General features: G+C 38.5%; 1 long non-coding RNA gene and 1 pseudogene across 1 annotated transcript; one reads left to right on the top strand and one right to left on the bottom strand.

Moving 5' to 3' along the window:
* The first annotated feature begins 33,609 nt into the window (after nt 1–33,609).
* On the top strand, nt 33,610–34,386 carry LOC114505523 (annotated as a pseudogene).
* A 15,657-nt stretch (nt 34,387–50,043) lies between these two features.
* On the bottom strand, nt 50,044–59,329 carry LOC118498475. The gene is made up of 3 exons (XR_004900961.1): nt 59,316–59,329; nt 52,215–52,218; nt 50,044–50,284 (listed from the first exon to the last, which is right to left on the bottom strand). It is a non-coding gene; the product is annotated as an uncharacterized LOC118498475 (long non-coding RNA).
* Nucleotides 59,330–64,161: the final 4,832 nt, after the last annotated feature.

The raw sequence follows: 64,161 nt of genomic DNA, 5'->3' as shown, positions 1-64,161 counted from the left end.
ATTGCTGTATTGTATTGTAATTCTAATTTTAATTTTTTTTGAGGAACTGCCGTCTTGTTTTCCCCAGTGGCTATACCATTTTACATTCCTACCACCAATGCATAAGTGCTTCAGCTTCTCCATTTCATTGCCAACCCTGTCATTTTATGTTTTTTTCTTTTTATAATTGCCATCCTAATTGGTATGAGGTGGTTTTGATTTGCATATCACTAATGATTAGTGATGTTGAACATCTTTTCATGTGCACACTGGCCATTTGTATATCTTCTTTTGGGGGAAAGTCTTTTCAAGTCCTCTGCTCATTTTAAAAATCAGGTTGTTTGGGTTTTCATTGTTGAGTTTTAAGAGCTCTCTATATATGCTGGATATTAATATCTTGTTAGATATGTGATTTGCAAATGTTTTTTTTTCCATTCTGTGAAGTGACTGTTCACTCTATTAATGGTGCCCTTACCTGAAGACTTTGGAAGAACTGAGAGATGATTAAAATCAAGGTTTGCATCTTTTTAAAAACAATTATTTATCTATCTATTTATTTTTTATTTCTACAGAGAGAGGGGAAAGGAGGCAGAAAGAGAGGTAGAGAAACATTGATGTGACAGAGAAACATTGACTGGCTGCCTCTCGGTTCCGCCCCTGACCAAAGACTGAACCTGCAACCTAGGCATATGCCCTGAGGTGACCTTTTGATTTGCAGGACAATGCCCAACCAACTGAGCCACACCAGCCAAGGCAAGGTTTCGATCTTAAATTCAAAGTATTTGGTTTCACAATCTGGCTATTTGATGTTGGACAAACAACTTAATCTCTTTGAAATTGCCTTAGATTTTTTCATCTGAAAAATGGGGATGATGCTTATAATAGGACCTAGCTCATAAGATTGTCATGATGGTGAGTAAATAAGATCAAGCAACCTAAAACCTTACCACAGAACCTAGCTCAGTTCAAATGCTCAGTAAGTGGTAGTCTTCATTAGCATTTGGCTTAAGAAAAATGCAGAATGATGTCATTGAAATGTGATGCTAGTTGTCAAATGGGTGAGTAGACCAACAATATTTAACAAGCAACTGGAACACAGTAATATTACACAATACTTAACACTTGTGTAGCAAGTTGCAGTTTACAAAGTATTTAAGCATTCATCATTCACTCAACATGAGTAAGACACAGTCCTGTAAAACTGAGTGGGAGAAACCAACAAAGCATAAGGCAGTTTCAATCAGAGTAATGAGTGCTAAGAAGAAAGAAGCATAGGGTGCTGGAGGGGGCTGGACACAGAGGAGCAGTTCAAATTGGGAGAGAGTCTCCCAGGTGGGTAATATAGACAGAATTCTGCAGGATTACAAGGTTAAAGGGAGGGGAGGGGGTGTTGGAAGGGGCTGAGTGTTTTAGGTAGAGGAACAAGCTACTGCAATGGCTAGAGGAGAGACAAGGTGGCTCACTGGGAAATGGCTACTAGTTTATTACATCTGGAGCCTGGAATTTTAGAGGAGCAGTGTGAGATGAGCCTAGAGAGGCAGACACGTGCCTGACCATGAAGGGCCTTGTAGACTAAGGTAAGGACTTGAGATTTTATCCTGAGTATAATAAGAAGCTATTGAAGGGTTGTAAACAGATTTGTGGCATGACTGGGTTTACTTTTTAGAAAAATCTCTTTGGCTACAATGTAGAGAGTGGAATGAAAGGAATGCAGCCTTGGGGAGACCAGAAGGAAAGATGAACTACAGAAAGAAGAGTGAGGATAGAGAAAAGTGTAGAGTTCAAAAGATATTTAGGATAAAACAGAGCAGATATGGGGATTGATTGGATGATCTCTGTGGACTCTTTGGGAATAATTCAGGTATTGGCATCATTCTATCATCTGTGATGAGTGATAGAGACTGAAGAAAGTTACTATATTTTGCCGCATATAATGTGCATTCGCAGTTTTGGCTCAAATTTGCAGGAAAAAACTTTTGTTTTATGGTATATAGATACAGAATTAGTACTACCTATGTATAATGCACATCCTTATTTTTCCCTCAAAAATTTGGGACAAAACTGTGCATTGCACATGGCAAAATACGGTAAATAATTTGCAAGTGATCCCAGAGCCAGAAAGAATTAAATCAAGGGTCTGGTTTTTCCTCTCTGACAGCTCCTGTTCACTCCTCCAGAACATGCTGTTAGATGTTTCTAGACCTTTTATGCATAAATCTTCTTTAAGGAATTGAGGTCCTGTTTCCCCTTTGACTGCTTTGCAGCATATAATCATTTCAGAGGTACTTTATCTGGAGTTTAGTTGGTTGTTAATATACTGTGGCTTTGCACCCTTGATCTTCAAGACATTCTTTTCCTTCCATTCTACTTAGTGTTTAATGAGTAGCCTGGATGCAAACCCTTCCATCTCAGGGAGGCTCACATAATGAGTTTGAGGCTCAGAAAGAGTGGCCCCAAGTCCTAGGCTTGGCCACTAATTAGCTATGGGACAGAATGAGTCTGTTTTTTCTATACACTCCTATTTGAAAACCCAGCCCTGGCTGGCGTAGCTGAATGGATTGAGCGCGGGCTGCGAACCAAAGTGTCGCAGGTTCGATTCCCAGTCAGGGTATATACCTGGGTTGCAGGCCATGACCCCCAGCAACCACACATTAATGTTTCTCTCTCTCTCTCTATCTCCCTCCCTTCTCTAAAAATAAATAAATAAAATCTAAAAAAAAAGAAAACCCAGAGAAACTGAACAAATCCATACTTAGATTCAGTGACTTTATGAAGGTCTTTTAAAGTAAGTTTACCTTCATGATCTGTTTGGTAAATTGGGTTTCTGACTCCATAATACACTCAGAGATGTTAAGGATTTTCCCTGAAACTCTACTGTTGGCTCACTAGGGAGTATGTTCCTGCTCTGTAACTGTTAACCAAGATGCATGACTATGTTTCTTTTTTTTTTCTCAGACACATGTACTGCTAAGACTTTTTTTTTTCAGAGCAATTCCAATTCAGTGAGTGATAAAACCAGCAGGACAGGAAAAATGAAGGAGGAAGAAGATGAATTTACAGTTTATGAAAAACCCACCTGATATGGCTATCCTGAAACATCAATGAGATGCTGAAGGAGAAGTGTCTATGTGAATGGCAAGGTCCTGCACGACAGAGGGTGATACAGCAATATTTTTCTTGTTTCAAACCCCAGAAGTTGGGCAAGCCTTTAAGTGCAAAGAGGCCCTTGTTGGTGTCAACTCACCCAGGACCAGGGCCCGGCAGGGCTGCAGTCCCTGCTCAATAGGAAGGATGGAGCCCTGACATTGCACCCCATTTCCAGGGGCTAAGCTCCTGGGCACAGGCCCTGTGCAGTGACTCCTTGAGACATAGGAGGCAAGGTCAAGTTCTGAGAGATGGTCCCCTGTTCCTCCTGTGGCTTCCACAAACTGCAGGAGGCGCTCAACTTGAGGAGCCTGTGCTCTTGACTCCAGGGTCTTGGCTCCTGTAGGGAGATGGCACTGCTGTGTGAGTGCTTCTCTTCGGGGAGCGCCCACAGCCCAGCCAACAACAAGCCTAGGTACTCCCAGTGGTGTGGGGGGACAGGCGACAGTTTCATTCATGGAACGAGGGGCAGTTCAGAGCAGTGCAATCCTTCATCATCCCAGCACAACAAGCATCACAACAGGCCACAGGAGCAGAAACCTCACTGGAGGCCGGCCATGCAGAGGATCCAAGGAGGGAAGGAAAGAGGCTATGCAAAGCCCTTTTAGACAGTCTTCCCTAATCAGGCAGGAGAGAAACACCAGGTCTGGAAGTTCTGTCTCAGAGGCCTGTGCTTTCTTAGGTAAGCTAAACAATGTCCACATATATTACTGTAATTCAGGAGGGCCAGTCGGTGTGGAGAGTACAGATACAAAAAGAAGCCTTCCCAGAGACACTGAGTTGGATGCCTGACTATAAGGAAAGTTGTGGATTGGTCTTCAGGGAGTGTCGCTTGCCATGCTGACAGTAAATAAAAACCTTCTTCAAGTTGTTGTGACCTTGCATCCTTTCCCCTAGCCCACACTGACCCTGATGACAGGTGTACAAAAGGAAAGGACTTGGCCCCTTCTGTTGACAGACAGAAGGAGTGGAGTGGGCACCTTTCCCTAAGGAAATCTCTCATCATGGATAGTTTAAGGTTGAGGGACCATAAAGGAGGGATGGTGATTGGAAAGTGGGAGCAGTGCCTGGAAAGGACATACTTAGGTGTGGCATTTCAACAGAGAAAGGACCTGGGCAGCCTGGAGGTAGTAGAATCATGACTGAGAATATCTGGGTTCAGGGGACCCATGGGAAAGTAAGCAGGGAGTCAAGAGTCTCACAAGGATAGGGGGTTGGGATGCCCTAAAATATGAAAGAACAACATAACTGAAATTGCCATTAAAGTTTATCTTGGATTTTTAAAAAGAAATCTTGATGTTAGAAGTGCAACACAGATTATAGTTGCTATAGTCGATGGAAATTTTAGCTTCAGAACCCTTAGGAAGTTCCAGATGAGGTTGGAAACTCTAGACATCATTATTAGTGTCCAGAAAGGATGTCAATCATACACATGTGCAGAATGCCGAGTATCCCCCCAATATTGATATAATTCATGATTGCTCTACCCATGATCCATGTAGCAGAATAAAATCCTTCCCTTTAAGACAAGCTCTTAATAGCCTTTGGGGGAAAATGAAGATGACAGCTGTGTGCTCATTCTGTAAAACTCAGAATGGTATGTTGCCCATCCCCAAAATAGTAATTACAAACTTTTAGCAGAAAATTCAGTTCAACTAAGCAAATATGGAACAAATTTCAAATATAGCATGTGGCTTTAAGTTGCCACTGCCATATTATCTCTCCCTTTCTTAAAACACACACACACACACACACACCAAAACCAGCCCTGGCTGGTGTTGCTCAGTGGATTAAGCATGGGCTGCAAACCAAAGGGTCACCAGTTCCATTTCCAGTCAGGGCACATGCCTTGGTTGCCAGCTAGGTCCCCAGTATGGGGCACATGAGAGGCAACCACACATTGGTATTTGTCTCCCTCTGTCTCCTTCTCTTCCCCTTTCTCTAAAAATGAATAAATAAAATCTTTAAAAAACCCCAAATCTGTGGTGCTATCATTGATCTCTTCTTAAAAATTCTTATGCCCAACTCACTTTCTTCTCTTGTGAAAGAGAAACCTTCCAATACATACCCTACCTGCTTGGCCCTGTTTTTGGGCCCAGAAGCACAGAACCTGCTATATTGGAAGGGTTACAGAGCCGTGCTGTTTCTCTTTGCAATTAAATTAATTCCCTAAAATCATCCCTTGACTTCTTTGACCTGAGAAAAGAAATTGAGAAGATGTAAAGAGGGTAGAAACAGATATATAACCTGTTGTCTCATACTCTCCTTATCATTTCAAGCCCATATTCCTCACAAAGTGAAGCTTTTGCAGAATTCATAAAGGAGAGCCTTAAACAAGCTCTGAAAGGATTTAAAGATACTTACAAGTTTGACTATGTTGAATCATCCTGGAAAAGAATGACCAAGGTACCGGATGTGAAGTAAAGGGAGAGTGTGGAGACTGGGAGTCCGAGGGGTGGGATGGGTGAAAGGTCTGAGTTATAAGGTTGCACACCAGGGACTGACTGGGGACTGAGCCTCTTGAGAGTGGGGACAGCAGTGTTACCAGAAAGAGGCTGGGTCCAGAGAGGGACTGACTCGTGCTGCCTGAAGTGTGGGGATTCTTGATACAACATGAGTCCAGAAAAAAAAAAGCCAACACTTCCAGTCAAGATGGAGGCATAGGTAGACATGCTTTGCCTCCTCACACAAGCACAAGAAAGATCACAACTGACCTCAAAACAAACAAACAAAAAAAAAACCATCCAGAACTGCTAGAAAATTGAACTGTATGGAAGTCTGACAACTGAGTATTTAAAGAAGCCATATTCATCCAAATGGGTAGGAAGGGCAGAGATGGGGAGCCAGGGAAGAGAGAACATGGTGTGGCAGTGACAAAGCAGTAGTGATGAGGTGGCAGTGCTGGTGGCAGTGGCCAGTGGAACAGGCAGTCCCACAGTCACGTGTGGCAGATAAAAATTGGGAAGGATATCTGGGGAACAAGCCATCCTAGCCTCAGGCCAAAATGCACAGCCCAGTGTTTTAGCACTAGAAAAATAAAGCCTTATAACTTCTGGCTGTAAAACCAGTGGGGGTTGGAGCATGGAAGAAACTTTCAGTCTCTCAGGAGAGTCCTTTTAAAGGGCCTTCATTGTCCTAGAACATATATAAACCCACTCACTTTGGAAACCAATGCCAGGGCAACAGCTAGAAAGGTGCCAGTCACATACAAGAAGTGGGTGAAGTGACTGGAAATGGGGTGAGTACCAGGCAAGCCTCCAGAAGCCAGGCAGCATTACTGTGCCCTTTCTGACCCCTCCTTCCTCACACACAGAGCCACAAAGCAGTGAAGTGGGTTGCTGTGCCCTGGCGAATACCAAAGGCTCTGCCCCATACAACTTAACAGGTGCACTAAGAGGCGGAGTCAAAGCACCTAATACCCAGAAATAAACACAGGGAGGCTGCCAAATTGAGGAGACAAAGAAATATGGCCTAAATAAAAGAACATAACAAAACCCCAGAAAAAGAACTAAATGAAATGGAGATAGCCAACCTATCAGATGCAGAAAACACTGGTGGTAAGGATATTCAGAGAACTAATTGAGTACAGCAAAAGCATAAGGGAAGAAATGAAGGCTACATTAAGTGAAATAAAGAAAAATCCACAGGGAAGCAACAGTGAAGAGAAGGAAGCCAGGGCTCAAATCAATGATTTGGATCATAAGGAAGACAAACATTCAATCAAAACAGAATGAAGACACAATAATTAAAAAAAAATGAGGACCATATAAGAAGACTCTGAGACATTTCCGAAAGTGCCAACATCCAAATCATAGGGATGCCAGAAGGAGAAGAGGAACAGCAAGAAATTGAAAACTTATTTGAAAAAATAATGAAAGACAGATTCCCTAATTTGGTGAAGGAAATCGACATGCAAGTCCAGGAAGCACAGAGAATCCCAAACAAGTAGGACTCAAAGAGGACCACACAAAGACACATCATAATTGAAATGCCAAAGGTTAAAAATAAACAGAGAATCTTAAAAGCATCAAGAGAAAAGCAGAGAGTTACCTACAATAGAGTTCCCACAATCAGCTGATTTCTCAAAATCAGCTTTGCAGGCAAGAAGGGACTAGCAAGAAGTATTCAAAGTGATGAAAAACAAGGACCTACAACCTAGATTATCTAGCAAAGCTATAATTTAAAACAGAAGGACATAAAAAGTGCTTCCCAGACAAGGTAAAGCTAAAGGAGTTCATCATCACAGAGCCATTATTACAAGAAATGTTAAAGGGACTTATTTAAGAAAAAGAAAAAGATCAAAACTATGAACATTAAAATGGCAACAAACTCAGAACTATCCACGACTGAATCTAAACAAAAAGTACAGACAAAAACAAACTAAGCCAACCACTAGAACATGAACAGAATCATAGATATGGAGATCATTTGGAGGGTTATCAGCTGGGAGGGAGAAGAGGGAGAATGGGGGAAAAGGTGCAGGGATTAAGAAACATAATTGGTAGGCACAAAATAGACAGGAGGAGGTTAAGAATAGTATAAGAAATGAGAAGCCAAAGAACTTATATGTATGATCCATGGACATGAACTAAGGTAGGGGATTGCTGGAGGGAAGGGGGCTACCAGGTAGAAATGTGCCAAGGGGGAAACACTGGGACAACTGTAATACCATAATCAATAAAATATACTTAAAAGAGTCAAAACAAAAATAAAAATAAATCTCTGATGTGTTACACTGAAATAAAATACTTAAAAGTTCACAGAAATAGGATTTACCAAATGTTCAAAAATAATTATGACTCACAATTGTGAATAAACAGTTTTCTGTTTTTATTACGTAGTTATTTTTAAGCTGTTTCTCCATGAATCATACAAAATAACTGATGCAACATAAATTGTCATCTTCATAACTATTTCTGAGAGAGGGAAACTCTACTTTTAAAAAGGCAACCAATGTTTTATTTTTTAATTATATTTTATTAATTATGCTAATGCAGTTGTCCTGATGTTTCCCCCTTTGCCCCCCTCCCCCCACCACTTCCACTCCCTCAGGCAATCCCCCCACCATTGTTCATGTCCATGGGTCATGTGTATAAGTTCTTTGTCTATTCCACTTCCTATACTGTACCTTACATCCCCAGGGCTATTCCATAACCACCTATTTGTACTTCTTAATCCCCTCACCTCTTCACCCATTCCCCTGACCCCCTCCCATCTGACAACCATCAAAATGCTCTGTGTATCCATGATTCTGTCTCTGTTCTTCTTTGCTTAGTTTGTTTTTTACATTAAATTTTTGATAGATATGTATTTATTGCCATTTTATTGTTCATAGTTTTGATCTTTTTCTTAAATAAGTCCCTTGAACATTTCATATGATAATGATTTGGTGATGATAAATTCTTATTTTTTTCTTATCTGGGAAGCTCTTTACCTGCCCTTCAACTCTAAATGATAGCTTTGCTGAATAGAGCTAGCTTGGCTGTAAGTCCCTTTTGCATGACTTTGAGTATTTCTTGCCCATCCCTTCTAGCCAAAGCTTCTTTTGAGAAATCAGCTGACGGTCTTATGGGAACTCCCCTGTAGGTAACTAACTTCTTTTTTCTTGCTGCTTTTAAGATTCTCTCTTTATCTTTAACCTTTGGCATTTTAATTATGATGTGTCTTGAGCTGGGGCTCTCTGCATCCTTCTTGTTTGGGACTTTCTGTGCTTCCTGGACTTGCATGTCTGTTTCCTCCACCAAATTAGGGAAGATTTCTCTCATTATTTTTTAAAATAGTTTTGCAATTCTTGCTCTTTCTCTTCTCCTTCTGCCACCCCTTTGTTGCAAATGATGGATCTTTTGAAGTTGTCCCAGAGGATGCTTATACTGTCTTCATTGTTTTTGGATTCTTTTTTTTCCTTGTTGTTTTGATTGGTTGTTTTTTTTTTTTTTTGCATCCTTGTGTTCTAAATCATTGATTTGATTCTCAGCTTCATCCACCCTACTGATGTTTCCCTGTAAATTGTTCTTTATTTCCATTAGTGTATCCTTCATTTCTGACTGGATATTTTTTATACTGTTGAGGTCCTCACTGATTTCCTTGAGCATTCTTACAACCAATGTTTTGAACTCTGTATCTGGCAGATTGCTTATCTCCATTTCATTTAGCTCTTTTACTGGAGCTTTGATCTGTTTTTTCATTTGGGCCATTTTTTTGTCTCCTCATTGTGGCAGACTCCCTGTGTTTGTTTCTATGTATTAGGTAGAGCTGTTTTGACTCCATGTCTTGGTAGTGTGGCCTAATGTAGTAGGTGCCCTGTAGGGTCCAGTGGTACAGTCTCCCCTATCACCCAAGCTGCGTACTTGAGGTATGCCCATCATGTGGGCTGAGTACACCCTCCTCTTATAGTTGAGTCTTGGCTGCTGTTGGCAGGTCAATGGGAGGGATTTACTTAGGCCAGTCAGCTACAAGGGTTGGCTGTGGCCACTTATCATCAACCTCCACCTGTGCAGGGGCAGGGCGGTGGTACTTTGATGTGGTCTGTAACTGGCCCCGGGGTTTCCTGAGTGGTGCAGGCCAAGGCCAGCCCCCACCTGTGTTTTGCCTGTGGCTATCCCGCCTCAGCTATAAAGCAATTTTGGAAGTCTGCTACATGTGCTGGGCTTGGAGATTCCCAGGCAAAGCAAAGCTATGAATCTGCTGCTAATGCTTAGCCTGGGGCTCACTGCACTCAGCTGTTGCTTGTTTGATAGGATTTAGGAAGTTGTAAAGCAGGAACCAAGACCAGCAGGAACCATTCATATGGAAAAGCAGCTTCTGTGGGCCCATAAGGTGGGTAGGGCTGAGTCTCTGGGGGTCTCCAAGGTGGGTCAAACAATGTTAGCCAGGTTGATGAAATCTCAGAAAAGGCACCCGTCTGCCAGATCTGGGGGTGGGCAGAATAGGGACAATGGCCTCTGCTCATACTGACACCAGCTATTTCAGTTCTCCCTGTATACCACTGGTGCCTTTCAAGCTGCTACATCAGTGCTGGAGCTCAGAGGGAGTGAGTCTGATTAGGTGAGTCTGTGTGTGGGTTCTTTAAAAGGAATTTCTTGGGGCTCCAGAACTTTTTTCCACTGACTCAATCCCTGCTAGTTTTTGCAGCCAGAAGTTGTGGGGACTTATCCTCCTGGCACTGGAACCCTGGGCTGGGAGGTCTGGTGTGGGTCTGGGACTCCTCACTGCTGAAGGAGTGGGAGTCACTGGGACTCCTCCCAAATTTTTATCCACCACACGTGAGTGAGGAACCAACCCGTTTTGCGTCTGCATTCCTCCTACCACTCTGGATGGATGAGGTTTCTTTAATTCCATAGTTGTCAGACTTCCATTCAACTCCATGTCTGACGTTTCCAAGTAATGATTATTCTATATTTTAGTTGTAATTTTGATGTCTTTGTGCAAAGAGGTGACCATGTCTGCCTACACCATCATCTTGACTGGAAGTCGGCAACCAATATTGTAATTGAAAAATCTACTTTCTGTGTAGTAAAAGAAATGATACAGTAATAAAATAATACATTCCCCAAATGTAAATTACATCATTATATAACATTATTATTCTTAAATTTTGATGAAATTTTAACCCATAGTAAAGCTCTAAATTATCTTGGTAAAATGGCAGGTCCTTCTATATTATTCCATTCATTCAGGATCGGAGCAACATTATATCTTAGTTTTTGAAATTGGAACTAAATTTTTAAAAAAGGGAGACAAATTGATGATAGAGTCTATGAATTTTCTATCCAGACTGGTTTCTATTCAAAGTGAAGTGAGGAATATTGAAAAGTTTCACAGGCATTAACACCACATACCATTCCTTTGTTGAAAAAGAAATATTTTAGTGAGAGTGTTATCTCAAGTCTCAGTTCCTTCTGTTCTCATCACTCCCATGAATATAAAGCATCTGGTTGTACTAACACTCATATTCTCAAGACACAATGTTCTGTATTCAGTGGGAGCCATTCAGCATGTATGGAACTGTAATGAGGATAGAACCTTGTTCGTTACTCAGAAGTGAAGAACCTAAAGACACAAGAGAGGTGGAAGAGAGGTGCTCTAGATACTCTCCAAATCCTTTGTTATGGAATGTTTTGTTCATCCTAGTGCACTGAGCTTGGCTTCAAGTGTAGCCTGTAGCATGTGCCTGTGCTGGGACCTCTGTGCACACTTTTGGATGATCCCCAGAAGCTCAGTGAATGAGACAAACATAGAGACTGGAACTGAAGCAAGCATCTTAGGAAAGAGTGGGGAGTACAAAATGATTCTTGTGGTTCAAAATGACTTAAAGATGGGAAAAGTGAAAGTGGCTACACATGTTCTCATGCTGCTGTTTCTGCCTATGAGCAAATACAAAGAAGAAACTCTAAATTGCTCAAACAATGGGAATCCTGTGGCCCCCAAAGTGGTGGTCAAAGCCTCCAATGAAGAAAATCTGAGTGTATTATTGAGCCATGCAAAGATGCTGAGACTGACTGTAAGTTTTATTATTTTAAAGATTTTACCTGACTGGTGTAGTTCATTGGATTGAGTGTGGGTTTGAACCAAAGGATCTCTGGTTCGATCCCCACTCAGGGCACATGAGTTGTGGGCCAGGTCCATAGTGGGGGGCATGCAAGAGGCAACCACACATTGATGTTTCTCTCCCTCTCTTTCTTCTTCCCTTCCCTGTCTCTAAACATAAATAAATAAAATGTTTTTTTAAAGGAAGATTTTATTTATTTTCAGAGAGAGGGGAAGGGAAGGAGAAAGAGAGGGAGAGAAACATCAATGTGTGAGAGAAACATTGATTGGTTGCCTCCTTCACACCCCGAACTGGGGACCTGACCTGCAAAAAAAGCATGTGTCCTGACCAGAAATCGAACTAGTGACATTTTGGTTCACAGAGTGGCACTTAATCATACCAGTCAGGGCTGACTGTAAGTTTAATCCAAGATGCTGGATGTAAAGAGATTGCACCAGGCTCTGAAACTGCTAGGTATTGGGCCAAAACCAGCAGACCTAATTGACAAAGTCACTGGTCACATAAAACTTTACTAGGTGGAATTTTGTATGACTGTCCCCCCAACAAGTGTTTTAAACTGTGAAATTCTAACAATAGGAGCTGCATTTCTTCCCCCCTAAAAAAATAACTGTACTGAAATGTTATTACTACTGCACCTCTCCCCATATCACATGTTTCTTCCACAATGACAGTTCACAATTCTCAGGGCACCCAACAGTTGTATTATAATATAAATTACATGTCTATGTTTCCAATTAGACTATAAATTTCCTAAGGATAAGAACATGCCTTTTTTACACATGTACAATAACGGGGGGTGGGGTGGAAATGGGAGGGAGGTGGGGAGGGCTGGGGTTGTGGGCTGGAATGGGAGTAAAAGGCAGAAAACTGTACTTGAACAACAATTAAAATAAAAAATTTAAAAAATGGGGAAAAAAAGAACATGCTTTTTTTTTTGTTATGTTTAGTATTATCAAACCCAGTGCCTTAAACATCGTTATGATGATAAAGGTAATCATGGTAATAAGTCTTATCGAACATGTACTATGTACTAGGCTCTATTCTCTAATCACTTTATGTGATTAATACAATTAATATTTACAGTGACCATATTTGGAAGGCACTATTTATCCCCATTTTACAAATGAGGAAACTGAGGTATCAAGAGGTTGAATAACTAGTCCAAGACTATACAGCTAAGGTAACTACTGAGCCAAGATTTGAATGCAACAATCCAGCTCCACCTTTCAACTCTAAAAAGTATGCTTTCCTCCTAGGGTATGTGTTCAATAATTTTCAAGACAAATATTTATTTGTTTGATTTTTCTCTAAACATATATTGAACCTTAAATATATAATTGAATGCAATCTTTCAAAGATATTGCCCTGAGAAGCTTCTCTTGTTCAAAACTTTTTGTAATCACTTCTTTGGAATTGTTTTCAGAGCCAGTTTATGAATCACAGAAGAAAAGTAGTCAATATACCTTAATAATAGCTTATTTTAAAATAAAGACAGAGTTGTTTGATGAATACCTTATTTGCCCAACATGTTTTTGAATACCATCTGTTCTCCAAAAAATAACATTCTCCATTAAAAGAACAATGTGTTATCTTTGAAGGTGGTCCAAAAATATGATGCAGAAATATTTTTTCAATCAACTAACAAATCACCTTACTGAGTACATGATCGGTCTCAGGGATACAAAATCACATGACATCCCTTCTTTCAGAGGGCATTTAGCTAGGTGAGGGAGACAGACAATTCAGTGTGACAAGTTCTTTGATAGATATAAGCTCAGGATGCCCAGGGATCCCAGAAGAGGAGCATCATACTCAAACTAAAACTTACTTTAGTTCTCAAAAATGAGTAATGGCCACACCAATAGAAAAAGGGCACAGACTCTCAAGGTGGCTACACTAACTGGGAAATTATGTCTTTGAATGGGTATACCCTCTGAGGTTTATTTTTAGAAGAAAATAATCATATTATTTTATGTTTATACATGTTACTCAAATTGTTTTTGTCTTTAAATGAACCTTTGAAATGTTTGCCCATAATAGTTTAAAAGTTTAATTTTAAGTATGTTTGATTCTTGTTTGCTTCTGTTAGTGAACCCTTTACAATTCTTATGTTTCCTTGAGAATTTTTGCTGATTAAATAAATGGAAAACAAATCAATATACCAAGGAGGTCAATGTTACCAGAATCTTATCATACATAGTGGGCACATGATGACTGATAAACAAAAGAAGGTGTAAATCCTCAATACTGATTCTCTGTAAGGTAAACAACAAAATGGTTTGTTCACTTCCTGTGAGCAAAGGTAGGACAGAATAACCTACACATGGAGAGAAATGGTTATTCTGACAGAGGCTTATACTTTCCTCCATTTATCAATTTATAGGACAGTGATTTTGAACCATGAGCAGTGGGCGATATAGTGATCCAAGAAATGGTTGCTGTGATTTTGTGGCTTACCTCCCCTTAAAAATCAAACAACCCTTGCATCACAGTGAACTGTCCTTTGAGAGTGAAAAAAAATGCTTGGGAAGTGGGTAAGTATTGTCCAACATGGGTGGGCTCAGTGCTAGATATAAGAAATGATGAAAAATGTTTATACCTTAGCTGTATGCCCAGGCAAGAACTTGAAGGCTCTCTTCTCTGTAACCCTCATTCCTAGGTGGCCTGACACTAACCCTGTAAAATTGTTATAGAGATTAAGAAATAGGGCATATTAGGCTTTGGAGAAATCTTCAGCATGAGATGTTATCTGGGAAGAACAAGACTTTTTAGAACTTAAGAGTAAAATGGTCTTGGAGAGCAGGAAAAACTGGGCACTTCATTGAAAGGAACACCTGGTGGGCAAAGGGCATCCAAAGACAAACAGGATCTGCTTCACAATTCTGTCTAGAGCTGGGTTTAATGAGTTTACAGAGTAAGGAGCAAGAGACAGTAGGAAGGAAAAGATACCTGCCTGCCTATTTATATTCACTCATTTAACATGTGAAGTGTTTAAAGAACTGTGCTAGAGAGCTAATGGAGCTACAGAAAGAAAGTAATATAGTTTCTGCCCTTAAGGAGATTATATTCCCAAAGGATTCTGAGGTTGTTCAAAAGTTATTTCTCACTTCGAAGAAGTGAGAATATGGAACAGTGAGAGAAATAGGAAAATGTCCTTCTACAGACCTACCACACATCTCCAGCACTACCATCTCTAAGGGCAGAAGGTGAGATTACTCTTCTCTGCAAAGTTCCATTTCAGCCTTTCAACTCTACTTCTTTTGAGAGGATGCAGAATCATTGTTTTCAAGCACTAGTCTGGGAATCCTTTCATTCTAGAGTCAGCTCCAAGGACTGGGGGACATGTGATAAACGCTTTCCCAAATCTTGATATGAATAGAACCTAAAGGCTATTAATTCCATCTACCCTTAATTATATCAGACTTATGAAAAGCTACAGGTGTGGATTTTATAAAGATGCAGGAGTATTCTTTCAAAAGATTTCCCTATGCATTTCTAGCACATAAAAATAAATTTATATTCACATATTCAATAACTTACTATGATAGTTAATTTCATGTGCTAACTTGACTGGGCCAACGGGTGCTCAGATTAAATGTTATCTGAGTATGTCTGTGAATGTTCTTCAAGATGAAATTAGCATTTGAATCAGTGGACTCAGTAAAGTATATAGCTGCCTGCCCCCAACATGAGTGGGTAGCATCCAATACATTGAATGCCTGAATAGTAGTACATAAAAGCAGGGGAAGGAGAAATTTTCCCCTTTTGCTTCCTGTCTGCCTGCTTGAGCTGGGATGTTGATCTTCCTCTGCCCTCGGACTGGAATTACACCACTGGCTCTCCTGAGTCTCTAGTTGCTAACTGCAGATCTTGGGACTTCTCAGCCTCCATCATCATGTGAGCCAATTCCTCATAATAAATCTGTCTACACACACACACACACACACACACACACAGAGAGAGATATAGATGTACATACATCTATATTTAATATATCTATATCTACATATATAGTGAAACCTTGAACTTAATTCATTCTGGAAAACTGTTTGAGAAATTATTTTTTGAAAATCGAATCTTGTTTGTTGCCCGAGAGACGTGTGACTGATTGATCATACAGGTGTCAGCATGAAAGGGCTGTGGGGTCAAGAATTATGACCTGAAGTTTTGTTAGACAACCAAGACATCTTTTGCCATGAACAGCTTGGTCAGGAACCAAATTGTGAACCAAGACATTTCAGAACTGAGGTTTGACTCTGTGTGTGTGCATGTATGTGTGTATACATATACAGGATCTAACAGAAGTAATACTTGCTTGAGTGTGTTTGGTGGGGTAATAATATGGGTGTAATAGTTTATAGTTTTAATTTGAACATTTCACCTAAAATGGCATATGATGTGTTTGAGTGTGATACTGTTATGTTACAGAATTACATGCTTATGATTTTGTAATAAAAAAGGGGCATGATTTGTGTCAGACCCTCTATATATGAGTATGCACACACACACACACACACACACATGTTTCTCTGGGGAACACTGACTAATACACTTACCTATTATATACAGTGTTATTCGAACTGTTTTTAGTAGCTGAGTTCTTTTTTTCTAACAAATTTCAGAGAATACTTACATACATTATAAAACAGAGCAACTCTGATTAAGGTAGGGTGACAACCAAAGCTTTGACTTCTCAGCTCTCTTTCATGCATTCTCTAAGGAGACCCATGAAACACCTCATTCTGCAAAACACAATTGAACAACCACCAATGTAAAATTTTTGGTATAAAATAATTGCTCTATCAGATTAGCAGAAAACAAAGTAAGAACCTAAAAACACTCTGCTTCTCTGAGTAACATTTGAGAGTATTTATGTGACATAGTCAACTTTTAATTTTCCACCCCAAAATGAAACAAAAGCACATGAAATCCAAAAATAAATAGTATTAAGTTCAGGAGAAGCACAACAGATTTACATTGATCTTTAAACTCAGATTAGGCCAGGGATTCTTAATCTCAGCACTACTGACAGTTTATGACAAATAATTCTGTTATGGGGGGTTGTCCTGTGCACTGTAGGATGTTCAGTAACATCCTTGGCCCCTACCATGAGATCCAATAGCACACTCCCCCACAATTGAGACAACCAAAAATATCTTTAAACATGACCAAATGTCCTCTGGCAGGCAAAACTCCTACTAGTTGAGAACCACTGATAAAAACTGACTAATAAAAGTTTATAGTATTATAAGTGATATAAATAATACAGGTAATATTTAAATGGTTATGAGGATAATTTATACCCAGATTACTAAAAAAGTTCACCATATTAAGTATGAGATCTGATAAGGGTTTCCTGACACCAAAAGAGTCAATTTAGACATTCTTCAACTTGGGTGCCATGTAAAGATTGCTCTGTGGGCTAAGTTGAGACAAACAGAAGTTGTCCTCCCTCAATAGTATCTCCTTTATTGACCCTACCATGGAACCTAAAGTATATCAATTACTTTTTCTTTTTGTGTTAGGGTAAGGTACCATAATTCATTAACACTGAGCTTTCATTACTTTTTAAGGTAAGAATTCCTGAAAAAGAATCCCAATAAAAAGTGCTACATCACAGTGTGGTATTGACAGAAAGACAGAGGAAAAACTACTGTGGGAGGCTATTGCTGACATAGATAGTTCTACATGCTTAGAGGATGATCATAAAGAAGAAAATAAAAGGAAATAACAGCTTTTGAACACCTAGTATGAGTCAGGTGTTCTCATATGTCCTCACATATAATTAAGGGAAGTAGGTATTACTCTCCACTTTTATCTGGTAATATTGTGGGGATTAGAGTGATTAAGTAATTTGCTTGTCAGCTAGTAAAGGACAGCAGAATCCATGTCATTAGGATTCAAGTACTATCAGCATTCTGCCTTGACAATGAAACTGTCTGAATAAATGCATCACCAGGGTCTAATCAGGAGAAAAAAAACTGTATGAGCTATTTGATCAAAGAAAACTTATATAAATACAAATACTGTATGATTCTGCCTATGTGAGGTACTAGAATAGTCCAATTTAAAGAGATAGAAATTGCCAGAGGATGGAGAGAGGAAAGGCTGGGGAGTTACTTAATAGGTATAGAGTTTCAGTTTTGCAAGGTGAAAAATGTTCTGGAGATGGAGGATAGTGATGGTTGCACAACAATGAGAATGTATTTAATACCAGTGAACTGTACATTTAACTAATTTAGAAGGCAAATTTTATGTGTATTTTATCATAATTTCTAAAAATTAAAAACAAAGATAAAAACATTTTAAACATATAAAATTTTTTAAGCTACCACCAGAAGACCTAATTATAATATATGTTGGAAGATATCCTTTCAGCACATGAAAAATAACACCAGATAGAAATATGCATCTACACAGAGTAATAAAGGATATTAAAAACAGAAACTTCATGAGTAAATATATTTTTTATTTCTTAAATTCCTGTGAAATATAATTGACTATTTAATCAAAAATAATAAAACTGTATTGTGGGCTTTGTAACTTATGATTAAGTAAAATACTTGAAAACCATAGTATAAAGACCAAGAAAGGGGAAATAGAGGTGCAGTATTATAGTTTTTGTATTATTTGTTAAGAATAGAATATCACTTAAACTGTGATAAGTTAAAGATCTATACTATAAACCCTAAAGCAACCACTAAAATAACAAAACAAAGAATTATAGTTCAAAAGGCAATAAAAGAGGTAAAGTAAAATCTAAAACATATTCATTAATCCAACAGAAGGCAGAAAAGAAAAAAGGGATGAACTACAGATGATACAGAGAGAAAACAAATTGCAAGATAAAAGATTTAAACATAATTATATCAATGATCACATTAAATATAAATGATATAAATACTTTGTATTAGTTTATTATGGCTGGTGTAACAAATTACCATCAACTTAGTGGCTTAAAAGAACACAAATTTATTTCTTTACAGTCTGTAGGTCAGAAATCTGGCATGGGTCTCTTGAGTTAAAATCAAGGTGTCAGCAGGGCTACATTCTTTCTGGAGGTTCTAGGGGGAAATCTGCTTTCTTACTTTCCCAGCTTCTATAGGATACCTGTATTCCTTAGTTCATGGCCCCTTCCTCAATATCCAAAGCATATCACTCAAACCTCTGTTCTGTCGTTACATATTCTTCTCATTTGGAACCTTGCCTTCCTATTTGTGGACTTTTGTGATTACATTGAACCTACGCTGATAATGCAGGATAATTTTTCCCATATCAAAATCTTGAATTTATTACATCTACAATGTCCCTTTTGTCATGTAAAGTAACATTTGTGTAAGTTCACAGAATTAGAATGTGGACTCTTTGGAGGTCCATTATTATCTACTATATACTTCAATTAAAAGTGAAATGTTGTCAGACTGGATTTAAAAAGCAACAAGTACATGTTGTTTACAATACAATAAACATTCTTTATATATAAATGCACAAATAAGTTAAAATTAAAGGATAGGAAAAGATATACCATGTGTAGTAGGCTGAATGGTGGCCTCAAAGATATGTCCATGTTTTAATCCCCAGAACCTGTGAGTATTATCTTATATGGCAAAAGATGTACTTAAGGATTTTGAGAGAAGGAGCATATCTAGGAGGATCCTAAATGCAATTACATGTATTCTTATAAGAGAGACACAGAGGGAGATTTGACACAGACACATAGAGAAGGCAATATGAATACAGAGTAGAAAAAGAGATACAGGCACAATCTAAAGAATGCTAACAGATACCAGAAACTTAAGAGGCAAAGAATGGAGTTTCCCTTAGAGCCTCTGGAAGAAATATGGCCCTGAGTACACTTTGATTCTGGACTTCTCACCTCCAGAACTGTAGGACAAAAAATACCTGTTGTTTTTAAGCACCAAGAACTTGGTAATCTTTTTTATGGCAGCCACAGGAAACTAATAAAGTTAGTTAACTAATGCTAACATCAGATACAGGAAAGATGAATGGCTATGTTAAAAACAGCCAAGTAGCTTTCAGAGCAAAGAATATTATCTGGGATGATAATAATAAGGGATCAAAACAAGATTAAAATAAAATTTAAAAAAGAGGATATAACAATCCTAAATATTTATGCAACTAATAATGAAGCTTCAAAATACATGAAGCAAAAAATATACTGTCATACAAAGTATGTACTCTGACATCAGTGGAAATAAATTAGGTTCTAATACCAGAAAGATATCTGGAAAAATCCCCAAATATTTGGAAACTAAATAACATGTTTATAAATAACACATGTCAAAGAAAAAAATCAAAATGGACATTGTAAAGTATTTTTAACTAAATGAAAATGAAAACAAAACATATCAAAATGTATAAGATGCCATAAAGTGATAGAAGAAAATTTATAGCATTAAATGCATATGTAAGAAAAGACAAAAACATTTCAAGTCAATGATATCAGCTTCTACCTTAAAAAAAACTAGAAAAGGTAGATTAAAATTAAACCAAAGCAAGAAGCAGAAATCAATAAAAGAGAAAACAAAATCAATAGAGAAATTCAATGATCCTAAAAGCTGGTTCTTTCAGATAATAAGCAAAGTTGATAAAACTCTGGCTATATTGATCAGAAAAAGAAAAGACAAATATGACCAATGTCAGAAATGAGACAGAAGACACTACTACAAAGCCTACAAATAATAAAAGAATAATAAGGGAATGTTATGAACAAATTTATGTCAATAAATTTGAGGACAAAGGAGATGGACTAATTGCTTCAAATACACAAAGTACTAACGCTCATTCAAAAACATATATAGCCCTAGCTGGTGCGGCTCAGTTGGTTGGGGGGTTGTCCCATAATAGAAAGTTTGTGGGTTCAATTCCTGGTCAGGGCACATGCCTAGGTTGTGGTTTTGATCTTTATTTCCCCATCACCGATACCTGGGCCAGATCCAGACATATGATCTCCGGTCTGCATGTACTGGAGGCAACCAATCAATGCTTCTCTCTCTCAAATCTATGTTTCTCTCTCTCCCTTCCTCTTTCTCTAAAAATCAATGCAAAAATGTCCTCAGGTGAGAAATAAATAATTAAATACACATATATAACATGAATAGCCCGAAACCTATTATAGAAATTGAATTTTCAGTTAGAAAGCTTCTTACAAAGTAAACTCCAGGCTCATATGTTTTCACTGGTGATGTCTACCACAATATAAGTTAGAAATAGTATCAATTTTACTCAAAGTCTTCCAGAGGACAGCATTGCCTAGATGCTGAAGCAGGGCAAATAAAACTATAGACTAGAATCTCTCATGGACACAGATATAAAAACCAAAAAAAAAAAATTTAACAGATTGAATCCAGCCAGATATAAAAGGAATTACATCATGTGTAAGTGTGGTTATGTCAGGAATGCAAAGTTGGTTTATATTTGTAAATAAATCAATATAATTCACTATATTAGCAAATAATCAAATAAAAACCATAGGATCATCTCAATATATACAGAACAGTTACTTAACAAAAATCCAACATCCATTACTGATAATAACTCTGAGCAAGGTAAGAATAGAAGGGAATTTAATCAACCTGAAAAAGAGTATCACTGAAAGACCTAAAACTAACATCATACTTAATAGTGAAGGACTAAGTGCTTTCCCTGCAAGATCAATAACAAGTTAAGGATGTCTGTTCTCATCCCTTATATTCAGCACTGTCCCAGAGGCTCTTTCCAGAGCATTTGGGGGGGGGGGAAATCAATAAAAGTACCCAAACTGTAAAGCAAGAAATACAATTTTTCTTTACTGGCAGATAACCTGTTTGTATATAAAAAATTGGTTGGACTCTAAAAAAAAGTTTCTATAACCAATATGTGAGTTTAGTAAAGTTGTAGGCTACACCATTAAGATATAGTTTTTAAAGATTTTAATTAATTATTTATTTATTTTTAGAGAGAGAGGAAAGGAGGGGGAAAGAGAGAGAGACAAACATCAATGTGTGGTTGCCTTTGTGCGCCCCCCACTGGGGACCTGACCTGCAATCCAGGCATGTGCCCTGACTGGGAATCGAACTGGCCACCCTTTGGTTTGCAGGCTTGTGCTCAATCCACTGAGCTACATCAGCCAGGGGAAATATATAATTTTTATACAATTGAAACAACTGTAATGAACAATTGAAACAATGAACAATTTGAATTTTAAAAGGACATTTGCAATAGCATTAACATATTATATAATTAGAGATAAATCAGGAAAAGATGTGTAAAATCTGTATACTAAAAACTATAAAGCATTACTAAAGAAAATCTAAATGGAGATTCATATTGTCTTTTATTCATGTGCCAGATGCTCAATATTGTTAAGATAACAATTTTGAGATAACAATTCCCAAATTGATTTATAGATTCAATATAATCTTTTCAAATCTCCAGCACAATTGAAGAAATTGACAAGCTGATTCTGAAATTTGTATGGAAATACAAATAACCTAGAATTGCCAAAGCAACTTTGAAAAAAACACATTTGGAAGGTTAACACTACCTTATCTTAAGGCAAATTATAGAGTTCCAGTATAATTAAGACAGTGTGGTATTGATATCAGATGTGTATCAATGGAACAAAATAGAGAGTTCAGAAATATAACCACACAAATATAGACAACTGATTTTTATAAGGTACAAAGACAATTCATTGAAAAACAATAACTTTTTAAATAAATGGTGCTAGAACCATTGTATATTCATCTGCAAAAAAACCCCTTGAATTCTTACCTTGCACCATACATAAAATTAACTCAAAATAGATCATGGAATTAAATATAAAAACTAAAACTGTAAAACTTCTTAAATAAAATATAAGAGAAAAATCTTCATGACCTTCAGATAGGCAATGATTTTTTAAGATATGGCACCAAAAGCATAATCCATTTAAAAAATTGATAAATTAGTCTTTGTGAAAATTAAAAATTTTGTTCTTTGAAAAACACTCTCAAGTCCTGGCTGCCATAGCTCAGTGGATTGAGCGCGGGCTGCAAACCAAAGCATCGCAGGTTCGATTCCCAGTCAGGGCTTAACCCACATGCCTGGGTTGCAGGCCACGGCCCCCAGTAACTGCACATTCATGTTTCTCTCTCTCTATCTTTCTCCCTCCCTTCCCTCTCTAAAAATAAATAAATAAAACCATAAAAAAAACTTAAAAAAAGAAAAGAAAAACACTCTTAAGACAATGAGAAGACAATTCACAGACTGGGAGAAAATATGTGTACAACACATATCTGATAAAAGACTTGTATCCAGACTATACAAAATAGTGTAAAAACTCAGTAAGAAGAAAATAAACAACCCAATCAATAGAAAATGGGCAAAATATTTGCACAGGCACTTCTTCAAAGAAAACATACAGATGGCACATAACTACATAAAAGAGGCTCAATATCACTGGTCATTAGGTAAATGCAAATTAAAACCTCAATGAAATAACACTATAGAATAATTAGGATGACAAAAATTAAAAAGAATGGCCATACCAAACATTGCTAAGGATTCCAATAAACTGGAACTTTCTTTCAGAATTGGTAGTAATGCAAATAGTACCACTTTGTAGAACAGTTTGGTAATTTTTAAAAAATTTGCCCTGACTGGTGTAGTTCAGTGGATTGGCCATCATCCTGAAAAGCAAAAGGTTTCAGGTTCAATTCCTGGTCAAGGCACATGCCTGGGTTGTGGGCCAGGTCTCCAGTTGGGTGCATGTGAGAAACAACCGACCCATGTTTCTCTTGCACGTCAATGTTTCTCTCCATCTCTTTCTCCCTCCCTTCTCCCCTCTGTAAAAATAAATAAATAAAATCTTTAAAAATAATAAAAAATAAAAATAAAAAGTTAACCATACACTTATGAAATGATTCAACCATTTGTTCCTAGATATTTCTCCAAGAGAAAGAAAGCATGTATGCACAAAAAGGCTTATACATGAATGTTCATAGAAGCTTTATTTATAGTAGCTAAAAATGGGAAATATGTTCATCAACAGGTGAATAGATAAATAATTTATTGTATATCCATACAGTGAAATACCAAGAAAAAAAAAGAGAAGAAACTATTGATATATGTAACAACATGGGTGAACTTCAAAATAATTACGCTCAGTGAAAGAAGCCAGGAAAAAAGATGTATGGTCCAATGTATGATTAAAAATATACACACTAAGCTAAAGTGACAGAAAGCAGATCAGTGATTACCTGGAGGTAGAGGGGAAGGAGGGATTACCAAGGGCACTTGATGGTTTCATTGGTGTATACATATGTCAAAATTTAAATTGCATGCTTTAAATATGTGCAGTTTATTATATGTCAGTTATACCCCAATAAAACTGTTAAAAAGAACTGACTGACTCACATAAATATACCCAACTGATTTTTGATAAAGTTGAGAGAGCAATTCAATGGAGTGTGAGAAATAGCTAGGGCTTGACAGATTCAGCCAGTAAAGACACAATGAGCCTGTTTTTGATTCAGATAGTTTACTACTCACATGGAGAGGGAAAAGAAGAGTAGCCAAAGGTACCAGCAACCTGTGCTCCTTTGTCCAGCATACTAAAAAGGATGACTCCAAAACAGAAAGTGTCTCCCATCTTATGTTCTGAGTGGATCACAAGGGGTTCTACAAAGACTCAGATAAACTATAGGTCAAGTCTTTGCCTATGTGTCTTATCACCACATTGCTGTTTATATATTTATATGTTTATATATTTATATGTTTATATGTAGAGGAACAGAGCTGTTCCTCTACATATAAAAGCCTCAGATCTTAAGACTTGAACAGGTTTCCCTGAGCAAACTTATTCTGCACATGTCCCTGTACTTCACTGCTAGAGAGAAAGCATACCCTGTGTGGCTTCAGATGGGGAAGTCCATGCCTACTTCTCTAAACTCTGCCCAATGCATACATTTCTCCTATTGCTTTCAGTCTATATCCTTCCTTTGTTGTAATAAACCTTAGCTGTGAGTAAAGCCTGCTATTGAGTCTTGTGAGTTCATCCAGTGAACCATGGAGCCTGGGTGGTCGTAAGACCACAGAAACATGGGTTGGCTTGTTTGTTTGTTTGTTTTTTTCAATAAGTGGTGCTGGGAAAATTGGATATCCATAAGCAAAAAATAATAATAAACTTAGATCTAAACCTCAGGCCTTACATAATAATGATCTTGAATTGGACCATAGATTTAAATGTAAAATTATAAAACTTTCAGAAGAAAACAGGAGAAAACATTCATGACCTAGAGTTAGGTGAAGAACTCTTAGACATGACACCAAAAGCACAATACATAAAAGAAAAAAAATCAATAAATTGAACTTCATCAAAATGAAAAACTTATGCTTTGTGAAAAACCCTGTTAAGAGGATAAAAAGACAAACCACAGACTGGGAGAATGTTTTTGCAAATTATATATATATAGCAAAGGATTTATATCCAGAGTACATAAAGAACTCCCAAAACTCAACTGTAAGAAACCAACCACCCAATTTTCCCCCAGAAATAAACCCACACCTAAATGAACAATTAGTATTTGAGAGGAGGCAAGAATAAACAATGGTGTAAAGACAGTCTATTCAATAAATGATGTTGAGCAAATTGGACAGATACATGCAAAAAAATGAAACTAGACACAATACACAAGACTAAACTCAACATGGATTAAAGACTAAAATGTAAGCCTCAAAACCATAACACTCTTGGAGGTAAACATAGGCAGTAAAAATATCTGGCATTTCTTGTAGCAATATTTCTTCTGATATACCTCCTTGCACAAGGGAAAAAAAGAAAAAAGAAACAAATGGAACCACATGAAACTAAAAAGTTTTTGCACAGCAAAGGAAACCACCAACAAAATGAAAAGACCGCCTCCTGAATGGGAGAACATATTTGCCAATGATACATCTGATAAGAGGTTAGTATCCAAACTTTATTTTAAAAACTCGTACAACTCAACACCTAAAACACAAACAATACAATTCTAAAAGTGGGCAGAGGACCTAAATAAACATCTTTCCAAAGAAGACATACAGATGGCTAATAGACATATGAAAAGATGCTCAACATCACTAATCATCAGAGAGATGAAAATTAAAACCACAATGAGATACCACTTCACACCAGTGAGAATAGACATCATTAATATATCAAGAAATAAAAAGTTTTGGTGATGATGTGGAGAAAAGAGAATCTTTGTGCAAAAAAATAAACAAAATTTAAATAGACTCATAGACACAGAGAGCAGACTGATGGTTGCCAGATAGGTGGGGGGGATGGTTGAAGAGGTGAGGGGATTGAAAAGTAGAAATTGGTAGTTACAGAATAGTCATGGGGATGTAAAGTACAGTATAGGGAATATAGTTAATAATATTGTAATAACTATGGATGGTGCCAGGTGGGTACTGGAAATATCCGGGGAACACTTTCTACAGTATATGATTGTATAACCACTATGCTGTATACCTGAATCTAATACAAAATAATATTGAATGTAAACTATAATTGAAAAAAATTACAAAAAACCCCAACCATCTAGTTTTTAAATGAGCTAAAACTTGAACAGCTATTTTACTGAAGATGATATCCAGATGGTAAATAAATACATTAAAACTTGTTCAACATCACTAACCATTAGGCAAATGCAAGTTAGAATCATAATGAGATGCTACTATATACCTATTTGAAAGGTTAAAATAAAAAACACTGGGGAAAAAAGCAACATTGATAACACCAAATGCTGATAAGGATGCCAGTAAACTAGATCTGTCATTCATTGTTGGCCAGAATGTAAAATGGTACAGCCATTCTGGAAGCCATTCTGGCAATTAAACATAGAGTTATCATAGACCCAGCAATCACACTCCTGGTGAAAAATCTGTAGTCAAGTTAATTGCGTCATGCCAATTAATGTTCTGGTTTTGACAATGCACTATAGTTATTGAAGATGTCACCAAAGGGGGAAGCTGGATGGTGGGTACGTAGAACCTCTCTGTAGCATTTTTTTGCAACTTCTGTGCATATATAATTATTTCAAAATAAAATGTTACAAATTGATATTCAATTCAAATATTGGAAAACTTTTAAGTGTTTGGAACATCTTGATAATGTAAATCCACATCTGTAGCTGTAAATTTTTAAGAAATCTAAATACAGATCAAGTATTTAGGGTGAAAAATTATCATTCAAATTGAAATATTCTGTAAGTTTGAAATATACAACTGATTTCATAGACTTCTATAAAATTATCTCATTAATAATTTTGTAGTATATTTTGAAATGAAGCAGATCAGATATATTGGGTTAAACACATATATTCTTAAAATTAATTTCATCTTTTCACTTTTTAAATGTGGTTACTTGAAAATAAAAAAATTAGTATGGTACTCACATTATGGTTCTATTGGACAGTGCTGCTCTAAGGTATCACAAAGGTAAAAACTTGGGAAAGTAGCTATCACCGCCAGGCTGGGGGGAAAAGAGAAGAGAAGATGTTGTAATCCAAAACCTGGTGGGGAGGGGCTCCACAGAGCTAAAACTCAGACTTCTGAAAAGGGGGAACTTATCAGCTAACGCTGGGATGTATGAACTTGGAGGAGGGTCCCTGTGTTGCTGGGATCCAGACTTCTGAGAAGAGGGTACAGACCATTGGTGTTGTCTCTGAGTGAAGCATGAGGAAGCTTGTTCTTCCAAGTGAGAAAAAAACTGCAAACTGGATTCAGCTAGTGCTATAGGAAGGCATTAGTGTTTCCAGTGTGAAGAAGCAAGGTTGGGGGGATACAGGAACCACAAGCATACAGGAAATCTGCAGTAAGAAAGCATGTAGGAGCAATTCTTCCTCCTCCAGCTTTGCAGTCTCCCTCTACTGCTCCCTGTTGGCAGAACCTACCATAGAGCTAATACACAAAGCAGAAAAGTGGTTTGTAGTATGTTAATGACAGCCTCACAAAGCAGAATATATAAGGGGGTGAGGGTGATAGGGTTGGAGCTGAGAATTTAATGACTAGCATAATACAACTATGACAGACACTTAGCCTCTAACCATCTATACTATCCTTTCATCATGCTAAGTTGTGGCTGAGAAGTGGCTCTGCAGACAAGAACTATCATTTCTCAGTTCCCTTTGCATGTAGGCAGAGACTTATGACAAGTTCTCACCAATGGAATGTTGGTGGCAGGGGTGTCTGTGTTATTCAGGCCAATCTAAGAAGCTCACATACCATCTCCACTTTTTCTCTTTCTCATTGGTTGGCTGGTTGTCAGCATCCAGGATGACACTGGATGCCATATGTTAAAAATGACAGAGCTAGTGTTACCTTAATGGATATATGATTCCATAGACACTATGTCCTGACCCCTAGGTGGAAGGGGGCATAATATCCATAGTTATCATAATATCTCCAAGGATACTGTTAAATCCACCATCAGGGAGCTCAGAAATGGTTATCAAAACTCTACTCCCACATATATGCCCCATTTTACATAAGGAGATATATTCTTTTTAAAAAATATATATTTTGATTGTGTTATTAGTTGTCCCATTTTTTTCTCCTCTTTATTCCCATCTACCCTGCACCCCCCTCCCACCAGCATTCCCCCTATTTAGTTCATGTCCATGGGCCATACATATAAGTTCTTTGGCTTCTCCATTTCCCATACTATTCTTAACCTTCCCCTGTCTATTTTGTACCTACAATTTATGATTCTTATTCCCTGTACTTTTTCCCCCATTCTCACCCCTTCCCCTCCCTGCTGATAACCTTCCATGTGACCATCATTTCTGTGATTCTGTTACTGTTCTAGTTGTTTGCTTAGTTGTTGTTGTTTTTTAGGTTCAGTTCTTGATAGTTGTGAGTTGGTTGTCATTTTACTCTTCATAGTTTTGATTATCTTCTTTTTCTTAGATAAGTCCCTTTAACATTTCATATAATAAGGGCTTGGTGATGATGCACTCCTTTAACTTGACCTTATCTGAGAAGCACTTTATCTGCCCTTCCATTCTAAATGAAAGCTTTGCTGGATAGAGTAATCTTGGATGGAGGTCCTTGCTTTTCATGACTTGGAATACTTCTTTCCAGCCACTTCTTGCCTGCAAGGTTTCTTTCGAGAAATCAGCTGATAGTCTTATGGGAACTCCTTTGGAGATAACTGTCTCCCTTTCTCTTGCTGCTTTTAAGATTCTCTGCTTCTCTTTAATCTTGGGTAATGTAATTATGATGTGCCTTAGTGTGTTCCTCCTTGGGTCCAACTTCTTTGGGTCTCTCTGAGCTTCCTGGACTACTGGAAGTGTATTTCCTTTGCCAGGGGAAGTTCTTATTCATTATTTTTCAAATAAGTTTTCTATTTCTTGCTTTTCCTCTTCTCCTTCTGGCACCCCTATGATGCAGATATTGGAATGTTTAAATTTGTTTCAGAGGTTCCTAAGTCTCTCCTCATTTTTTTTGAAATTTTTTTCTTCATTCTGTTCCGGTTGAATGTTTACTTCTTCCTTCTGCTCCAAATCATTGATATGAGTCCTCATTAGAAGAAATATTCTTCTTACCAGAAATATTCTTACCAGTCCCAATTAACAAGAAATATTCTTGTTAACCTTTTGAACTTATAGACTATTTAACTGAGAAAAGTGGATACTATTAAGAGTTTTGGAGAATTCATTCATTCTAAAGTGGAGAGTACCTAAGTACTCACACATAATGCTTTTCATATAATAGTGTTATAATAGCACACTATTAAAGTTATTAAGAGAATTTGTGTGATTTTATGTAAAATACACATTCACTGGGGTGGGAGGGATAAGGATGAATTGTAGTGTCTCTCTCTTCACCAGAACAAAAGTGTTTTGTTTTTTAAATGATTAATATGCCAAGTTATTAACAAGAGATCATCTTCAGACTCTGATTAAAGTCATATATTAATAAACAAATTTGAACTTCCACCAACTCCTTCATTCAGCAGAGAGGATTTTTTCTGGGTTAGGCAAAAGAACAGTTTCTTTAAAATCTTCCCTTTGTTGTAAGAGGAAGGCTATAACCTCCACAACAAAGTCGTAAGATTTATTTTAAAAATTTTTAGATTGTTTTGAAGTTTAACATTTTTTACCATCTAATTTTAACACATGAAGAAACTGGCCAAACATGTTTTTAGAAAGGTAACCGGTAACCTCTCATGAATATGTTGAATGTTGGCTAAAGATGCCAAAGAAAATGGAAGGAAGACCTGGACTATTATCTTAGTGGAGCAGCAGGAAGGTCTTCAGGAACTTCACAAGTCTACTTTCTAAGGAGAGATATGTTTTGAAAGATGAGAAAACATATCTTGCAGAGCAATTTGGATGGTTCTTTATCTTTCTCTTCTTCTTGGTCAAGTTTCTCTGGTAGCTGAGATGGGTGGTGACTGACAAAGAGACCAGGAAGAGTGTTGAAGTGACTTTGATGACCAAGTACAAGCATTGGAGGGTCACTAGGCATTCCCTCCCCAACCCAATGACATGCCCTCTTATACAAACATGAATTCCCTTTTTCCTCACCAATCCCACCAGAATGCAGATCTTCACCATGCTCACTTTCTTTTCAGTTGTTTACTCTCTCCTGAGGCACTACTACAGGAATATTTACTTTTTTAAAGGGACATTACCTCCCTTTTCAGTATTATCAACTCCGAGTTCCCTCTTCCAAGTTAGGCTCAAAAGGAATGACATCTAGTTCATGTATACTAGAATTAAAATGTATAATGTTGTGTAAAAGTACATACAATAAATTTATTCTTATTATAATTTTGTATTATTAGAGGTGAAAAGGATTACAAGGCAGTACCTACTGGTAGTTTAAAGGGCTATCAACTCAATCAGAGATTACTTTAGCTGCCAATCTCCAAAATATTGCCCTCATTATAACTTCTATTATCCCTGAAATTTTCATCAATAATACAGGCAATTTTAAATGGCCTTCTAGGACATACAAATTGGTTTCCAGGTTCTTGAAGCAAAGCAGTGAAGTGGTTTACATTTAGCTTTGGCAGAATCCCTGTTCAATAAATGAGGAGTGATTTAAGTTCTTTGAGTTTTGGTTTCTTCATTTGTTAAAAAAATCCTTTCTCTTCTCTGTACCCAGCACCCATTACTTGGAGTCCTTGAAAAAGCTGATATTTATTATCCAATAAGATGCAAACTGATAAGGCCAAAGATGGTCTGTCTTTCAGTGGTATCTATATTTTATTAATGGTATCTCAGAAAGTTACTCATATATCTGATGGATATTTGTAAGCTTTCTCCTAATCCTTCTACTAGTTCTGTGTGGTACTTTGATCATACTATATATATATATTTAGCTTGACAAGAAATGGCCTAAAAGAGATTTATATGACCTACCCACCATCATGGGACAAATAAGTGGTAGAATCAGGATCAGAAATCATATCTCCTCACTTCTGGTCCAGTACACTTGCTGAGGCAAACTTTCCCAACTTCTGCTCCTGGACCCTCCATGGTTTGTTTCTGACAACCCATCTGTATAGAAAAAGAGAGGTGAATACCAGGCTTTACCCTGAGCATAAAACCACAAGCCTCACCTCTAGTTTATTGTGTGCGCTGTGTGTCTTGGCTCATATCCAAGCCTTCTTCTTCAACTCGAAAAGCCCTTGCCATCTAAAGTCTACCAATCCTTTATGGTTTGACTGGAGACCTTCTCCAGGCAGCCTTTCCTAACCAAAGCCACACTACAGTCATTACTCCCTTACATTAAATTCCCTTAGCATCTGAGAATCCAGAACCATCATGTAACTGGACTTTTTTAAATGTATGTAGTGTTGGTGGGGTTCTGTCGACCAGATTTTAGGGGGAAAAGAGAAAAATGACAATATAAAAATTATTAGAGGTTTAATCAAACTGTCAGATTTTAGATCTGGACCAGGATCCATTCAAATTCATTTCAATTTCTTCTACTTTTCCTCTCCTCTTAAAATTCTGAAAAGTGATTACTGATGATAATCAAGTAGGCCTACGGGCTCTGCAAGGTTCTCATGGAAAAGAGAATCAGTGGTCACTAGACTGTCCTCTTTTATAAAGGAAAGTGGGTTCAGATATTTCTCCTTAGCCCCAAGTTAACCAAGAAATTCTGCTCTAGGAGCCTTCATTCCCCTAGTATCCAAAGGGGTTGTATTATTCCCTGGGTGCAATATCTATGTCTACTTCCACTTTTCAAGTAGCATGTTCTGCTGCTCTTGAGTACAAGAAGAAGGGCACTTAATGGATACCTGGGACATTTTCCATCACAACAACACTATCCAAAGGTGACTGGGCATGTCTGATAACTATTATATCATCCATTTGACAATGAAATTATAACAAAGGAGATCAAAGCTCTGAGATACTGGGGAAGAAATTTGCACTGGAATTTCAGAACTAAAAAGGTCAGTGACCAAATCAGAATGCATAGTCCTGGAGAGTTCTGAAGCCCTTGTTCTAGGAGAAGGAAATGGGGTTCTCTTTAATTTTAAGGGATGCTCAAGTAACTTATGGGTAACAACACTCACTTCAAAGTGATAAGCTATCCCAATTGAACTTAAAACTGATGGTTGCAAGCACCAGAATGATATACTTATTAGTTATATGATTGGAGATCTACAGGGATATCTACCCTTTGAAAGTAAAACTCTTATGGGTGCCCCAGCAAAGTGAGGTAGCACATCCTGATTAACTACAGTGAATCATTTCTAAAGTCATATATACTGAGAGATACGTCTGATACCTATGTCAGTCTAAAGATTTCCATAATAGTTCAGTTCAACAAGTGGTTCTGAAATATCTATTTTCCAGATGCTATGCTAGTTTCTACAGATGCATAGATAATAATAATTACTTATAATAGTCAAGCATTACCAAGAGGGTTTGTGTGTGTGTGTGTGTGTGTGTGTGTGTTGTTTTTGTTTTTGTTTTTGTTTTTTTTTTACTATTTGAGACTCTGTGCTAGGATCTTTAAATATATCATTTCATTTCATTCTTTCTATTACCCTGAGATATGCTTAGCCCCACTTTAGACATAATGAAAAGGATGAATAGAAAGGTTAAATAATCTGCCTAAGCTTACACAGCTAGTACATAGCAGAGGTGGGACTTGACCCAGGTATGCCTCATTCCAAACTTCATGACCTCAATGCTATACTACAGAGACCATTAAGCTTAAAGACTCTCATGGTGAAGTTGCAGACACATACAGAGAGAGATACTTTCAAACTATCATGCTAAATGCTAAGACAGAGGTATGCCTAGGATGCTGTGGGAATGCAGAGAAAAAGCCCTTGAGAAAAGGAGCATATTGATTTCTCAGAGCACAGACTCTGGAGCCTGGGTTTGAACTCTGGTTTTGCCACTTACCAATTATGTAAACTTGGATAAATTAAACCTTTATTGCCTCAGTCTCCTCATCTGAAAAGAGAGATAATAATAGAGCCTAATTCATAGGGTTGTTGTGAGGATTTGAAAGTGCTTAGATTATTTCCTGGTACATAATAAGCACTATACATGTGTTAATAAGGTATGTAAGCTTAATTCTGAATGAGGTTATAATCAAACCTCGGTTCTCAAATATTCTTTCATCTCAAACAAATGTGTGGTTTTCCACCACATTGTTCATGAAAAACCTGTCTCAGTTGATGAACAAAACTTTGGTTCTTAACAGACAACCCTTTCATGCTGACAAGTCTTTCAGGTGACAAACAAAGGAGATTAGGCTTTTGAACAGTCATTTCTCAAACAGCCCTCCAGAAAGAATTAAGTTAAAGAACCTATGTTCTACTGTGTCAGTGGGGCTGGCAGTCAGGGCTCCAGTCTGGGGTGGTGGGCAGACTGGAGTTCCCCACCATCTTTGTTCCCACATCCAGTGGGTAGGCTGGGAAGGAGGTCCTGAGGGGTGCAAGGGACTACAGAATGGCCTGGAGTCTGAGGAACTGGAACCCCAGTCATCCTGAGCCCAAAGAAGAGCCACCCAAGCCTTGCACTACCTGGCTCTGGGCCCTAGGTCTTCCTCAGGAGCCCTTGGCAGCCAGGAAGAGAGGGAGGAGTTGGACTGGTTTAAGAGTGACCTGGGGGATGGTGCCATTGCAGATCTGAAAACTAGGAACTAGAAGTGATCAAAGTTCAAGTCAGGAAGATAGAGCAAGAAGCCGAGAAGCTAAAGGAGCTAGAGAATGAGGTGGAGAAGTATGAATATGAGACCAGCTCCATGCAGTGCTGGCCCAGTGATCATTATCTATTGAGGAGAAGATGGAGGCTGATGCCTGCTCCATCTATGTTGGCAATGTGGACTATGGTGCAACAGCAGAGGAGCTGGAAGCACACTTTTATGGCTGTGGTTCAGTTAATCGTGTTACCATACTCTGTGACAAATTTAGTGGCCATCCCAAAAAGTTTGCATATATAGTTCTCAGACAGTCAGTGAGGACTTCCCTGGCCTTAGATGAGTCCCTGTTTAGAGGAAGACAAATCAAGTTGATCCCAAAACGAGTCAAGAGACCAGGCATCAGACAACAGATGGAGGGTTTCCCATGAGCCCTGTATCATGCCTAGACTACCAACTATAATAGTCCTTGCTCTAGAGTCCACATTAGTTTTAACTGCAGGCCCTGGGGTCGCATCTACAGGAGCTAGTCTAGAGAGACTTCATCGACTTCATGGTATCCCTGTTACTGAAAAAAAAAAAAAGTGTATAAGAGTGGAGAGAGGAAAAAAAAAGAGATGGAGGGAATTTTTTTTCAAAAACAGAAGTTGAACTTGATGGAAAAAATATATTTTAAAAATAAGATATACTATGGAAGTGGGGAGAATCCCATAACTAACTGCTGGAGAATGACCTGCTTTTCGGAGTAAGGGAAGGTCCAGGGGCTGCTCATTCACTCTGGACACATGTATACATCTCAAGTGTGCAACCTACTCCCCATTTCCTTGTCCAACTTCACCCCCTTGGGGCTGCTCAAGGGTAGGTGGGCATGGATGGTAGGAGGGTGTTTTTTTTTAACCCAAGGACATCACAATGTCCTGTTTATCTTCCCTCTAACTTCTCCCTAACTTTCTCAGTCCCCTCTTGCCTGTTCCTGTCCTATTTTCTAGCTCCCTGCCCCTCCAGATTGCCTGGTGATCTATTTTGTTTCCTTTTGTATTTCTTTTTTTTTTCTTTGAGTGTCTTTCTTTGCAGGTTTCTGTAGAAATATCTCTGTTCCACTCCCAGTTCCAGTATAAATTCCCCTCCCCTCTGAGGAGATGCATTACCTCTTTTTAAGGGATTTTGAAGGTGATCTTTGGTTTTTAATTTTGGGTTTTATTCCTTTGCCTTTTCCCCCTTTGATTTGGAGGGAATGGGACGATGAGGACACAGGGAGGTAGGAGGTAGATTTTTTTTTTTTAGCTATTTCCAGGGGGTGGGAGTTTTTCTTTAAATATGTGTCATTGATAAACTTGTTTTTGAAAATAAAATATACATAAGGGATGTTAGAAATAAACTTTCATTGGTGAAATAAATGGTGCTCTAGATTTATGGATTAGCACTTTTATCTGCCTTTACATTAATGGGGCTTAAGAAACTGGAGATCCCAGAATGGCATTCTGGGTCCAGAAGTACAGTGAGTCTTGCATCTTGACACTAATGGATGATTCTGTTGCCTGATCTGACCATAAGTTTGGCTAAAATACTACTACTGGAGAAATGCTAAATGTGTTTCAAGTGAAACTTCCTGCATGGGGCTTAATAAATCTTATGAGGACAGGTTATAGGACTATGTAAAACTGCTACTAAGTGTATGCTTGGCAGAATTGGGCTGAAGTCCTATTTTCATTGGAACATACCACCTGGTAGGGAGATTATAGGGTATGAAAACTACAACCTGCAGTTATCTCTAGTCATTGGGAGCTATTGATAGTCATTGAAAAAATACCCGATGATGTAAGAGGCTAAAGTGGCTTAGCTCAGTTTACAATAGGATTAAAGGAGGGCAAATATGGAGGCAGGGAGACAAGACCGGAGGCTGCTGCTGCAAGTGGTCCAATCAATACATGATGAAGACCTGAACTAGGGCAGTGACACTGGGAAAGAAAAAAAGAGAATGGAGTCAAGAAGTATTTAAGTGGTAAAATCAACAATTCTTGGTGACCAATTGGATGCTAAGGTCCCAAAGCAGTTTGTTATAACTACCAGGTTTCTTGTTTGAGTGACTGAGTAGACATTGGTGATACTCACTGACATAGGGAACAGTATAATAACCAGAGGAAGAGAAAGTGTGGGGTGCGGGACAAGGGCGAGTATATTTGGATATGCTGAGCTTAACATCTACATGGAGATGTCCAGTAAGCATTTGGATAATACAAGCCTGTAGCTCAAGGGGAAGTCAGGACTGGAAACATAAATAGGAAATCATCAGTACACAGGGGCTAGAGAGTACTTTAAGAGAGGATGAATCCTTAGCCACCATAATATAAAGTCAGTAGATGATGTTTAAAATGTGTTTGTCAAAACATATTAGAACACCATAGTAGTTTCTCAAAAAAGCAACATTGAATTACCATATGATCCAGAAATTCCATTTCTAGTAATATACCTAAAAGAAGTGAATTCAGGGTTCATAGCAGCATGTTAATAATAACCAAAAGGTGGAAAAACTTCAAATGTCTATCAATGAATGATTGACAAATAAAATATAGTGTATATATATGTTCTATTATATATCCATGTAATATTACTCAGCCTTAAAAAGGAATCAAATTCTCATATATGTTATAATATATACAACACTTAAAGACATTGTGCTAAGTGAAATAAGGCAGACATCAAAGAACAAATATTGTATTATTCCATTTATATTACTTACCTACAATAGTCAAATTCATAGCAACTAGAACAATCCCCAGGGCTGGAGGGGAAGGAAATGGAAAGTTATTCATTAATAATAGGTATAGAATTTCAGTTTGAGATAATGAAAAAATTCAGGAAATATATAGTGGTGACATAATTGTATAGTGGTGATATGTGAATGTGCTTAATGTCACTGAACATTACACTTAAAAATGGTTAAAATGGTAAATTTGTGCTATGTATATTGCCACAATAATAAAATGAATAGCAGGATTATCATATTATTTTAAATGACTGAGGTAAACACTATAAGGAACACTTCAAAGAGTGATTACTTCCAGGAAGCAGGAAAGGAGTGGGCATAGAGACTTCTGCTTATCATTAAAACCTTTGGTAGTCTTTTTAAAAAGCTGTATAAATGCATAACACTGATAGAAATAAAAACATGTTAAACTAAAAAAAAAGTGGATGAGATCACCCAGGTAGAGTTTGAGGAGTAGGTAGAAGAAGTACCTCAGCATAAAGTTTACCTTTAAAGAAACAGTAATCTGTCCTGACCGATGTGCCTCAATTGATTAGGCATCATTCCACAAAGTGGAAGGTCACTAGTTCGATTCCTGGTCAGGGCACATGCCTGGGTTATGAGTTCATTCCCTGGTATGAGAGGAAACCAATCGATGTTTCTCTCCTCTCTCCCTCCCCCTTTCTCTAGAAATTAAATAAATAAAATCTTTTTTTAAAAAAAGAAACACTGATCTATTAAAAAGAGAAGGTTATTACAAGGATAGAGGAGAACCATGCAGAAATTTACTGCAGTAAGCACAGCAGCACCTCACAGGAACTAGAAAGTTGTCTAGGTGTCCTCTCCTGTGCTCTCTAATCACTCCCCTCTCTCCCTCTTATTCCTGTCACAACTCTTCTCCTCTCTTACTCCTGCTATTCCACATCTGTCTCTGGCTCAAGGTCTCTTCCTTGTTTCTTTGGAAGAGTTGGTTTTGTTTCTCCCACTTCCTTCTCTGTTTAGCACTGTCTTCTAGTCACTCATCCACTGTCATGTTTGGCCAAAACTGTAGTTTCAGTCTCTGAGTCTATGTGACCTCTCAGCCTGATCCTCTACAGTCAACTTTGTTTGTGTTACTACATCCCTGGGAGAGAGAATGTACTCCCTGAGGTCTGGCATCTACCTTCATTTACATATCCATTCTTAGTCTTCCTATTGGCTGTGTCCTGGGGCTTTACCTTTTCTCCCTGGGAGATTACAGGTTGGAAAGTATTGCAATGAAGGTGACATAAGCTGGACATTAACTCAAAATATTGCTACTCTCAAACAAACTCCTTGAGGAATAGAAGAGTAGGAGAATCAGAAGAAGAAAAGCCAGAGAAGAAAGAGTCCCGAACAGGTGAGTGATTGAACAGTGTTAAATGCTGCCAGCAAGATTACTGAAAATAAAGATGAAAGAGTGTCCATTGAGCTTGGCATTGAGGTGAAGTTAAATGGAAGGAAGTCGAACATCAAGTATAGACCATTATTTCAAGAAGTTTGGCTAACAAGGGAATAGCTGAGGGGAACCCTGTGTAAAAAGATTTTTGTTTTTATTAAAACAAAACAGATTTGGTTGTGGTTACAAATGTGGCAGAGTATAAGGGAAAAGCAAAGTATTGTTAGGAGATGGGGAGGTGAAAAGATTGGTATTGAACTGGAGAAGGAACACATTATCCTCTGAGATAGGCAGAAAATCTTAAGAACTACAATTGCAGTCTTTCAATTCAGAATTAGTCTTGTATTTGCCATACAGACCAACCCTAATCATAGAGTTACTCTTAATAAAAGAAAAGAGGACCAAGGACAGAACCTAGGAGAATGCCAACATTCACAATGCAAGTGAGTGTTGGCTCCAGATCTGATCATTGTTTACTTTGGACCTAGCTTTCCCTACCATTGTATGACTCTGGATCTATAACCCTTAATACCTAATTGGCTACATGCCCCAGGAATGCCAACTAATAACATTTACAAATCTAATTAGAAAGGAAAGTATGTAACAATAAAGTAATATATCTTATTCTGAAAAGAGGACAGGAATGAGACTCACGTGACCTGCCATCTTCCCTCTCTGGGTCTCTCTCCCATACGTGAAACTGAAGGGGCTGGCCTCAGTTGTTTCTATCTCTCCTTCGATTTGAACACTCTCTGATTCTTTGACTTCCAGTTTATCTATCCTTTTCATGTAGCTTTATCAGTGCTCTCCTACATTAATAAAACTGGGTGTAAGCTGATGATATTCTTTTTAAGCTCAAGACAAAAGAAAAATAATCCAAGGAACCAGGACAATTACAAATGTGGCTCACCTCTTACTGTTAATGACAGCACTCAGCTGCACAACAGTAAGACTGTTTTCCCTTGAGATAAAGTCAGTGGTTCAAAAGTAGAAAACTCAAACCACCTTTTTTCCTAGTCAAATCAAGATTTATTCCCCAACCCTGCCAACTTTTGATAAGATATGAATATTTTCCTCTCTTCATAACATCCCTCCCAGTTGTCATAAGCATTAAGAATATTTTAATATATGACTTCTGGCCAAGATGGAGGGGTAGGTAGATACATTTTGCCTCTTTGCACAACCAAAAGGACAACAACAAATTTAAAAATGAAAAACCAGAACTGGCAGAAAATTGAACTGTATGGAGGTCCAACAGACTAGGAGTTAAAGAAGAAACATTCATCCAGACTGGTAGGAGGGGTGGAGATGGGCAGCCAGGTGGAGAGGACTTGTGGCAAGGCAGCAGCTAGAGGACCAGACAGGCCAGGAGGTGGCAGGAAGACCAGGCAGTCCCAAGTTTGCATGTGAATAAACCTAGAGAAACAACTGAGGAGCAAGACAGACCACGTAACTCAGGGTTCCAACACTGGGAAATAAAGCCTCAAAACCTCTGACTGAAAAAACCTGTGGGGATTGTGTTGGTGGGAGAAACTCCCAGCCTCACAGGAGAGACCTCTTCATTGGAGAGACCCACAAGGTCCTAGAACATACACAAACCCACCCACCCAGGAATTGGCACCAGAAGGGCCCAATTTTCTTGTGGGAAGCAGGGGAAGACTGAAAGCTGGCCCAGAGCTGATTGACTAGCATTGTTCCCTCTCGGACTCCTCCACCAAATTGCAGTGGCCTGGGTTGCCCCACTCTGGTGAATACCTAAGGCTCCACCCCTTGTAACATAACACCTGTGCTGAGACAAAAAAAATGGTCCTAATGAAAGGACATATCAAACCTCTGAAAATAGAACTAAACAATAAAGAGACAGCCAACCTATCAGTTGCACAGTTCAAAACACTGGTGATCAGGATGCTCACGAAAGTGGTTGAGTATGGTCACAAAATGGAGGAAAAAGTAAAAGCTATCCAAAGTGAAATGAAGATAGAGAACCAATAGTGAAGGGAAGGAAACCAGGATTGAAATCAATGATTTGGAGCAGAAGGAAGAAACATTCAAGCAGAACAGAATGAAGAAACAATAATTAAAAAAAATTAAGAAGAGGCTTAGGAACCTTCGGGACAATTTTAAACATTCCAATATCTGAATTATGTGGGTACCAGAAGAAGAGGAACAGCAAGAAATTGAAAACTTATTTGAACAAATAATGAAGGAGAACTTCCCTGATCTGGCAAAGGAAATAGACTTCCAGTAGTCCAGGAAGCTCAGAGAGTCCCAAAGAAATTGGACCTAAGGAAGCATACACCAAGGCACATCATAATTACATTACCCAAGATTAAAGAGAAGCAGAGAATCTTAAAAGCAGCAAGAGAAAAGGAGACAGTTATCTCCAAAGGAGTTCCCATAAGACTATCAGCTGATTTCTCAAAAGAAACCTTGTGCCCTGGCTGGCAGGGCTCAGTGGATTGAGCACGGGCTGCAAACCAAAGCATCACAGGTTCGATTCCCAGTCAGGGCACATGCCTGGGTTGCAGGCCATGGCCCCCAGCAATTGCACATTGATGTTTCTCTCCCTCTCTCTCTCTCTCCCTCCCTTCCCTCTCTAAAAATAAATAAATAAAATCTTAAAAAAAGAGAAATCTTGCAGGCAAGAAGGGGCTGGAAAGAAGTATTCAAAGTCATGAAAGGCAAGGACCTGTATCCCAGGTCACTCTATCCAGCAAAGCTATCATTTAGAATGGAAGGGCGGACGAAATGCTTCCCAGATAAAGTAAACTTGAAGGAGTTCATCATCACCAAGCCCTTATTATATGAAATGTTAAAGGGACTTACCTAAGAAAAAGAAGATAATCAAAACTATGAAGAGTAAAATGACAACCAACTCACAACTATCAACAACTGAACTTAAAAAACCCCACAACAACAAATTAAGCAAACTAGAACAGTAACAGAATCACAGAAATGATGGTCACATGGAAGGTTATCATCGGGGGTGGGGGGAGAGAATAAGGGCAAAAGTACAGGGAATACGAATCATAAATGGTAGGTACAAAATAGATAGGGGGAGGTTAAGAATAGTGTAGGAAATGAAGAAGCCAAAGAACTTATATGTATGACCCATGGACATGAATTAAGGGTGGGGGAGCAGAATACTGGTGGGAGGGGTGGTGCAGGGTAGAGGGCAATAAATGGGGGGAAATGGGACAATTGTAATAGCATAATCAATAAAACATTTTTTAAAAAGACTATTTTAATATATGTAAAAGAAAAGGTGTCTAACTATCCTCAAATCGCTAACTATTCTTACCAAAACTTCAAAGCTTCACTAAGTGGAAATTATACTGAGGTCAGTGTACCCTGTCCACCTTCTTTCACACTGCCAGATACAGTCAATTTACCAGTGTGGACACCTAAGTTCCTCACTCCTATTCTGAAGTTTCAAAATATTTTGTGCACAACTCATGGACATGGACAAAAATTTGGAACTGGTTTGGGGAGGGTAGAGTTTAAAGCTGGAAGGAGATGGGGAAAGGGAGAAAAAGAAGGAACTGTAACAGCATAAACAAAAATAAAAAAAATTAAAACATATACAAATATTTTAAGAGTGGGATTGTGAATCAACATTAAGCTGTCCTTTCTACAAAAAGATGGTGCAACAAATCAATGAGTAAACCATGTCCTTTCAGTTCTTTTCCAGATTATTCTGTATCATCTATACCCTTTCACCCTCTTGTGATCAAACAGCTTTCATTTGTGCCCAGGTGGCCAGAGATAGTGGTAAAGCAGTAGTGAAGAAATCAACTTCTTCACTTATATCAGAACTGGGATTACTGTCCCAGGTGTGCACAGGTAGACAGGTTCTTGGTGATCATGAACAAAGAATTGAACAGATCACACAAACAGAGTTGAGCAAAGCAAGCAAGCTTGATTAAGGACAGTACACTCACCCTGACTGGTGTGACTCAGTGGATTGAGCGCTGGCCTGCAAGCCGAAAGGTCACTGGTTCAATTCCAAGTCAGGGCACATGCCTGGGTTGTGGGCCAGTTCCCCAGTTGGAGGTGTGCAAGAGGCAATTGATTGTTTCTCTTGCATATCGATGTTGCTCTCCCTTTTTCTCCCTCCCTTCCCCTCTTTAAAAAAAAGGACAATACATTCCACAGAATACAGGAGCAGGCTAATCTCCTGAACAGAGAATGGCCTCCTGTTGTCTAGGGGTTTTATTTTTGTAAGGATTTTTACTTCCCTATTTGTAATCTACTTTCTCTACTGTGCTTGCATTAAGAGTCACACAATTTTTCTGCTACTGTGCATGCGATTACCCACAGTTCTTCCTGGCTGCCCACCAGGGGGTGGAAACCACAATGCTAATTTATTATAATCAGATTATAATGCTACTAAGGTGGAGTATAGGTTGTTCAGGATCAAAGTGCACAAACCCAGTTGTGGTTTTAAGTATTATTGTGCTATTACAAGACTATTTACAGTATTCGGCATGTTGGTTTGTGTCAATGTCCGCTACTTACTTTGATGTCAGCTTCCCAGGACTTCCTCATTTTTATTTCATCTACTGTCCCAGTCTCCTGCCTCAAGTCCACCTACTTGTAAGGAGTGAAGTAACATTTCGGGAACTTAGGCTGTCTGGCCTAGGATGTTTGGCTTAGCTTTCTTTAGCATATTTTGAATTTCCTGCAGATGCCTTTGAAACTTCCTCATTTCTAACTATCTGCTTGCCTTACTAGGAACCTCACATGTCTGGATCCTCGCACTAAAGTAATTTAGCCAACCACTTTCACTAAATTGAACATGTCACCTGGTCCACCACCAAGCCACGAATAGACATAGGATGAGTCCCAAAACTTCAGTACTGAATACTATAAGCAAAGGCTCCAGCTTAAAGAATTAATCAAGTTCTCAGTTTCTGCTTCAATCTGTGGAGCTGAGTCAGTCCCCTCAGCAGGGTATAAGGGACAACACAGTGACTTTCTGTTTCTTGTATCAGGGCAGGTAGAGGCAGGCCCAAAGTTTGGAAGATGGAAATTGCTCAGCTGCCAGCTTTTTCAGCAGGTGGTATCACTGCCATGAGATAATTAGTGTGAAGTCCCACAGGGAGCACTGACTAAAGAGAATGAGCAACTGAAATGGAAAATTATGTGAATGGGAATGTAGGGGAGGTTGATGCCCCATTTGAAAATGTTTGTGCCTCAACATGAAAGGCTCCCAACTAACCCAGCTCTAAAGGTGCATTTCTTTCATATTTGCATTTAGGTCTCAAATGCCTTACTAGCTTCCTAGGTGTGTTTTGTTTCTGCCCTTTCTCAAAAATCACCTCCTTTGAGACTACTACTTTGCAAAGGTTTGGAATATGTTAACGCTCAGTTCTCCCACATCCTGGGCCATACCTTAACACACCTGCTTGGAGCACAGGTGCCATGGCCAAAGTCCCTCAGGAATGATACTGTGCCTACCCTAGCACTTCGGCTGTCAATTTGTTGCTTTATTTAACCAAGTGCTGGTGTCATTATGCATCTTAAATCTGTTAAGAACCAAGGTGATAAATTGTGCTTTTGATTATTCTTTTGTTGTTTTAAACATCCTTTCAATGCACTCAGAGTCACTTATATATGATCAAAATAATCAGCCACCTGTTTTATGAACCATTAGATTGAATATGTGTCAACTCAAGCATAATCTACTAATTTACTAATTGTTGGACATTGGCTAATTGACAGAAATTAGTTGTATTATTGGACATGCTCAGTCTTTCTTTCCTTAATTGTATGTGTCTGTGTTGGGGGAAGGCTGTGAAATAACACTGGTGAAAAAGACCAAGGCTCTGGTTAACTCTAGGTAGGAGGGGAACTCACTTCCTGGATGCAGACTGCTAGGACTGTGTTATTGCCCTTAGTTTCAGGATAAATCTGGCCACATGAACCTGAATTCCTTTCCTTACAGAAACTGGTTCAATTCACCCACCACCTGAAGTCTTCAATACCTGGCAGTTTTGTTCCTTTTACAGATAGCATTTCAAGAGACCTGCCTATTTTGGAAGGACTAGAGTGGGGACAGATTGAGATATCCTATTTTGATTTTGTAGCTCGGCCCTCTAATATGAAGACTTATATAACAAATACTTTTTTCATAAAAGTGATTTTCATTTAAACATGGTTACTGAGAATTTTCATGTGAACAATACCTCTTTGGATTATTAGAAGCCCCCCAAGGTGCTACATACTCAGGTTTGGGAAGTCATTGTTCTTTATAACTATTCATCTGATAGCCAGATGGCGAATTAGTGTCAAGCTTGCAGGAGCCAGATTCCTTAGTTCAAATTTCTGGCAAAATGTTGAAGGCCCCAATTGTTTGTCTTTATCTTTTTTTAATTAAATTTTTTTATTTTGATATAATTGTAGAATCACATACAATTGTAAAAAATAATGCAGGGGAATATCATGTACACTTTGCCCAGTTTCCCTCAGTGGTAACATCTTGTAAAACTGTAATATAAGATCACAACCAAGATATTGATGTTGTTACAAACCATTGCTCTTGTCCAGATTTCCCAAGCTTTATTTTTAATCATTTGTTTATATGTGTCTGTGTATTTAGTTACATGCAATTTTATCACATGTATAGGTTCATGTACACACTAATACAATATAGAACTGTACTGTCACCACAAGGATCCTTCCTGCTACACTTTGCAGCTACATTCACCTTCCATCCACCCCATTCCATTACCCTTGGCATCCACTAACTTGTTCCCCATCTCTGTATTTTTTGTCATTTCAAGAGTAGTATATAATCATATAGTATGCAAAACTTTAAGACTGACTTTTTCTCACTGAATAAAATTCCCAAGAGACTCATTCAAGTTATTGCATGAATGACTTGCATGACTTGCATGAATGACATGGCAAAGAACTGATATCCATTTCTTTGTACTTCTGAGTAGCATTCCATGGCATGGATGTCCTGATATGTTGAAGAACACATGTATGACTGATCAGTTTCTTCACATCCTTGCCAGCATTTAGTGTTGTCACTATTTTTTATTTTAGCTATTCTGATAAGTGTGTGGTCATATTTCAGCATGATTTTGAACTTTCCTGATGGCTAATGATGCTGAACATCTTTTCATGTGTTATTTGTCATGTGTATATTCTCCTTAGTGAAATGTCTGTATCTTTTGCACATTTTCTAATTGGAATGTTTGAGTTTTGAGAGTTCTGTATATATTTTAGACACAAATAGTTTGTCATTTATGTGGTTTGCAAATATTTTGCCCAGTCTGTAGCTCATCTTATTTAAAGATTTTAAAAGATTTTATTTATTTATTTTTAGAGAGAGGGGAAGGGAGGGAGAAAAAGAGGCAGAGAAACATCAACATGTGGTTGCCTCTTGTGTGCCCCCTACCTGGGACCTGGCCTGCAACACAGGCAGGTGCACTGACTGGGAATTGAACCTGCAACCCTTTGGTTCACAAGCAGGTGCTTAATCCACTGAGCCACACCAGCCAGGGCTGTACATTATCTTACTAAGATCTTCAATTCAAAAAAATTGTATAATTTAAAAAATCTAATTAATATATTTTTCCTTTTATGGATCATGCTTATGGTGCCAAGCCTAAGAACTCTTTGATGAGCCCTAGATCATGAAGATTTCCTCCTGCTTTTTTTCTACAAGTTTTATAGTTTTACATCTTAAGTCTATGACCCATTTTTGAGTTAATTTTGTACAGATGTAATGTTGGGGTGGAAGTTCACTTATTTTGCCTTTGGATGTCAATTATTCCTGCACTATTTGTTGAAAAGGCTATCCTTCTTCCATTGAATTACTTTTACACCTTTGTCAAAAATCAATTGAACAGATTTGTGTGGGTTTATGTCTGGGTTTCTCTATTCCATTCCATTTATCTTTGTTGTCTACCCACTCCCACTATTACCTACTGTCCTGATCACTGGAGCTATATAGTGCGCCTTTATGTTGGGAAGAATGACCACCCCCAGTTTATTCTTTATAGAAATCGTTTTAGCTACTCTGGGTCCTCTGACTTTCCATATAAATTTTATAATAAGCCTAGCTATGTCTACAGAAATCCCTGCTGGGATTTGGATAGGCATTTTATTAACCTATAGATCAATTGAGGAGAACTAACATCTTTACTATGTTGAGTCTTCCAATTCATGAACAGTCTCTCAAATTCTTAATTTCTTCTCTGAGTTCTTCCATCAGTGTTTCACAATTTTCAGCATATAGATCTTACCTATGTCTTGTTAAGTTTATCCCTAAATATTTCATTTTCTTTGGAGCAATTATAAATGGTATTGTCTTTTATTCAGATTTCCACAGTTTTTATATAAAATGTAATTATTTTTGTGTGTTGATCTTGACTTTGATCATGACCTTGCTGAATTCAATTATTAGTGCTAGAATTGTTTTTTGAGGTTCCTTGTGATTGTTTTATGTAGACAGTCAAGTCCTCTGCAAATACAATTTTACTTGATTTTTTCAAATATGTATGTTTTATTTATTTTTCTTGCCTTGTTGTACTTGTTAGAACTTCCAGTACAATGCTGAATATAAGTGACAAGAGCAGACACATTTGCCTTGTTCCAGTCTTAAGGAAAGCATTAAGTATAATGTTAGCTCTAGGTTTTCTGTAGATGTTCTTTATGAGAGTTGTTATCACAAATAACTGTTGAATTTTTGTCAATATTTTCCTGTGTTAACTAATATAGTCATATGATTTTTTTCTTTAGTTTGTTGATATACATTGATTGATTTTTTTTTAAAGATTTTATTTATTTATTTTTAGAGAGGGAAGGGAGGGAGGGAGGGAGAGGGAGAGAGAGAGAAACATCAATGTGTGGTTGCTGGGGGTTATGGCCTGCAACCCAGGAATGTACCCTGGCTGGGAATCGAACCTGGGACACTTTGGTTCCCAGCCCGCGCTCAATCCACTGAGCTATGCCAGCCAGGGCTTACATTGATTGATTTTAAAATATTGAATCAGCCTTGTATAACTTGAATAAATCTCACTTGGTTCAGGGTATATAATTCTTTTATACACTATTGAATTCATTTTACTTATAGCTTACAAAAGACTTTTTTGTATCTAAGCTGATGAGAGATACTGGTCTGTAGTTTCTCTCCCCCGCCCATTTTTTTTTTGTACTGTCTTCATCTGGTTTTGGTATCTTTCTCAGATTCATATAATATGAATATTGGATTTTTTTGTTATTTCCCACAGGTCTCTGAAGCTCTTTTTTTAGTCTTTTTTTCTCTGTTTTTCAAGATTGAGTTAATTCTATCAGTTTATCCTCAAGTTCACTGATTTTATTCTCTATTTTCTTCACTATACCATTGAGCCTATTCAGCAAGTTTTAAAAAATTTTTGTTATTGTATTTTTCAGTTCTATAATTTCCATTTGGTTCTTTTTGTATAACTTGTATTTCTTTTTCAGATTTTATTTTTTTTCTCATTTGTTTAAAGAAACTCTGTAACTGCTTATTGAAGCATTTTTGTGATGGCTGCACTAAAATCCTTGTCAGATAATTCTAACATCTGAATCATCTCAGTATTATGTCAGTTGATTGTCTTTTCTCATTTGAGTTGTGATTTTCTGGTTCTTGATATGATGGGTAATTTTTTAATTATGATGGTTAATTTTTATTATATTCCAGACATTTTGGCTACTACATTAGGACACTATTGAAGTCTTTTATTTTAGCAGGCAGTCACTGTGTTTAGGTTTAGCACACAGGTCCTGGCCTACTTCTTAGACTGTGATTGCAATGACAATTTACTTTTCAGAGCCTCTGTGGTGCTATTTTGGTCTGCTGGGTTAGTGTGGTGCTGATGCCCCACAGCTCTGCTGGTGCTGCCTGAGCGAGTAGAAGGTGTTTTACCAGGCTGGGTTGCCTGATGCCTCTAGGTGAAGGAAGTGAGTCTCTAGTCTGTGAAAACAATGAATCTTCCCTGGCTTTGCTTCCTTGGTGGAACCTCCATTGTAAATGGTGTATACTCTCCTGGTATCTCTCATGGGGAGAGGGCGACCTCATGACCATGGGGATAGAGGCTTCCTAAACCAGATTAATTGTTGTGGTGGGGTTTCCCCTTGATGGTGCTCTGGTTGCATAGTATCTTTTGGTGGGGTAGAAGACTCTCTGGCCTTGAAAAAGAGCACTTCTTCTGGCTGCTTATTGTCAGTGGGGCTTCCTGTTAGATTCTCTTTGCTGGAGTTTCCTCACTCACCTGGTGTTGTCAGCAGGACTACCATTTAGTCCAGAGGAAGAAGGAACCTCCATAAACCATCTCATTGCTAGGCTGGGAGTAGAAAATGCCTTCTTTTGTTGGGGGGATTCATTAAGCATCGTGGTAGTATGGTATTCCTCCAGTCCAGAGGTTCCTAGCCATTTTATCTTCCTCTTTATACCTTCAGAATTTTCCTTTGATTGACTCTTGGATTATTTATAGGATTTATAGTTATACTTAGGTGAAAGGAGCAGAGAGAAATGAGTCTATGCCATCTTGTACAGTCTGGAAGTAGAAGATCAATTTTGTATTGGTTTCTGCTGCTGCTTCTCCTAGGGATGACTCAGGCTTTCCAGTCACCCTTTCCTAGACAAAGAAAGACTCCAGAGGTGTTGCTTTGGGTAATATATTGAGTCCCAGTTTTTTTGTTTTTGATTGAGGGTATGCATGTTTTTGTTTATTTTTGAGAAGAAAGGCTGGCAGACATCATCCCTGAAATAGCAACTGTGTTACAGTGGGATACTCTGATAGGATACTGAATTAGCTATGGATTTGTCTTGCCTATAAGATGCACCTGTGCCATTGTACTCATAGGATCATATTTTAAGGAGTCAGAACAACCAAAATTTTGTATTTCTAGACAGGATGAAGGCAGAAAAAAGATTTTAAAATATTCTCTTTCTGTATAAAACCTTGGGAAACAGTGTGTGGCATACTCTGTGCAGCAGCAGTCCTCAAGGAAAACAAGATGCCACTGGAGAAGATGGCCTGTTCTGGTAGGCTGAATCATTACCCTTCAAGGATGTCCATGTTCTAATTCCTGGGATCTGTGAATATGTCACCTTACATGATACAAGAGATTTTGGAGGTATGATTAAATTAAAGATATGAGATTGGGAGATTATCCTGGATTATCTAGGTAGGGCTAATATAAGTAGAGTCCATGTAAGAGAGAAACAGGAGAGTCAGAGTCAGAGAAGGCAATACAACTATGGAAGCAGAGCTCAAAGACTGAACAAGTTTTGAAGACACTATGTCCTGGCTATGAAGATGGAAGAATAGGCTATGAGCCAATGAAATACAGGTGACCTCTAGAAACTAGGAAATGGTGGATTTTAGACTTCTCATCTCCAGAACTATAAGGTAATAAATGTGTGTTGGTTTAAGTTATGAAATTTATAGAAATTTGTTGTAGCAACAACAAAAAATCTTAATACTCTGACAGAGGGCTAAGGACATGATCAGGGATGGGAGGTCAGGGAGCACTGCTGAGTAGTAGGGACATGGCTGCTGCACAAGGACATGCTAAAAACATGAGACTACAGTCTGGAAAGGTGAAACCTGAGAGGAAACTGGATCAATGTCTAGACAACTGCTGTCCAATAGAACTTTCTGTGATGATGGAAATATTCTATATCTGCATTTTCCAATATGGTAGTCACTAGCCACATGTGAAAACTTCAACTTAGTAGCACTTGTGACTAGTGCAACTAAGAAACTAAATTTTTAATGTGATTTATTCAATTTATATTTAAATTTTAAAAGCCACAAGTAAGAGGGTCTGGAAGGGGGCAGCAGGCACCATGTGCAGCTGCAAACGTGGCAAGAAGAAGCCCCTGAAGCAGCCCAAGAAGCAGGCCAAGGAGATAGACAAAGAAGACAAGGCAATTAAACAGAAGCAAAAAGAAGAGCAGAAGAAACTTGAGGCAGTAAAAGTGAAGGCCACAGGGAAGGGGCCCCTGGCCACAGATGGAATGAAGAAATATGGCAAAAAGTGAGCTGTTCCTTGTTACTGGGGCAGTGGTGATCCTTCATTCCATTCCTGTTTTAACATCTGGATTCCCTGTCATAACATCTCTTGCCACCTATAGTTGGAATGAAGTGTTGTTCTGGAGCCTGTTGTACATTTAACAATAAACTTTTGTAAAAAAAAATAATAATAGTCATGCAGTGGTTCCTTTCTTTAGTTCTTCTCACTCTACCATTTCAACCTTAACTGTGTGGTCAGAATAAACCCAGCCCAGAATCCTGTCAAAGTGTGTTCTTCAGTCTTTGTTCTATCCCAAATTCTGTGTCACTTGAAATTAACCAATAGATTTGGGCAGGGGGAAGCCACATGTAGCTAGTAGCTACTATATTATAGCAGGTCTCTACATTAAAAAGTATGTGGATAAGGTGAATACACACTTCTTCATTAAACTCTTCAATGCTAGAAAACTAGCTTGTCAAAAACAGTTTACGTCAAATTAAAGAATCGCCAACACTTCTCTGGAGATCAGATTTCTCATAACTTCTGCCATAATATAATCACAAACCTAGAAAAGAAAAAAAACCCCACCTAAATAGTAAGTAAAATTGCTACCAAAAAATGCATCAACTTCACAAGAGATGCATGGCATTAATCCTTGGTCAAAAAGCTGGACATCAGAAGAAACTATATAGAATACACTGATCTCAGACTCTGACACCCAAAAATGTAAAGCTACAAATTGAAGGAGAGAAATTCAAAACCATAGAAATCTTGGATCCATTTAATAGACAAAGATATATTCATACATGACTCAGAGGTCCACAGCAAAAGCATGTGGTCATAATGGCCAGTTTGAGTCACAAAACAAGGTTATGTTACATTCTGAATCATCTGTTTAAGAAAGCAAAGCAGTAAATGATGAAATCTTAAAACAGAAAAAAAATCAACAGAGGAAATGGGTAAAAGCAAAACAAAACTATCTTTGCCCTGTATGCAAAACCCCTGCTTTCAAGGCTCCAGCAGTTATGCTATCCCATCCACTCCAGCTCCTTGGCATTATCACTTACACAGGATTGATATGCACCAGGGTTGGTAATTCACTTCAAGTACTCCTCAGCATTACCATCAACACCAATCTTCAGCCTTACTTGCCACACAATTTCCAAGTCTGGATCAATGTCGTCATTCACCACTGCTGTTTCTATTTCTAGGCTGCTGAGCCCTGGGGAGGAAGTAACACAATTGTACAGACAGGGCCATCTTGAAAAGCATGGCCTCTGTGGAATATTACCTAGCAGTTAAATATGCAAGACATCTATATGTGTTAATATAGAAAAATATTCAATAAACATTAAATAAAAGAGCAAGTGATATCACACCCCCTAGAATGGCTATAATAAAAAAGATAGGCACTAACACATGTTACTGAAGATCTGGAGAAAATGAAGCCCTCATAAGCTGCTGGAGGGAATGTAAAATGGTGTAGCAACTTTGGAAAATAGTCTGAAAGTTCCTCAAAATGGCAAACATAGAGTTACATATGACCCAGTAATTCTACTCCTAGGTATATACTCAAAAGAAACAAAAATATATGTCTTCACAAAAACTTGTAATTAAGTGTTCATAAAAATATTATTCATAACAACAAAAATGGAAACAACTCAATGTCCACCAACTGATGAATGGATAAGTAACATATGGTCTATACACACAATGGACTACTTACTATTCAGCAATAAAAAGAAGAAAGTACTGACACATGCTACAACATGAATGAACGTTGAAAACCTTGTGTTAAGTTAAATAAGCCAATCACAAAAGACCACATATTATATGCTTCCATTTATATGAAATATCCAGAATAGGTAAATCTGTAGAGACAGGATGTAGATTAGTGGTTGCTTAGGGTTGGAGGTGGTAAATGGGGGATAAAGGGGTGATACCTAAAGGGTACAGAGTTTCTTTTTTGAGGTGACAAAAATGTTCTAAAAATTTTTCATGGTGGTTGCACATATGTGTAAATATGCTAAAAACCATTGAATTGTACACTGTAAATGTGTGAATTGTATGGCATGCGAATTATAGCTCAATAAAGCTGTTATTTTGTAAAGCAAGTGATGGAATAATGTATGTACTATGAGCTCATTTTATATAAAAACCACAACTATATATGCATGTAATATAAATATTTGTGAATGTATGTAAATACATAGAAGATGATTTGGAAGAATACCCACCCATCTGTTAGTATTGCTTACTTCTGGAGAGGGAAGTGGGATTGCCTTCTGTAACATCACACTTTCCTTTTTCTCCTCCTACCACTCTGTTGTTTGTTCAAGTTGGTTTTTTAGGCATTCCTTCCTCTGCTTATCCCTTTAGAATTTCAATTTACTCTCTAGGCTTTCCCTGAAGTAATCCCAAGTTTACAATTTCCTATGACTTCAATAACCTCCATCCAGATCCTGACTAATTTGTTCAATAAATATTCATTAATCTCCTATGCTAGGTATTGTGCTAGATGCTAGAGACTCAGCAGGAATGAGGCCAAGAAAGTTGCCAAAATATAGCTGGGAGCATAGAAAACAAGGAGAGCAGTATGGGATGAGATCAGAGATTCAAGCAAGGGCTATGTCTTATCAGGCCAAAGTAAAGACCTTAGATGTTATACAAAGTGCAATTGGAAGCCCTTGGAGGGTTTTGAAGCAGGGAGAGTGGTATGTGATTTACCCATGTAAAAGTAGGCTGTGGCTGTTGTGTGGAGAATGGTCTATGGAAGCAGGGAAAGTAGGGAGGAGACTGCTGCATTGATCTGAGAGAGAGACAACAACAGTGTGGATTATGGTGGAGGCCAAGGACATGGAGAGAAAAAGAGAGAGATTAATTTTTATTACAGATAGGACCAGTGGGATTTGCTGACAGATGAGGGATAGGAGATGAGGGAGAGGGAGGAATCAAAAAGACCACTCCCAGGATTTTAGTTTAAGCAACTAGCTGGATGGTGGGTATCATTCACTGAGACCAGGGAGGAGCAGTTCATGGTGGGGATTGCTTCAAGGACTGAGTTTCAAACATGTAAAATTTGGGCTGTGTATTAGTCACCCAACTGGACATCCTAAGTGAATGGCTGGTTATAGAAGTCTAAACCTTATTGAGGTCATCAGGGCTAGAGAAGAAAATTTGGAGATTGAAATTCATCAGCATAAAGACAGTATTTAAAGCCCTGGGGATGATAACTTCAGAAGGAAGTGGAGAATGAAGAGGGCCTGTTATGTTTGTATCTCTAGTCTTAACCACTTTCTCCCATATTTCTTTCTTTCTTTTGTTTAATTGTTGTTCAAGTACAGTTCTCCCATGTTTCTGAACCACATATTAAACTGCCTTACATCAAGCCAACATCATGCCCCATAATGACTCCATAGACTTTCTCTCCAAAATTGGTTCTCCTTCCGTATTATCTATCACGTATTCATCAGTTGACTAGATCTCTTCTGAACATCTTCAATACTGTTCCCCACCTTTCTGTCCCCATAGTAGTTATTTTAGTACCTCATGCCTAGATAGCCCTCTCTCTGCTGTCTCTTCCTTCAGTCTTCTTCCCCACTGCTGCCAATGGGGTCCTTCTAAAATGACCTGATCATGATAGTTCCCTATTTAAAACCCTTGGATGGGTTCCCACTGTTCAAGATAAAGTATGAATTCTTAAACCTAATTTAAAAGGCCTTTCAGAATCTGTTTCCTGCTGACCTTTCCAAACTTATCTTCTACCTACTCCCTCTTCCTTACATACCAATCCTAGACATACCAATTTATCAATTGCTCTTAGTTCTGTGGATTTATGATCCTTGTTTAACATGTGCCTGCAATGCTCCCCATCACAACCTGTTCTATAGCTCTATGAAAAGTTTCTAGATTGCCTTCTAACCAAGCCAACTTGATCTCTTTCTTAATGTCCCCTCAGTATCCTGTGCATGCTTACATCTTTATTGCCTGTAACACCTTATTGTATGTATATGTTCATATGTCTTTCTCTCTCTACTAGTATATAACCTTAATGAGATCAGAGATGGTAATTACGTATCTTTGTTTTTCCAGCACCTAAAATAGTGGCTAGCATATATTGGCACATCAGCCAATACTTATCAAGTGTTTATCAGTGCCATGTACTTCTGCAAATTGTTTTACATATACTGACTCATTTAATCTTTATAACAACCCTATGAGGTAGGTACTATTGTTATGCCCAATTGAAAAACAAGGAAATAGAGACTGAGAGCTTAACTAATTTACCCAAGGTCACACAGCTGATAAGAAGTGTGTACAAGCCCAGGTAGTCTAGCTCCAGAGTTTGTGCTTGTAATCACCAGTCTCTCAGTAAAGATTCAGTAAATGCCTATTGCATGAATGGGAAATTGGGAATGCACAACATGGGATTTTTTCATGTTATTATCCTGACCTTGACTATTTCATCTTTTCTTTCATTTTGAAATCTCATTTTATTCTCAGCTCAGACACAATAAAGTTGCAAAATCAAATAACATATTCTTTGCTATGGAGCTCAAGGGAGTCAATAAGGACAAATGTCATTATTCTCACACCTCTAGGCACAAGCAAGGTAGGTTGATATATTGATGCTCAGTAACTAGGGCCAAAGCACAAGAAAATAAGATAGGACTAAACATCATAACATCTTAACACCAAAACATCATAATAGCAGCCATTTACTGAGAGCTCCAGAGATGCCAGGCATTTTAAGAGTTTTGCATGGATGATGTCAGTTAATTTTTCCAACAGCCCTCTGTGATATAGGCACTGTTATAATATTCATCTTATAGATGGGAGATGGACTCAAAGAGGGTAGGTAACTTATACAAGGTTGCAAACCAGGATTTATGCCAGGGCTGCCAGCTGCAGAGTCTGCTTCAAACCATTGTGGTACACCACCTCCACTCACCAGTGTTAACTGTGACTCTAGAGCTACATTGCCTCCAAGGGATACACACTAGCCACATGTGGCTTGGTACATTTAAGTTAATTAAAATTAAATAAAATTTTAAACACTAGCCTCAGTCACACTAGCCACATTTGAAGTGCTCAAAAGCCACATGTAGCTAATGACTACCATATTACAGAACACAGATAAAGAATATCTGCCTCATCACAGAAAGTTTTATAGGACAGTGCTGCATTACAGTGTGTTCTCTAAGACAGGGCAGCTCCACAAGTGCTGTACCCTTTTTTCCACTCTGCCAGTCTGGCTCTTCTCACTTTAGAGTCTCAGAGAAACTTGGAGGCATGCATCAAGGTAATAATATTCATTATTGTCCCTTCCATCATTCACCTCCTCAGCAATGTTATTCTTTCTATCCAATGTTTGCAATTCATCATCATGCCCCATCCCAGTCACCCCCTACACTCTCCAGTGGAGGTTCTGTCCATTACTCTTTTTCATTCTGCCTCCAACCTAGATGACTGGGTAGGGGAAAGACAATTCACAGCCACAAGTAGGACAGTTCCCCCGGGCCCTGGCTGGTGTGGCTCAGTGGCTTGAGTGCTAGCCTACAAACTGAAAGGTTGCTGGTTCGATTCCCAGTCAGGGCACAGGCCTAGGTTGTGAGCCAGGTCTCTGACTGGGGGTGTGCAAAAGGCAACCAAGCAACCGATCCATGTGTTTTTCTCCCTCTCTTTCTCTCTCCCTCCCCTTCTCTCTAAAAGTAAATAAGTAAAATCTAAAAGAAAGTTCTCCCAGAAGTAGAGAGCCCTGACTGTTATCTGCAGCTGCACTCTGTCTCACCACCTGCTGCCTGCTCTGCTGTCCAGAGAGAGGGCTCACCTTGACTATGGCCCAGCTGGCCTCAGAGTATCTGAGGTGCAACTTCTTACGGCAACTTTGACTCCAATATGATTGTGGAGCTGGTGAAAATGGCCTGGAACCTCTTTTAAATCTCATGTTATTCAATGTAAATGAAATTTTATAGGATGCTGGAAGGCAGGCTAGTTCTAATCTGCTCTGTACACAGGGACAAGTGTGGGAGAAAGAAGACAAAGCACCCAGGGATAGAAGAGCTAAATAAGATACACTGAATTACTCTTAGTCATGGAGAACAGACATGGCAGATATTAACACCAGGAAATAATCCAAAAGACACTCTGGAATATGTTTATATGATGCATGCATACCCTACCTTTGAGCCCTAGCAGATCTATCCCTGCAATTGTCTTTTCTCCAATTGACATTAAAAATGAGTGTGTTTTCAAAGCTCATTCTAGCTGATGGTTTGAGCAAGTGGGCAACAGCATGAAGACTAGAAAGGTATGGACAGCCTAAAATGATTGATTAGCCACAGAAAATCTCAATGTAGATATCTGAGAGTCACCTGTACACATAATCTAAAAAGGATTTTTGCTGTCAAGGCAATTGAAGAGTTGAGTCACCTAAGACTCTTCTTGGAGACCCACACCACAGGTGTATTAAGTCAAATCAGTGGCCTCAAGTTGGATATCTTTCAGTGCCTAATGCTGCCAGTCATATGGAGTAAGGTGGCCAAAATCAGAGATGCCCTGTTGATTCCCAAAAAATTCTCATCCAGAAGCAAATTCAGTTTAGCTCATGCCACTTAACAATAAGCATGTATTAGGGAAAGGAAAGCTGGGAGGGCTCTGCCCTCAACCATGTGAGGTGTATGGCATTCTATCTCAAAAACAGAGATGCAAAAGGGGGGTAGTGAGCAATACTCAGGGCTCTGGTTCAGTCAGGCTTAAAGTGGTTATAGCAGAGTGATAATGGATCAAGGAAAGGACTAGAGGCCAGAAGATGGAATCAATGTTCCTAAAAGCAAGAGTCCTCACTGGAGACATTTATTGGTTTCTGTCTTTCCTCTGAAGGGGAGAAAGTAGGTCAATACACTCAAAGAACTGTGACTAGCAACAGTGGGTCTGAGAAGGAGTCATTCACTGAGCCTTGCCAAGATGAAGCAGTATAAGACATGCCTTTCATTTTAGGGCATTTGGCTGAGGTCACTTGGCTTTGGGAAAAACTCAGGCTGTTGATCCTTTGGTGGGTATTCCCTGCAGGCCCTAGGAGCTGGGTGCAGGGGAGGCTTGCATTTTAAAACCACATCTGAATGGTTGGCTGGCATGAGCTGGCAAGCACAGGAATGTTTATGAGCAAACTGTGCCTACTTTGGCTTTCACACAATGTGGACAAGGCTTGGGGCAGCTTGGCTAAATATAGACAGTACAGGGAGGCCTAGGAAGCAGAAGAGCTAAGTTTCACTCCCAGGTCTCTGAGTTAACCTTGAGGCAAACTCCCTGAGAGTCTTTCTATCATATACTGATCTGTTCTTAGGAAGGCAGGAGTATTGCATGAGTTTTCCCAGGCCTAGAGAAGGGTTCACACTGAATCTGCTGCATTTTCTTATCTCATCTCCCTTCAAAAGATCCAAGTTTTAGGACAAGACTGGTTGTGAAAATAGAATAGCTGATATACTTATGGAAATAGTACAAAGCTATGATGACCTGCTGAGAGCCATGAGTCCTCCTAGACCAATCAAAGTTGCTGCCTGACAAGAGCCAAAAGGAGGCTACCTGACCCTAGTATGAAGGCAGAAGTGGCATTAAAACATACAAGAGGTGCCAAATCAGAGCTCCTGCTGCATAATGTATGGCTATGAGGAAAGCAGTGCAAAATGCAGGAATTTATACTTAATTTTAATTTTAATTTTAGCAGGCAATTTTAATAGGAAATTCAGAAAGCAGGCAGTTCCTGACCTTTGTCACTGCCCATATGCCATCCCCTTCCTCAGCAAGACCCCACCTATACAGAACCAAGGAACCCAAACCAAGGCAGCTGCTTTTCCAGTCTATAGTAGAATGGCAATGTTCTTAGGAAAAACCTGGTCTGGTCATGGAGCAAGGGAAGCCAAGTCCAAGGAATCTTGTTAGTATTTCCTGCCTTAAGACCCTTGGCCCTACCATCATTCCTGGGCAATTCCACCTGAAGTAAGAGTATCTTTGTGTAGCAGGAGGAGCTACTACATTTTTCTGATTATAAAAATAAAAGTAGTTATTTCATATAGTTGAGAGCATAAAGAAAAATATAAAGTATAAGATAAAATCACAATAATCTCCTCACCTAAAAATTTCTACTGTTAACAAACAGCCTGTACATAAATTTCTAGTAGTTAGGCCTAGATTCAATCCCTGGCTCTTCTGCTTACTTACAGTGTGACTTTAAACAAATTATTTAACCTTTCTGAGCCTCACTTTTCTTATCTGCAAAATGAGAATAACTCTGGCTCAAAATAAGGTTGATTCATTCTATAATTTATATTTTGCAGTATAGGCAACAATTGTGATTCTATTTGTACAAAACCAAATATTGTAAAAAAGTTAATCCTAATTTCCATATGAGCTGTTGAAAACTGTATTTTTAACTCTTAAGATGGCAGTTTTGCCCCAGGGAGCGTGATTCTCGGCTTCTGTGCAGGGGAGGGAAACTCGTGGATAGGCAGAGGAACAGAGCAAGTGGCCTAGGTTACCGAAACATTTTTGAAAACAGGACATCAAAAATTATAGTGGACATTGAAAAACCAGACGGTAAGGAGACTGCTTCAGGACAACAGGGACCCAGGGATCAGCACGGGGACCAGGGGGGTTGCAGTCCTCAGGCCCAGTGCTCCCGGGTCTGCCTCAGGACACCTGGGAGAGTGGAGTCGCTGCTCTCACCCCAGACAACAAGGGTTGAGCAACACCAGGGGAGACCTTGTGGCTTGAAGGCACAGAGAGGGCAGCTGGACTGGGAGACAATAGTGCAGGGGCTGCGAGCGCCCACCCATAGCCCTGGGAGAAGTGAGTGCCTCCAGCTGGCTTGACCAAGGGTGGCTTGGACGTGCGCCCACACCCCCAGCCCAGTGGGAGTATGGATCAGTGGAAAACCCAGATGTCACAGCCCCGATCAAGGAAAGGGCGCAGGCATTCTCAAGTTTCTGGAGCCTTCGGTAGTGAACTGTGGAAGCACATGCCCCCTCAGGAATCCTGACTCTTGCACTGTGATCCCAGAAGGGACGTGGTGCTTAGAGCGTTCCTAGAGCCCAAAACTCAAAAATTTGGTAGATGGGTGTGCCCCTTCACGATCCCCAGAGATGGCACTGTGAATCCAGAAAAGATGCAAGTGCTTCCTGAGAACATAGCCCCTGCTGCGGTGAAATTTGGGGGAAGGGCACATCTCCTTGCCATCCCTGGAGCTTGCATCGTTAAACTGAAAAGATGCAGGAGCCCTGTGGGGCCCCGGAGCCTGGGAGACCGTGGCAGTGAGCTCCAGAGAGCGTGCTCAGGAGCACCCAGGGTCCTGTACGGGGAAAGTCAAATTGGCTTTGGGGAGAGCACCCTGCTGGCTCTGGGTACAGTACCTGAGAGACTTACTGAGATTTGACTGGGAAGAGTGATAAGCATTTCAAACACCCCTCAGCCTGCTGAAGCCAGCAAGACCAGAAAAACTGGTCTGGCCAGTTAGAAACCAACAAGAGGTTTTTTTTGTTTTTTGTTTTGTTTTGTTTTGTTTTGGCTATTGTTGGTGGATTGATTTTATCTTCTGTTTTAAGTGACTTTTTATTTTTCAATTCTTCTTATTTTTATATCTCTCAATCCCTTGTGTTTTTCTTCCATTCATCCTAGTATTATTCCTTTCACTCCAAATTTATCTCTCCTGCACTCCATCTTCTGCTTCCCCACCTTTTTTTTTTTATCTTGCAAGTTACTGCAAATTTGTATTATCTTTTTCTCACTTTTCTGACATTTTTTATTTTAATAGTATTTTGGTATTCTTTTTCTTTCTGTATAATCTTCTTTGCTTGACTGTTTATACTGTCATTTGATAGGTCCCCCCTGTTATCTTGGTCACAGTGTGTTGATAATTTACTATCCTTCATCTGTGTTCTATTAGTACACCTCTCAAGGTTCTATACTCTTTATTCTTGTTATCTAGACCTCATAGATTCTGCCACAAGATTGTTGCTTTAATATTACTGTAAATAAGACCTAGTTCATACAACTGTAAATACTACTCAACACCCCTCCCTGATCTCAGCCCACGTCGCAATTTCCTGAACTCTATTATTGTGGGGGTTGTCTCTATTATTTTACACACTACTCCTATTTACTAATCTTTATTCCAACCCTACCTCAAAATTTGACCTCCCGCAGCTTCAGAGCTTTCTAGATCCAACTAATAATCCTTTCATCCCCAATAAGAGTCTTACCTTCTTTCCATCCTTTCTAAAACATGGCTAGTAGGGTGGAGGATCACGGTTAACACCATAAGTAGCCAAAAGATATCCCATCTCTTCTCTACTGGCTGCTAAAGTAAATATCATAGTATACTGTCTTGCTGTCTTAAACCATTTTGCCTTACACCTCCTACTGATCACAAAAAAGAGTAGGGGGAAGTTGTGAACACCAGGATACATGAAGGAGACTGTACCACTGAATCTCACAGGTATTCTACCACAGAAGTTCACACCATAATCACAGGGAACCAGAACAGATCAATTTAAGAAACAGAGGCTAACAAGAAGAAACCCACAAACAATGAGAAAACAAAGAAACAATCCCCAAGTGAAGGGAAAGGAGGAAGCCTCAGAAAAAATGCTAAATGAAATAGAGGCAACATAACTATCAGATATTGAGTTCAAAACAATGATTATGAGGAAGCTCAATTAACTCACAATGAGCTACCAGAAACTAGAGGGAAGCTACAACAATCTCACTGCAAACTATATAAACATGAAAAAGGAAATAGAAACTCTCAACAAGGGCCAAGAGGAAGTGAAGAATTCCATTTATGAACTGAGGAACACAGTAGAAGGAATGAAAAGCAGGATTGATGAAGCAGAAGATCGGATTAGCAAGCTGGAGGACAAAGTAGAAAACAACACCCAGAAAGAGCAAGAAAAGGAAAACAGGCTCAGAAAGAATGAAGAGGGATTAAGAGAAATGCAAGACAATATGAAATGTAATAATATCCATATAATAGGGATACCAGAAAAAGAAGAAGAAGAGCAAGGGATACAAAACCTATTTGAAAAAGTAATGATGGAAAACTTTCCTGATTTGATGAGAGAAAAAGTCACACAAATCCAGGAAACACAGAGAGTCCCAATCAAGAGGAACCCAAAGAGGCCCACCTCAAGACACATCATAATTAAAATGGCAAAATTTCAAGACAAAGAGAGAATCTTAAAGGCAGCAAGGGAGAAACAGGAAGTAACATACAAGGGAGCCCCAATAAGGCTAACAGCTGACTTCTCAATGGAAACACTCCAAGCCAGAAGAGAATGGCAAGAAATACTTCAGGTAATGAGAACCAGAGGTCTGCAACCAAGGCTACTTTACCCAGCAAGGCTCTCATTCAAGATAGAAGGCCAAATAAGAAGCTTCCCAGACAAAAGAAGTCTAAAAGAATACACCTCCACCAAACCAGCTCTGCAAGAGATTTTAAAGGGACTGCTTTAAGGAAAGGAAGGAAGAGGTGGGGGGGCGGGAGAGAGAGACACACGTACATAAAAGACAATGAATAAGTACCTATCAATAATAACCTTAAATGTAAGTGGATTAAATGCTCCAATCAAAAGACATAGAATTGCTGAATGGATAAGAAAAAATGACCCAAACATATGGTGCCTACAAGAGACCCACCTCAGGATAAAAGACCTGCACAGACTGAAGGTCAAGGGCTGGAAACAAATATTCCAAGCAAAAGGACAGGAAAAAAAAAACAGGGGTTGTAATACTCATATCAGACAAAATAGACTTCCAAAAAAGGTCCATAAAGAGAGATCCAGAAGGTTGCTTCATAATACACAAGGGAAGAATCCACCAAGAAGACATAAATATTGTAAATATGTATGCACTCAACATCGGAGCACCAAAATACATAAAGACAATCTTAGAGGACTTCAAGAAAGATATGGACAGCAACACAATTATAATGGGATATTTTAACACCCCACTATCAAAAATGGACAGATCTTCCAAACAAAATATCAACAAAGATATTGTGGCATTGAACAATACCCTAGATGAAATGGACTTTACTGATATATACAGAGCCGTCCATCCCAAAGAAGCTAAATACACATTCTTTTCAAATGTACATGGAACATTTTCAAAGACTGACCACATGATAGGACACAAAACAAGCCTCAAGAATTTCAAGAAAATTGAAATCATACCAAGCAGTTTCTCGGATCACAAGGGACTGAAGCTAGAAACCAACCCCAAGGAAAAAAAACCAAAAACACTTAAAATCATGGAGATTAAATAGCATGCTATTAAACAATGAATGGGTCAAGAATGATATTAGGGAAGAAATCAAAAAGTTTCTGGAAACAAATGAAAATGAACTCACAACAACCCAAAACTTATGGGACACAGCCAAGGCAGACCTGAGAGGGCAGTTCATAGCAATACAGGCCCACCTAAAAAAGTTAGAAACATTCCAAACAAACAACCTAACCCTGCATCTACAGAAACTCAAGGAACAACAACACAGACAGCCGAGAGCAATCAGAAGTAAGGGAATAACCAAGATCAGAGCAGAATTAAATGACATAGAGACTAAAAGCACAATTCTAAGGATCAATGAATCCAAGAGCTGGTTCTTTGAAAAGATAAACAAAATCAACAAGCCTTTAAGCAGACTCATCAAGAAAAAAAGAGAGAAGACCCAAATAAACACAATCACAAAAGAAAGAGGAGGGATTACAACAGATACCACAGAAATACAAAGGATTGTAAGAAATTACTACAAAGAACTGTATGCCAAGAAATTTGAAAACCTCGGTGAAATGGACAAATTTCTAGAAAAATATAGTCTTCCAAAACACAATGGAAAAGAAGCAGAAAGCCTGAAGAAACCAGTAACAGCAAAAAAATTGAAGCAGTAACAAAAAAAACTCCCAAAAAACAAAAGCCCTGGACCAGATGGTTTCACAGGAGAATTCTACAAAGCATTTAAGGAAGAGCTAACCCCTATCCTTCACATACTATTCCAAAAAATCCAAAAAGATGGGAGACTCCCAAACGCTTTTTATAAGGCCAACATCATCCTAATTCCAAAACCAAATAAAGACACAACAAAGAAAGAAAACTTCAGGCCAATATCACTGATGAATATTGACACTAAAATCCTCAACAAAATACTGGCAAACTGCATCCAACAATACATTAAAAAGATCATACACCATGACCAAGTGGGATTCATTCCAGGGATGCAAGGATGGTACAATATTCGCAAATCAGTACATGTAATACATCACATAAACAAAAGCAAAGACAAAAAACACATGATCATATCAATAAATGCAGAAATAGCATTTGATAAGGTACAGCACCCATTTATGATAAAAACACCCAGCAAAGTGGGAATAGAGGGAGCATTCCTCAACATAATAAAGGCCATATATGAGAGACCTACAGCCAAGATCATATTCAATGGGCAAAAATTAAAATCTTTTCCACTGAGATCAGGAACAAGGCAAGGATGTCCACTTTCACCACTTCTATTCAATATAGTACTGGAAGTTTTAGCCACAGCAATCAGAGAAGAAAAAGAAATAAAAGGCATCCAAATCAGAAAGGAGGAAATAAAACTGTCACTGTTTGCAGATGACATGATAGTGTACATAGAAAATCCTATAGACTCCACCAAAAGACTGCTTGACCTCATAAATGAATTTGGCAAAACAGCGGGATACAAAGTCAATATCCAAAAATCAAAAGGCATTTCTGTACACCAACAATGAAACAGCAGAAGCAGAATTCAAGAAAAAAAATTCCATTTGAAATAGCAAAAAGAAAAATAAAATATCTAGGAATAAACCTAACCAAAGAGGTAACAGACCTGTATTATGAAAACTACATAACACTCAGGAAAGAAATCAAGGAAGACACAAAGAAATGGAGACATATACCGTGTTCATGGATTGGAAGAATTAATATCATCAAAATGTCCATACTATCCAAAGTGATTTACATATTCAATGCAATGCCTATTAAAGTACCAATGGCTTATTTCACAGACATAGTACAAACACTTCAAAAATTTATATGGAATCATAAATGACCCTGAATAGCTGCTGCAATTTTGAGAAAGAAGAGTAAAGTAGGAGGGATCACAATACCTGACAC

This window comes from Phyllostomus discolor, chromosome X, assembly GCF_004126475.2.
Source record: "Phyllostomus discolor isolate MPI-MPIP mPhyDis1 chromosome X, mPhyDis1.pri.v3, whole genome shotgun sequence".
Taxonomy (NCBI): Eukaryota; Metazoa; Chordata; class Mammalia; order Chiroptera; family Phyllostomidae; genus Phyllostomus; species Phyllostomus discolor.
Note: the sequence above shows the minus strand (reverse complement) of the source record. Positions and strands in the feature narration are given on the sequence as shown.